Genomic DNA, 72,089 nt, shown 5'->3' on the forward strand with positions numbered 1-72,089 from the left:
CTTAATTAAGGTACAGCCCCGGCATTTGCCTGGTGTGAAAATGGGAAACCACGGAAGACCATCTTCAGGGCTGCTGACAGTGGGGCTCGAACCCACTATCTCCCGCACTGGCCGCACTTAAGCGAAGAGTCACTAGTGACCATTAATAATCGTACACAAAGTTTGAGGTGAGAACGGCTTACAATCGTTTTAGCCTATTAAGGTAAAGAAGGATAGAAGGTGCCTGTCCACCAAGCATATTCATGTTCATTTAGAAGTCGGCTGTATGACGCGTGGCTGAGCTATGCAGACAGGCCCATGCACAGATGTTCAATGTGAGAGAGCAAGTGAAGTCTGACCATCGCTGAAGTGTCAGCGCACTGCTCGCGATGGTGTGGGCTAAGTCCTTGGCCTTAGTTCTGAGTTCTGACATTGGCTTAGTCAGCCCCGTTGCTGTTTGTTGAGTAGCTCAAAGCGCCAGAGTTCCGGCGAGGGCTTGATCAGCCCAAGTTGTCCAGCTCAGGATGTCAGGCGCAGTCCATATTATATTGAGAGCAACGCGCGGCTAATAACACAGAAAAACATAACTCTGAAGGAGACTAATTTTAAATTACAAACCAATAATAAGCAAATAACGGGAATAATCTTGTGTAAGCCTTAAGAGAACAGCAACTCAATAATACTGCAAAATAAGAATTAATAACCGCGGATGGTTACATTACATCACTGACCGCCAATAACAAGGCAAGTTACCGCCGACGTGACAATGACGTGGACAGAAAGACCTCGAACAGAGGGTAGACATATTGAGCTAGCAACTTGTAGTAGAGTCTGAAGTGAATCACTGAAGGAGCTGGGTCGCAGAGGACGACTCGAAAGAGGTGATAAATCATAACACAAAAAAGGTATGAATCTAAACTTAAATATAAATTAGTGATGTAATTTAATTGGAGATATCATCATCATAGCGATTTAAATGAATCACTACGTTATATTCGTGGAAACACGAACTTAAAGGGGCGGAGGGGGGGGGAAGGGAAAAAGAAAAAAATCAAATTCTGATCAGGCTTACAGTAAAAACTCTTGAGTCTATAGGTAACAGACAAACAGAAGTAATTGGACGAGTAAAAATTCCATTACCAGTGCGAACTTTTATCACCGTAATCCGCTTAACTCGTCCCGGAAATGTCTGCACAATTCTACCGAGTTGCCATACAAGAGGAAGACTGAGGTCTCGCAAAAGAACCAAATCACGCTCCTTTATATTAGGTCTCTCGCCTTTCCACTTGCCCTTAGTCTGGAGTAGTCCCAAATACTCCATCCGCCAACAATGTCAAAATTGATGCTTTGCCGAATCTATTTTCTTCCACAAAATTGGAAGAGATTAATCTCTTCTCCGATTAAGCAGCGAAGGATAGGAGGACGTAAGTTCACCTATGAGCGGGAGTAGGGGGAAGCAAACCTCGAGGGTCTTCAGAAGTGGGAGTTAAACGTCTAACATTTTCTATGCCTCGAATATTAATAAGTGAGGAATTAAACTCTTCATAAGAAGGAGTGAAAGGGTGAAAGACTCTTTTAAGGGTCGTTTGGTAAGCTTAACTCAAGATTCCCAACGGCCTCCATGATGAGGACTATAAGGAGGTAAAAAGTGCCATTTTAAGCCTTTAAAAGGAGCAAAATTAGAAATAAATTCCTTAGCTACAGATGAAGAAAGATTGTTATAATACTTCACAAAATGTCTTGGAGTTATCGGAGAAAACAGATCGACGTGAGGAAAAACGAGAAAAGGCGGCTAAAAGCATGAAGTGGAGGAGCTAGTAACGAGCTCCAAATGGTCAGCTCCAATGACCATACAAACAATATAGGCTTCACCTAAGGCTGATGACCTAGATTTATAAGATACGGGACGATAAGTAAAAGGTCAGCATAATCCACGACAGTTAAAGCAAAGGCGCAGGAGATCTCCCATAATTTGAGAAGAGAACACCGGTTTAGCGCGAAAACATGGAATACAATTCCATACAACCGAGTTTATTGGACTACATTAATGGACCAATAACGCTCCCTGATAAGACAAAATAAGGTTCAGTTACCAACACGAAGATTCTGGTTATGGAATTGTCTTATAATTAATTTTGTCACATGATGTTTTGAGGGTAAAATGATTGGATGTTTTTTACCTTCCGACAAGGAAGCAGAAGACAATCGACCGCCAACTCTCAATAGATTATTCTGATCTAGATATGGAGATAATTATGTCAATTTGCTACTTGAATGCAAAGGAAGTCTCTTATTTAGTTTCTTAAATTCTTCCTTAAGAACTTCTTGTTGAGTTAAAAATAACACTTTAGTGGTGGCACTCGATAGTTCAGATATGGTCAGGTAGGGTTGAAAACCCGTCGTTGGTCAATGACTCAATATTTTCACCTATGAAACTATGCCTTTACTCTCACTAATCTATAATGGGTAGAAATGTTATGAAATAATGGGTCAGCAACTGATACAACCAAGGCAGTAAAGGGTTGACGCTCTTCGAGTGTCTCATTAGTTGAGATAGAAGCAAAAGGTGATCAAGAAACAGAATATTGCATCAGACAAGAACGTCAATGCCAATGTAATGAATGATTGGCTAAGTAATGGAGTGAACAACCTCTGGAAAAAAAATCGTCAGGATTTTCAGGTGATGAAACATGATGCCACTGTGAGATAGTAGTGTAATCTTGAATTTTTGCAATACTATTGTCTACACAAGCTTGCCAATGTGAAGCTGGCTTCGCTATGCAGGATGATACTATCATGGAGTCGGTCCAATAAAAAACTTGAGACATGGAGATCTTCATATTTGGCTCTAATTTGTAGGTAACTCTACAGCAAGTAAGGCAGCAGAATGTTCTAACCTTGATAGAGAGACAGTTCTTAAGGAGCAACCTTTGATTTGGCACAAATTAGATTTGAAAAGAAACTGTGTGATGAATCATCTCTACAGACAATATAAACACAACAGCCATATGCTTTATCAGAGCTATCAGAAAATAGATGAAATCCAAGTTTGTTTACAGGAAAGTATTCAATTAATATTCTAGGAATAGAAACCTCAGAGATTTGTAAAAGACTACCTCTATACCTTCTCCACTTTTCTAGAAAGTCGGAGGGAGCTGATTCATCCCACTCAGCCTTTAAGAGCCATAACTCTTGCATAAAAAGCATAAAAAGCTTAGCGACAACTACTATGGAGGAAAAATATTGCAATGGATCAAATATTTTTGAAATTTCAGGCAGAATCTGATGCTTAGTTTTAGGAGAGTCCGAAGACAAATTAACCTTATAGACGAAGGAATCTGTTTGAGGACACCAACTTAAGCCTAAAGTTTTCACAGTGGTGTCATCCTGAAAAAACTCTATCATTTCTAATAATTTATCTTTAGAAAAAAGACAAAAATTCTTTATAGTTTGAGCACTATTTATGTTATGGAAAACCACCCCCTTTTAACAATTTCATCAGATCCTGAGATATATGTGCAGCATTTTCTTCAGAAGGAAAAGAAGATAAAACACAGTCAACATAAAAGGAAGAACAAGGAGCTTGCTTGGTTTCAGAAAGAAACAAATGACTATTAATTTCAGCCAGGTGTCGTAAAGGTCTTTTAGCCAGAAAGCAGAGGGTTTTAACCCGTAGGTAATAGTTTTAGGGCGAAAAACCTTGACTGCTTTTTTTTTATCATCGCGCCAGAGGATTCTCTGTAAATCTCTCTGTGCAGGATCTACCAGAATTTGACGGTACATTTTTTCAGTGTCAGCAATGACAGCAACAGAAAACTATTAAGAAGAACAACGAATAAATCGGTTTGAATAGAGGGACCAGATAGTAAGGCGTCGTTTAATGAAAGGCTCTGAAAATCTAAAGCTGAAACATTAAAGACGACTCTCATCTCGAACTACCCAATCATTTCAAAAAGAATGGTGATTAAGACCACTGTATTTTGAGGTATGGAATAAAATAGGCCCTCAGTTTTTGAAACCACTTTGAGGCACTGCACTAAAAAGTACAAAAATCTGCAAATTAGGGGTCCAGCCTCTAATATGAAACGAGACTCAGCAAAAATGTAGCAAATCTTAAGAAAAAAGAATTAGAATCACTAGTGACCATTATTGATCGTACACAAAGTTTGAGATGAGAACGGCTTACAATCGTTTCGGCCTATTAAGGTAAAGAAGGATAGAAGGTGCCTGTCCAGCAAACATATTCATGTTCATTTAGAAGTCGGCTGCATGACGCGTGCAGACAGGCCCATGCACTGATGTTCAGTGTGAGAGAGCAAGTGAAGTCTGACCATCGCTGAAGTATCGGCGTACTGCTCGTGATAGTGTAGGCTAAGTCCTTGGCCTTAGTTCTGAGTTCTGACATTGGCTTAGTCAGCCTCGTTGCTGTTTGTTGAGTGGCTCAAAGCGATAGAATTCCGGTGAGGGCTTGATCAGCCCAAGATGTCCAGCTCAGGAGTTTTTTCGGGGGAGCGAAACCCGCTCTCCCCGCGTGACCATCGACTCAATCTACATGGCCTCCGACATGCTATTAATTTCTAAGAAGAAAAAGATAGCAGGGAAGTGTGGGAAGTGATACAAGGAGTATCTGCCGGTTTCCGAATAAACTCGCTACCACGGCTGCCTGTTTCCATGTCAGACACGTTACCAGGTGAGGTTGTATTGGTTGGATAGTGTTAAGGTGTGGTATTGAAGGGTCGGGTAAAAACCACATAAGCAGAAAAGAGACAGAGCCTACATGTGAAACCTGACATCTTGTGGAAGCACATGCAAGGATGTGGGCTGGAAAGGTCCCGTGGTATTGTTAGTTGAGAAGAGGTATTATGCACCAGCCATGATCCGTCGTCTCGCCATTCCATCTGCCAGGGGATCAGTCCGTCTGGGCACTGGCGTGACTAGCGCGGGCCTTGTCGGTTACGAAGCCATGCGTCGAGTTCCACTAGGGCCCGCCGCACAGTGCCACCTCCTTGGGATCCCTCGTACCCAGTCTCCTATACCGGAGAATGAGGCCAAGCCCGCCGGGGCGGGGACCTCATGGAAGGGGGTTGGTCATGACGCCGGGCTTCCTTCCTCTCTGCCCACGCCATGGCTCGGTAGACTGAGCAACTGTGATGGGAGGCCGGGTGGCACCCCACGTAGCTGGCGCACACCGACGCATCCTTAAGTGTTGAGCAGGCCGTGGAGTGATGATCACCCCCACAATGGTTGCACCTCACTTGGAGCCCACACCTCTCCTGCCAGTGGCCCCACCTCAAACAGCGGAAACACTGCAAGAGTTCTTGAGCGGGACGTTTCAATCTCACCTGATTGCCGTTACCCGCTGAGGTCCTCTCCTGATTGGCTTCTCGCTCGGCTGCTGTCTTGGGAGCAGTCCTGGTTTGCGGCTGGGCGGCCCTCTCCTGGTGGGCCGGGATCTTCTTCCTCCTGGTCCTGGGGGAACGTCTTTTTCTTCCCGGGGATCTCTTCTCAGTAGGGGAAGAGGCCTCTTCCTGGTGGCCCTCCAACCGGCCTTGTGACTCCGGGGTAGCGGGTGGCTCCGCTGCGTCGCCGTCTTCTTCCTCCTGGTAGGCGGCGGTGGCGTCGGTCATTTCTAACATTCGACTGCGTTCCCTGTCCTGAGGGGCGCAAGTCGAGGTCTACAGCTCGACAGACATGCAGACAGGCTGGGCGTGGACAGCAGCCTCAGAACGCCAGTGGGCGTCATTCTCCACTGCTGTGCTGCCATCCACCGTCACGGGCGCATTCTTGGTTTGCACCCGGGTTACAGGCCCTTCCTGGTGGGCCTGGGTCTGCGTTCACTTCGCCCTGGCGGGTGGTCGACGTTCCTGGTTGGCGGCTTTGTTGGTCTGCGTGTACTACATAAAGTACAGCGGTCCAACTGGGGTCGCGCCGTCGCGGCTCTCGGCGTCTTCCGTCCTCGGCTCCGTCTGCGTGGCTGCCTCCTGGTAGCCTGAGACGTCCAGCTGCTTCCTGACTCCTGGTAGCCTGATAACCTGGTGGTGCTGGGACACCAGCTCCTCGTAGGCCTGGAAGAGGGCTGCGTCCTTGGGGCAGATGATGACCGCTCAGCCTGGGATCACCCCGCCGATGCTCTCGAAGAGTGAATCTCCGATGAAGTCCGCGATCGCTTTAAGGAGGTCGATCACGTGGATCGTTTCCTCGTAGGTGCACTTCCCCTACTGGCTGTACACCATCATCGCCGGGAGTCTGACATCGGGGGCGGTCACCAACCTGAGTGCGGCTTGTAGTCTCTCCACGGCCTTCTCGTAGTCGTAGTCGACCGGTCTCGCTGGTAGGGGTAGCTTCTCCATCCTGGTCCTCCTGAAAGAGAACAGAAAGCGAGCACTGAGAAGTGCTCAGCTCTGAGAAATGCTCCTTCGGAAATGTACTAATAAGTACAGTTGCCTGGCTTGCACTTAGGATGTACAGATCGCCTGGCAAGGAGAGGGACAACGGAGCGAGAAGCACGTACGTGTTCTCGCTAGCACAGTCAAGCTCGTCCACGTCAGCTCAGGAGGTCAGGCGCAGTCCATATATTGAGAGCAACGCGCGGCGAATAACACAGTAAAACATAACACTGAAAGAGACTAATTTTAAATTACAAACCAATAATAAACAAAAAACTTGTGTAAGCCTTAAGAGAACAGATACTCAATAATGAGTAATAGAAAAGTAAATGACAATGCAAAATAATAATAAAGCTAGCAAAATAAAATGGTCACACTTAGGCTTGATGACCGAACGATTAGGGACCTGTTCATCAAAAATATCACGTTTGTTTTGCATAACCCTGCCGAACTGATATGGTATAGAAGAGATGAGGGGAAGGTGGAAAGTGGGCAGTGCAACGCGGCACGCCAGGTTGCTGCGAGCCATCACGTGCTGCTAGGATTCAGGATCAGCTTTACCACTCCCCACCTCCTCGTTAATGCCGTCACTCTTCATATTATTGGCGTTCAATAATGGCGTTCAGAATTGAAAGTGGCCCGTCCGGTTTTCATCACGTCATTGTACAACTTTGTAGAAATATTGTGTACTAAATTTCAACCAGATTAGAATTTTACACCGTAATCCATTTCCTTGTTAGAACATTCTGTGGTCATGTAGCTGGAACCTAACTTCCTAACACAAATAGGTTTGACATATCGATGGCTTACTTCTAAAACCTCGTATCTTCGAATGCACTTCCTATCCATTATCTTCCTTAAGATTGGTCACGCCTCCCAGCCGCATATGGATGCATAGTCCATCACAACAATTTTCGTTGTGTTCATTTCCCTAATACTAACTTATAAATGAAAATGAACCTTAAACACATTAAACTGTAGGAGTGCGTAAATTCGCCATGCAAACAACATCCCTACAGTACGGTATTGAACGATCCGTTTTCCTTTACATGCTAGCATAGGAAAATGAACACAGCGGAAATTTTTCTGATGGACTGCATATAAATATGTGGCTGGGAGGCGTGACCAGTCTTAAGGAATATAGTGGGTAGGAAGAGCATTATGACATACGAGGTTTTAGAAGTAAGCCAGCGATATGCAATAATACTTACTTAAGTTAGGTGTGCCTATTATCGTTTGTGCAGTAGAACTATACGGGTATTAGGAGCATGCATTTTGAAAACAGGATAGGCATATTAAAGAACATAAGTTTTGATTGTCCATTTACACAATTCTTCTTCTGTAACATACATCTTCTGTGCGTTTTTATAACTTAGGAAAGTATATTATTGACTTAGATACATTACAAACAAAAAGAAGGCTATACTATCATGGTATAAGAAAACAAAATCTGATCAAAAATTAGTTGCATGGCTTTTCAGGCGTTTGCTCTATTAACCAGCGTTTCGTCTTAGCTCTGACACTAGACTCATCGGAGTGGGATGTGTCAGACCCTACCCACTGACGCTGGGTGCATGCAGGTGAACCCATCAGAAGCCCATTTAAGAGGCACAGTATGATAAGTGGCCAAGGGAGATAAAACTCCACAATGGAATTAATGCCCGCCTAGCAATTCCGAATGGAAATTCTAAGTTCCCATGGAGGGAATTAGATATTTTTCCACTAATAGAGCATATAAAAATCTAATCAAAAATTATATGTATGGCTTTTCAAGTGTTTGCTCTATTGCTAGGCGGGCATTAATTCCATTGTGGAGTTTTATCTCCCGTATGCAGTTATCAGACTGTGCCTCTCAAATGGACTTCTGATGGGTTCACCTGCATGCACCTAGCGTCAGTGGGTAGGGTCTAACACATCCCACTCTGAAGAGTCTAGTGTCAGATCTAAGACGAAACGCTGGTTAATAGAGCAAACGCCTGAAAAGCCATACATCTAATTTTTGATCAGATTTTTATATGGTCTATTAGTGGAAAAATATCTAATTCCCTCCATGGGAACTTAGAATTTCCATAAGAAAACAATTTTTAAAAAATAGCCACCGAGGTTATCGACATCGATAACTATTATGTTTTGTGAAGATGTACAATTTTCTCACAGAACACTTTTCCTTAGACCATAATGGACTTAAGAAACTACATGAGCGACTTGGATACTACCATGCTTTACACAGAAGTGATACAATTTTCCATTCTGTAACATTCTGGAATATAGAAAAGTATATGAGCGACTTACGTACTACCTTTGATAAAACATAGCAAGATACACTATTTAATACAGTTTTTGTTCTATAATATATCTAGGTTTTTCATCAGAACGAGCATGACTGACATTGATAAACGTTTCTTACACGGGCTGCGCTGAACGTATTATTAGAGCTATTATGGCGACGTACAAACATTTTCAGACTCAGCTTGACACTTCTACCATCACAAAATCTCTTAGAGTTTACAAAAAAATTGATGAGAAATATCAATGGAACCGAGCAATTGGCTGCGCGATTTAGATCACGTATCTAAGCTTTTGCATTTGTGAAATAGTAAGTTCAAACCAAACTGTCGGCAGCCCTTAAGATGGTTTTCCTTGGTTTCCCATTTTCGTACCAGGTAAATGCTTAATTAAGGCCATGGTCGCTTCCTTTCCACTCCTAGCCTTTTCTTATCCCATCGTCGCCATAACAACTGTGTTGTCACTATCTAAAGCAAAATGTATCAATTAAAGAACAGGCATCCCGACAAATGGCACTTGCCATTCATAAAAAGGGAAACAAGCTATTTATCGCCTCCTACGACAGACAGGATTTTCCTTAGTGCAATTGTGATAACAAACATCCCCGACACCATACGGGAATCTTAGGTGTCACTTCTTTAGAAAATACTTGAGCTTTGACGTCTTACTGTTAATATGATTACAGCACCTAGTTCTTACTTTCTCACCATTCTTTGATATAAGCTAGACGCTACTCATATAACATATTCAGTACCGTAGATCTATTGAAGCGTTTAGCGCCACCTTATGAGTGATGCATACGGAAAGTGATATTTCAATAAAGAAATTAACATTTTCTCTTCTCTAACATAGCAAAGTTTTAAAGTCTAACGAACTGCATAATCAACTTGGATACTATAATGCACCATGAGAAAGAGATGCAATTTTCTTGTCAATACCACAGCAAACATTTTTAGATCTTCTGAATTTGCTAGATACTACCGTACCCCTTGGCACATTACTAAGACTATTTGTTAACCAATGGCGTTTTTATTGAACGCGACGAAAGAGTGATTAATCTATTCGACAGTACTACCATTCACTACTGTATAACACCCGTAGAAATGGTATGCTTCGGCCGTTTCCACCCCCACACACCTCTGGGAAGAGGACTCCTCCGATGAGATGTACCGACTAACAGTGCATGTTCTAACTCACATAACGTCATATTTTAATTCTGGCTGCGTGTGCAATCTTAACCTCTCAGCATTGGATTCGACTCCAAGCTTCAACGTACAGGAGCACTGACTCCAGAGACCCAAGTTTGACGCCTCGACCTCCACGTTAACATCCAATCTACATTAGCCTTTCAGGCCCAAAGTTCGACATCCGGGCTAACCAATAAGAGTGAGAGCATAACTGTAACCGTTGAGTATTCTTTGGATCTGGGAAGGGAAAATGACATCCTCCTAAATATTCTCCTCAATATCATTGTAAGTACACTGACTGAACAAATGTCATGGGATAGCGGAGCACTGATGCGCAGGTGTGTTGTCTGCGCACCACACGCCCCCTGTGCCAGCGGCAGTTGTATAGGAGACCTTGTGAGCAGTGGCTGTGCATGTGTCAAGTGTAACATGGAACGTCGTCGTGAGCTGACACCGTTCGAACGGGGTATGGTGGTCGGTACCCGACGGGTGGGAAGTGCGATTTAGGAAGTGGTGCGGCAATTCGGCTTCACACGATCAACCGTGTAACCGTGTCCAGGGTGCATCGTGAATGTTTGAATGCGGGTGCCACCGTCCACAACAGACGAACGACCGGCCGTCCAGCCACCCTTGATGACCGTGACCGGCGACATCTGAGACGGATTGTCAATAGTAACAGACGGGCAACCGTGCAACAAATCACGGCTCAATTTAACACAGGCCGTGCTAGACACGTCTCCCAGTGGACAATCCTTAGGAACATGGGTTATATGGGATATGGGAGCCGGCGCCGCAAACGGGTGCCACTGTTAACCCAACGTCATCGGGCACAACGACGCGCATTTGTCGCCAGTCACCCGGGATGGACACTGGAACAATGGCGTAACGTGATATGGTCGGACGAATCACGATTTCAACTGCACCATGCCGATGGCAAGCACCGTGTATGGCGCAGACCACATGAAGCAATGGATCCCGCCTGCCTCGAATGTGTGGTCCAGGGCGCTGGTGTCTCTGTTATGGTCTGGGGTGCATTTTCCTGGTATGGAATGGGCCCTCTGGTTGTTCTGGAAGAGATTTTGTAATGGTACGCGGTATGTTGAGCTGCTCTGAGACCATCTCCACCCATTTTGGCCTTCCAGCGCCCAGACGGTTCTGCGGTGTTTCAAGATAATAACGCGCCGCCACATCGCTCCCACGTCGCCCGGGAATGGTTCCAGGAACATGCAGCGGAGGTTCAACGACTGCCATGGCCACACAGGAGCCCCGATATGAACCCTATCGAGCATATCTGGGATGTCCTGGAACGCAGGCTCCGTGCCATTGATCCTGCACCCACGAACAGACCAGCATTGGGGGCCGCTCTGCAAACAATTTGGTGTCAGCTGCATCCAGAGGAGTACCAGCGACTTGTCAACTCACTTCCACGGCGTCTCACTGCAGTTCGCAGGGCCAGAGGAGGCCCCACACGCTATTAGGTGACTATCCCATGACATTTGCTAAGTCAGTGTAGATATTTTCTTACCTTATGTAGTTCAGTACGTTGGAAAACACCCCATCGTCTGCAGAAGAAATTGAAATAAGCTATTATACGTGGGTTTTGTTTTATAACTCTCGTAATCCTTGTCTTAATATTTTTAAAATTACGTACTCTGCATTCAGTTTCATTTACTGCGATTTCAGTTGTATTATGTTGCCAGACACGTTTAGAAATTATAAATAATTCGAGATTTCATAAGTGTTTTTTCCTAGCATTGAAGTGTGTTTGTTAAAGAAACTTACTACTTCTGTATACAAACAACTGTTATGTAATTAAACTACAGTATGTGCTTCAAGTGAAAGTAAGTTGAATGCAGTGTACAGTCTCTCGTATGTCACACGATTAATCAACGCTGATTGTTTATAACATTATGGTAAATAATCTCGCAAACCTTTTCTTGGACTTTCTCAACTTCATTAATAACAGAGCTGTAAACAGGAGACCAGGCAACTGAAGCGTATTCCAATTTACAACGACATTTGCTCATTTAAAATTGAAATGACACGTGGCTTTTAGTGCCGGGAGTGTCTGAGGACAAGTTCGGCTCCTCAGATGCAGGTCTTTTGATTTGACATCCGTGGGCGACCTGCGCGTCGTGATGAGGATGAAATTATGATGAAGACACACGTACACCCAGCCCCCGTGCCAGCGAAATTAACCAATTATGGTTAAAATTTCCGACCCTGAAATTAATAATCAATGACACTAATAGTAAAAATGCATATTTGTTCCGTCAAATATGGATAAGATATCTATTTTCATAGACTACTGTATTTAGAGTCTCTAGAATTAAACTGAATTACTGCGATATAAATTTAGGATGGTTTTGGGGCCCCGAGCCTAGGTGCAAGTATTGGAAGTTATAGTCATTGCGTTAAGCTGTAGTATTGTAAAACCGTTCCAGGCAATGTTGTGTTGTTCCAATGAGTGAATTTTATACACAAAGATCCTGTCGATTTTGAGATTAACATTTTGGAATGTTGTGCGCAAGTTAACTGTAGGGAGTGTAATCAGATTGAGGCCCTTTGTTTTATGGGCCGCGCAGTTTAGAACCTTACCTATGAAGGGCTGTGAGTGCATCTGTATATTTTATAAATGCCTGAAGTGTTGTTTGTAAAGAATGATTTGGTCCAATTGTTTGGATTTTCGTATCGTCCGTGAGTTTAATTTTTAGATTCGTCCCACGATTCTAAGTGAAGTTTATTTGAAGGTAGATAATTCTTAGGCCTGAATGGCAAGGTTTGTTTTGGTTCATTATGCCAAGATTTGTTTTATGTTAACAACATGACGTGGGTTTCATTGTTCCATTAGATTACATTGTGGATTAGCCTGAGTGTCAGTATGATTGAGCAGATGTATTTTCATAGAAGGATGGGACATATTTTGTCACTGTATCCATTACAGTTTTGTTTCATAGTCTGGATCTTCACTAAGTGATTAAATTTATCGCCGAGAGTTTGCATACTCATTAGTAACAGTCAGTGTTTTAGGTCGCTTGGATTTTCATTACGTTATTAATTTTGTCGCAGATAGTTTGCATTCTCATTACTAAGCGCCAGTGTTGCAGGTCATTTGGATCACCATGAAGTGTTTGGTTTTAAAGGAAGTCGATTACATCTTGAATAGTGATGTCGTAATGCTAGCGATGTAACCATTCCCATTTAGGTTCCATTTGAACTAGTTGGAGATAGATGTGATATGACTGCGCAGATTATTCTCTTGGTTTATAAATATTGTGCATTATTACTGAAAGTTACTTACGGAAGGGATTGTTTAGGTAGTAAGTGTGTTTTACGTTGTTTGTGGTTTGAGTTATGTCAAGGAAAGACGTTTAGAGCGGTCAACGATAGGACATGGTAGGTGTGATTAATCAATTCAGCTGGGATACTCATTTCGATCTTTTGTTGCGTAACGTAGCTAAATGTAATTACATCCACCACATGAAGCCCCAGATAATAGTGAATCGCTTTGATCATTAGTCTGCGTTTTTCGAGTGATCGTCATATTTCATGTGTTTTCTTTATTCTTTAACGTTTGTTGCTACAACTCACACATGAGTGGAGGAAGAGAAGATATGCCCAGTGGTTTGAATATTCAGTATTCCTTTTGAATACTATTCATACACATACATGTTTGCCAAAATATACTTCCTTTGAAGGTAATTTGACACCATGGTAAGCAAATTCCATGGGGCTGATGACCTCGATGTTAGGTCCCCTGAATCAATCAATCAATCAATCAATCAATCAATCAATCAATCAATCAATCAATCAATCAATCAATCAATCAATCAATCAATCAATCAATCAATCAATCAATCAATCAATCAATCAATCAATCAATCAATCAATCAATCAATCAATCAATCAATCAATCAATCAATCAATCAATCAATCAATCAAGTAAATTCCATGGGAACAAAGCCTCGCAAAGACACCGCAGTACAATCATAAGAAAATTTCATAAAAGTAGGCGTAGGCCCAAATATTGGAGAAATCTGGGATCGTAGAGAAATGAGAGCAAAGGTCGGGATGTTTTAAAGCAAGTAGCACTTTCAATTAACACACATTTACTGAAATATTTAAATGCCCATTAAGCAGAAAACTGCACAATCGTTACAACATGAGAAGTGCAAATACAGAACTAAGTGACCAAGTGAAAATTTTCTACAGTTAATTAGCCTATCTAATCCGACCTAAAAGAAGATTTACCAAAGTAGATGTTACGCCAGTTAGAAATGGGAAATCGTAAGAAGCTAATAATTTCTAAAGACATGATATTTACGCGATCAATTCAACTTTGACATATATCATTCCTCAAAGATCATGAAAAGACAGTTTATTAATTTGCCCCGCCATGAAAAAGAGATACAATTTCGGTAAATTGAAGATGTGAAAAATAGTTAACAACCAAAAATTAAATGCATAAAGCATATTCTTCATTCTCAGCACACTGGGCAAATAATCGTGTTGCACTACATTGAGGTTATAGAGTCAGTTTATGTTACAACAAACTTTGAGGGCTTGGCAAGGGATAACAAGTTACGTCAAGCCGTCAAGTACAGCGAGATTGAACAACTAGAGTGTACATACAAATTCCTAATATCTGCCGTCTGGGACGAAAAACCAATAACTTTCCAAGGGATCATGTCTATATTAGCCCATGCAAACCTTGCAGACTTGAATAAAGGGAGGAGGGTAAAGGGCAAGAAAGGAACCCAAAAACTCAGCAGAGAGAGTATCGGTGATTCAATCCATTGCGAGGTTATGAGTTCCAAACTTCAAGAATCCAGCAACCCGCATTAACATAATATGACGCTTTAGCTTCACTCGGTGAGCGAATTTTAACTCTCCAGAACGCAATCATGGTTCGTCGTGCCAATCACTTCCCCAAATCCTGCCAATGGTCCCGGAAATGAGAGGGATAACTTCTAGGTGACAGTAAATCTACCTGTACGAGACTGACGTATTTGAGCATCTTCAAATTCCACCGGACTGAACCAGGATCGAACCTGCCAAGTTGGGGTCAGAAGGCCAGCGCCTCAACCGTCTGAGCCACACAGTCCGGCAAGAAAAGAGAGTGAAGTTACAATTTTACATAAACAGTTCTCACTATCTCCCACCGGATGTAAACAAATGAAGGCCTTAGAGCAGAGAACCAGGTCTCTCCGACAAAGTCCTTTACGCTCGGTCATCCACTTACAGTAATACTCTCGATTCAACCTGCCCTACAGAAGAGGTGGTGGGTATTTATATGCCAGAAAGTTAGTCAAGAATATACTGGAGGTGGATAAACCAGTCGGAGAATTAACGTCATGGAGAGGCAAGGGGCGAGAACGTCAGCTAATCGTTCAATATATCGGCCAGTTTGTAAACGGCGGAAGTAAGTGACAGTAGTTTGAACAGAGAAAACCAGATATACGGGCTGGACAGTAGATGGTAAGTCAAAAGTAGCCGAAAACACAACATTATATGTTGCATATACCACAATTTACAGGTTATAGTTTGTTTTGACGATTCTGAACTTAATGTTTATTGTTGGTTAAGATTGTAAATATGCGTTGTTCTGCTTTTTTGTATTTCATTTGAGTGCGGTTAGACTCGCCAACGTAAAGATTATTTTGATAGGAGTCCGTATGTAATGATTTTTTCAAGTTTTATTATCTTCTGTTTGATGTAATGTTAAAACGATAAAATAATAAATGTGCACATTTTCTTCCAAAACCAAGGAGTTAACATTTGTATACTGTTAACAGGTGAATCACACACTTGCTTTCATTATTACATTTTTAATAAAATCGAGTGTTTTTCAAACGCATTTTCAGTTAAATATTCATCAACATGAAATTCAATAAATATAATTATTAATTTCACGTAAATCAAGAGTAGTTTGCAATTTCCATGTCGTTTTCATGTTCATTTAGAACACAGTTCTTCTTGTTCTTATTTTAAGAATTTGTATTTTGATATTGCCATGATGTCAATTTTACTCAAATGGTGCAATCATTAGTTTTTATTAAGTTATTTTAAACTGAATTTTAGAACGTTATGATCCAGTGATGAGCAAATTTGTCTTAATTAAGGCTTCATTCAGTGATTGTCTGGTACCCTGCGTTGGTATGTAATCGGTGGAGAACCTTACGTGGAAAGTAAATTAGGATATTGACACCGAGAAACCAATATTTCACGAGCATACAACTTAAGTTACATTTAAACATTAAATAGATAATAGGTTTCAGGTTTCTTTCTTTTTATTAAGTCGTACAATTGCAAGACAACATCAGAAATTCATCGGGTTAATTTTTAAGGAAACAGCATATTATTTAGCATTATTTTTCAGTGGAATTGTTCACTGACACTTTGATGTTGCTATGTCTTCGCGTAAATTAACTTCATTAAATTTTATGCTTTCTATTTAAATCGTATCTTGAATTTAAATAAACATGAGTCAGTCAAATTATCATTTTTTTTTCCAAGTAGTACCCCATCGATCATTCGACAAAGTGTCAAAAGGAGAGAAAGTACACCCTGAGACAAAATACTTCTCTACGATGCAGAAGATCATCAGAGAGCACAGTAAATGTTATTCACAACTGGTATATTATTGAGACATAATTCATTATTCTTAAAATATATTTCGGTATTACAAATACAGACGTTCTGCGATGATTAATAATTATGTTTCACTGGAGTGGATTCTTCTGATTTTGAGAGTTTAAATGCAATTTGCTTATCTTTGTTGGATTTTCTATATTGTTGGCAGTGTTTTATTATCATTTTACAACTTGGAATCAAGCTACCTCAAAGTTCTCGAAAATAAAATATGTGCGTTGGAGAGCGATAAAAAGGCCATCTCGCACGGTAAGCTAGCGATCTCTTGTGATCCACTTGAGGTCCCGCTCAACAGGAGATGAAATTCAGTCCATTCCTTTTAGCCAACTGATGTAGTTTCTCTGGGGTGTACAACATAAAGAAGAAACATATTCCACACTAGTGAATTACGGCCATGAAGATCTAAATTCAAAACGAAGTGGGAACCTAACACCAAGTCGTTAGATGTCGTTCTACCCCTCGAGACTAGGGAAAGAAAGAAAATAATATACACTGACTGACAGAGCAAATGCAACACGAAGAAGGAGTGGTTCGAAAGGGATGAAACTTGGGGAAAAAACAGAGACGGCACGGACGAATAATTGATGTTTATTTCAAACCGATATGCAGGTTACACAATGCGCACGGCATCGACTCAGTAGGATGTAGGACCACCGCGAGCGGCGATGCACGCAAAAACACGTCGAGGTACAGAGTCAATAAGAGTGCGGATGGTGTCCTGAGGGATGGTTCTCAATTCTCTGTCAACCATTTGCCACAGTTGGTCGTCCGTACGAGGCTGGGGCAGAGTTTGCAAACGGCGTCCAATGAGATCCCACACGTGTTCGATTGGTGAGAGATCCGGAGAGTACGCTGGCCACGGAAGCATCTGTACACCTCGTAGAGCCTGTTGGGAGATGCGAGCAGTGTGTGGGCGGGCATTATCCTGCTGAAACAGAGCATTGGGCAGCCCCTGAAGGTACGGGAGTGCCACCGGCCGCAGCTCATGCTGCACGTAGCGGTGGGCATTTAACGTGCCTTGAATACCCACTAGAGGTGACGTGGAATCATACGCAATAGCACCCCAAACCATGATGCCGCGTTGTCTAGCGGTAGGGCGCTCCACAGTTACTGCCGGATTTGACCTTTCTCCACGCCGACGCCACACTCGTCTGCGGTGACTATCACTGACAGAACAGAAGCGTGACTCATCGGAGAACATGACGTTCCGCCATTCCCTCATCCAAGTCGCTCTAGCCCGGCACCATGCCAGGCGTGCACGTCTATGCTGTGGAGTCAATGGTAGTCTTCTGAGCGGACGCCGGGAGTGCAGGCCTCCTTCAACCAATCGACGGGAAAGTGTTCTGGTCGATATTGGAACAGCCAGGGTGTCTTGCACATGCTGAAGAATGGCGGTTGACGTGGCGTGCGGGGCTGCCACCGCTTGGCGGCGGATGCGCCGATCCTCGCGTGCTGACGTCACTCGGGTTGCGCCTGGACCCCTCGCACGTGCCACATGTCCCTGCGCCAACCATCTTCGCCACAGGCGCTGCACCGTGGACACATCCCTATGGGCATCGACTGCGATTTGATGAAGCGACCAATCTGCCCTTCTCAGCCCGATCACCATACCCCTCGTAAAGTCGTCTGTCTGCTGGAAATGCCTCCGTTGACGGCGGCCTGGCATTCTTAGCTATACACATGTCCTGTGGCACACGACAACACGTTCTACAATGACTGTCGGCTGAGAAATCACGGTACGAAGTGGGCCATTCGCCAACGCCGTGTCCCATTTATCGTTCGCTACGTGCGCAGCACAGCGGCGCATTTCACATCATGAGCATACCTCAGTGACGTCAGTCTTCCCTGCAATTGGCATAAAGTTCTGACCACTCCTTCTTGGTGTTGCATTTGCTCTGTCAGTCAGTGTATGTTAAGTTATGTTATGTCACAAGAATAGCAGAGTAAAAATGAATTACTGAATCTACTTCTTGTTACGTGAGGTCCAATCAGGAATGCGATGCGAGATGTTCATCAGCTCTATTTACATTCTGTATGTGAAAGCAGTTTGCCTTGGTATTGCTCCTAAACTTTGGATGAAAGGAAAGATTTCATTTAAATTAAGATGAGGCATTATCTCAACATTTACCTGGAGTAGGAATTCTTCATCTTCTTCTTCTAAGACTTGTCCACACCTGTGGTGCGAACTGTGCCACACATATGCTGATTTGACCCTGTTTCACAGCCGGATGCTCTTCCTGAGGCAACCCCATTTGCAGAGATTTCATCAATATTGTGTGTTATTGTGGTGGTTGGTAATGTAGTGTGTTGTCTGAATATGACGAGAAAAGTGCTGGGACAAACACACACATACCCAATCATCGAGGCAGAATATGAAATTAGACGCAATTAAAATCTCCAACCCTGCCAGGAATCGAACCCGGGACCCTCTGAACCGAAAGCCTTAACGCTAGCAATTTAGCCAAAGGGTCGGACAATTGGAGTAGGAATTGCTTGAAATTAAAGGCATACTCGATATTATCTCCTCATTTTGTCTGTGAAGGTTACGAACATCTCTGAATTTGGCTGAAGGCTTTGTGGATTATTATTGGAAGTAAACTTACGAGAACTAATATTCTGCAAGGCAGGGAGCTAAAGTGCAATATCAATTCGACGAATAAGAATTTAAAAGCGCATTAAAACAGAAATGAAGAACAAACGAACTAGAAGCTCACAACATGGGCGCAGGGTGATTATAGAATGCTCTATAGTCAACTAAAGGGGTAGAAGCCCACAAATAGTACAAATTTCTCTCATTTTTCTGTGTAACTGCATTTTGCACACCGAAACCCGTACTTCAATGGATATTCGATGTGAATGTCGGTGTAATTTTTGTCAATAAATAAATCTTGTCCATTTGAAACAAATACTTCAATACCAGTACTGCAAATAAATGACGTGTAAGCCGAAAGGTGGCAGCACTGCATCATTTAGTGTTCGTAGTAACAGCTCAGAATGTGGTCATTCTGGGATACCCGTCACAAACTAAGGGAAGAATTTGAAGTGGCGTATATGTTGATGGTTCGTCTAAACGAAAATAATGTGGCGTGATTCAATTCTTGTGCAAATAGTTGCTTTAACGGGAAAAACTGCCACGAGGTGTGCTTGTGCTCCATGGCAACACTGTGCAGCTCAACAATGGATAGTTGTTTTCACTGGGGTCTCATAAATCAACCGTCTTACTACAAATCACTCTCCTCTTTCGACACTCATGTCTTAAGACTTCTGAGGGAGTCTCCGAAGAGAAAGCATTTCCCCACCTAATAAACTGTTCCGGATACTGTACCAGTTTGATTTAAATAACAGGCAATGCCTTTCATTGCGGAGGGCACCGGAGAAGCTAATTCATCTTTGGGACATATGGGTTAACTCTCGGGGTAATTGACTCTAGATCCACTCAAATTATCATCAGTATTCTCTTTAGGAAGTAGAACAAATCGTAGAAACAGAAGTCTATAGCTTGGTGTACACTGGCTGTCCTACGTTACTAGAACCTCTCCCAAGGTATGGATATCAGACAAAGCTGACAGTTTCTTTCTTACGTTAAGATTGTTATTGGTACCCGGGACTTGGTATAAGTTGCACTAACAATAGCAGCCGCTTCCTGTGTTATGTGCGCGTGCATGGTGATAAATATCACGTTGTGCCATCAGGCTCGCACCAGGTTGCTTCCAGACCCCTGCAGAATAAATATGACACCTCATAGAAGCAGGAAAACAATTGGATTCTTCTAAATTTGAGCAGTATTCAAGTCATTTCACAGAGAGAGAACGTAACGTTGCTGACAGGCGTACTGTATCTTATGGAGATGTAGATTGAAGACAGAGCTTCCAGTTTTATATCACAGACCAGACTTCAGGAAATCTTTATTTTGCTGTTTTGATGGTGGTTTAAGGTCGCACTAACACATTGAAGGTCTTCGGCGACTCAAGGATGGGAAAGTGCTAGAAAGAGAAATGTAGTGACCGTGGCCTTAAGGCACAGCTCCAGCATTCGCCTAGGAAGTGTCGTAGGAGGAAAGGATGGGCTTGGTCTTAAAAAATGATCGAGATAAGGTAAAAGGGAAATGACGACCCAGTGCTTGAAGCAAATCCAAAAAATATGTAAGGTGGCCCCTTGGTGTAGGAGTAGCGTGCCTGCCTCTTACCCGAAGGTTCCGGGTTCGATTCCTGGCTAGGTCAAATATGAGGACTAGTTCAAGGTCCCCACTCAGCCTTCGTGATTATAATTGAGGAGCTCTCTGACGGTGAAATAGCGGCCCAAGTCTAGAATGCTCAGATAATCAACCGAAGGTATTCGTTGTACCGATCGCATGATACGTTGTAATATGCAGGCGTTCGAGCTGAGCAGCGCTCACTTGGTAGGCCACGGCCCTTCGGGTCTGTTGCGCCATGACGGTTTGGTCAGGTATATTCCCTGAAAGATTTTTTAACTATCCAAAGTGAAGATGTTATGTTATGTTATGTTATGTTATGTTATGTTATGTTATGTTATGTTATGTTATGTTATGTTATGTTATGTTATGTTATGTTATGTTATGTTATGTTATGTTATGTTATGTTATGTTATGTTATGTTATGTTATGTTATGTTATGTTATGTTATGTTATGTTATGTTATGTTATGTTATGTTATGTTATGTTATGTTATGTTATGTTATGTTATGTTATGTTATGTTATGTTATGTTATGTTATGTTATGTTATGTTATGTTATGTTATGTTATGTTATGTTATGTTATGTTATGTTATGTTATGTTATGTTATGTTATGTTATGTTATGTTATGTTAAAGGGATGGTTAATGGTGTGGGATACTCTAGTCAAGTCCTGGTCCGCGAACCATGGGCAAAGACTGAGTGCCCTCGTAACTGAGTTAAGTTTTTGGTAGCCTAACAGTATTTATACCTGTTCCGTATACTGAAGCTATCAGGACTCCGAAAGTTTAGCAGGGAAACATTTCTTGACAGTGATTAAGAATCTTAGGAAGGGATGGAAAAGGGAAATGAACAGTGTTTTGAGTAATTCAGGGGAACTCATAAAAGATCCCAGGGATTCACTGGACGGGTGAAAATCTTCTCAATGTAAAACGAAATCTTCCTGGTGGTTTCGCGAACAACCAAGCTCATTGGGAGGAGGAAAATGATGTTGGTGAAACTGCGCTAGAGGAAGTGGAAAAGATGGTAAATAAAATCCATTGACATAAAGCAGCAGGAATAGATGAAGTTAGACCTGAAATGGTGAAGTATAGCGGCAAGGCAACGATGAAATGGCTCCATAGAGTAGTAAGATTGACGTGGAGTTTTGGTAAAGTACCTTCAGATTCTGCAAAAGCAGTAATGGCACCTATATACAAGCATGGGAACAGGAAGGATTGCAATCAGTGGTAGAGAGGAAGTTGGATGAAAACCAGTTGTGGTTTCAGAACGCAGAGGGACTGTATGGATCAGATTTTCAGTATGCGCCAGGTAACTGAAAAATGCCCTCAGAGGAATATACAGTGTTTTGAGTAATTCAGGTGAACTCATAAAAGATCCCAGGGATTCACTGGGCAGGTGAAGGGAATATTTTGAAAATCTTCTGATTGTAAAAGGAAACCTTCCTGGTGGTTTCATGAACAACCAAGCTCCTCATTGGGAGGAGGAAAATGATGTTGGTGAAATTGTGGTCGAGGAAGTGGAAAAGATGGTAAATAAAATCCATTGATATAAAGCAGCAGGAATAGATGAAGTTAGACCTGAAATGGTGAAGTATAGTGGCAAGGCAGCGATGAGATGGCTTCATAGAGTAGTAAGATTGGCGTGGAGTGTTGGTAAAATACCTTCAGATTCTGCAAAAGCAGCATTTCAACATTTGCAATCCATGAAATTAAATTCCTTCTAGGAACACCATTATTTATAGTTATGTTTATGTTTCGTAGATCTAGAGAAAGCATATGACAGGGTACCGATGGAAAAGACGTTCGCCATACTGGGTGGCTATGGGATTAATGGTAGATTATTAAAATCAATCGAAGGCATTTATATTTACAATTGGGCTGCAGTGGGAATTGACGGTAGAATTTATTGGTTCAGGGTACTTACAGGGGTTAGACAAGGCTGTAATCTTTCACCTGTGTTGTTCGTAGTTTACATGGATCATGTTCTGAAGGGCATAAAGTGGCAGGGAGGAATTCAGTTAGGTGGAAATATAATTCGCAGTCTGGCATATGCTGACGACTTGGTCTTAATGGCAGATTGTGCCGAAAGCCTGCATTCTTATGTATATTCTGGAACTTGAAAATATGTGCAGTGAGTATGGTAAGGAAATTAGCCTTTTGAAACCAAATTGATGTCAGTAGGTAAGAAAGCCAAGAGAATTGAATGTCAGATTGGTGATGCAAAGCTGGAACTGGTAGATAATTTTAAGTATTTAGGATGTGTGTTCTCCCAGAATGATATAGTAAGAGAGATTGAATCAAGGTGCAGTAAAGCTAATGCAGCGAGCTCGCAGTTGCGATCAACTGTATTCTGTAAATCAGCTCCCGGATGAAACTATCTTACATCGGTCTGTTTTCACACCAACTTTTCTTTACGAGAGCGAAAGCTGGGTGGTTTCAGGATATCTTTTTCATGAGTTAGAAGTAACAGACATAAAAGGAGCGAGAATAATCGCTGGTACAAACAGGTGGGTACAGTGGCAAGAGGTACTCGGAATGAAGAGATAAAGCCTAAGTTAGGAATGAACACGGTGGATGAAGCTGTACGCATAAAACGATTTTAGTCGTGGGGTCCTGCGAGGCGAATGGAGTAGGATAGGTTACCTAGGAGCATACTGGACTATGTTATGCAGGGTAAGAGAAGTAGAGGGAGACCAAGACGAGACTCAGTTTCTAACGATTTAAAGATAATAGGTATAGAACTAAATGAGGCCACTGCACTAGTTGCAAACAGAGGATTGCAGCGACGTTTAGTAAAGGCACAGTGGCTTGCTGACTGAACGCTGAAATACGTAACGGTCTATAATGATGATGCATGTATGTTAAAGGGAATGGTTGTTTCTTAACCGATATCTTAAAGTTTGTCCAAATTCTTTCGAGTGACACGAACCTATCAATTTTTCTATTATTGAGTAAAATCCCTAGTTTTGTGATTTCTGTAGGGTTAAGTTGCCATTATCGTTGTTCAAACACCAATGGTGTGACTGCGTCTGATGATTATTGCAAGACTAGATGTGTCCTGGATACGGGTAATAACGTGATATGTTGTACAGATGTTATAGTCAATTGTTTTCTGAATAAACGACGTCATTTGTACTTTCTTTACATTATTAACATTCAATAATAACAGCTAAACTTACATTATTCCTCTGTTTTATACACAATCTGAGGATGCCAATAGAATGTACTTTGGATTCCCTTGTGACTATTTTCTCGAAGTCATTACATATGTACAACATAAAATTTGTGACACTCTGTGACCTTTTAATCATAATCATCATCATCATCTGTTTACCCTTTAGGGTCATTTTTTCCTTCGGACAAACCTATACCGCCTCAAGTGCAGTGTCCTGGAGATTCAGACTCTGGGTCGGGATACAACTCGGGAGGATGGCCAGTACTTCGCCCAGGTGGCCTAACCTGCTATGCTGAACAGGGGCCTTGCGGGGGATGGGAAGTTTGGAAGGGATAGACAAGGAAGAGGGAATGAAGCGGCCGTGGCCTTAAGTTAGGTACCATCCCGGCATTTGCCTGAAGGAAAAGTGGGAAACCACGGAAAAACACTTCCTTGATTGCTGAGATGGGAATCGAACCCACCTCTACTCAGTTGTCCTCCCGAGGCTGAGCGGACCCCGTTTCAACCCTCGGAGTACCTCTCAAATTTCGTGGCAGAGCCGGGAATCGAACTCGGGCCTCCGGGGGTGGCGGCTAATCACACTAACCATTACACCACAGAGGTGGACGGACACGAATTTTCCATATTTTTGTTTTTGTTCACGTTCGTGAATAATCTCTTAAAATGTTTACTGAGTCATTCTTTTATCAGGTTATGTCAGCATTTATAATACTTAAAACCGATGATCTAGGAAATAATTCACGTTTTAATTCCCACCGTTTGTGTGCTTAAACATTTCTATCTTGGTATGTAGCATGTTTCATACATATGGGAGCAGAGTATCTTTGCTAGAAGTAGCATTGTATATTAATTGACTGAAGTGCTTTTCGAAGTTACTCCCGGCAAGCCGAAACTCATGAAGGGTATAATAAAGTATTTCTCAGAAGTTGGCTGTTAATGCCTTGCGGTGTCTGGCTCCTTGGCTAAATGGTTAGCGTGATGGCCTTTGGCCACACGGGTCCCGGGTTCGATTCCCGGCAGGGTCGGGACTTTTAACCATAATTGGTTAATTTCGCTGGCACGGGGTCTGGGTGTATGTGTCATCTTCATCATCATTCCATCCTCATCACGACACGCAGGTGGCCTACTGACGTCACTCAAAAGACCTGCATTTGGGGAGCCGAACATATCCTCGGACACTCCCGGCACAAAATGTCATACGCCATTTCATTTCAATGCCTTGCGGTGACTTTTGAGGTAGCGTTGAAATATACTCTTGCTAAAGACGTGTTGTGGCTGGTAGGAAACCATAGCAGGAGTACGTAGGAGAAAACTTGCTATGAGACTATATAGGCGGAGCTAAGGGTGGATACGATAACATAAGTGTGCATGAGAACCAGGCTCGTTGTATCCGTATTAGGTAAACGCAGGAGGCTGATTTACGCAGGAGGATAATGGACTTGGCTGCAGGATATAATAGAAAGCCGGGGAGACCAAGACAAGTTTAGTTAAGCATGGATTTGAATTTACTTAAAGGTATAAAATATAGAATTTTACGAGGTAATTTTTGTAGAATGATAGATACATACATTGAATTATGAAGGCACAGTGTTCTTCAATAGAGGCTTAAGGACTTAACAACCGGGCGAGTTGGCCGTGCAGTTAGGATCGCGCAGCTATGAGCTTGCATCCGGGAGATAGTGGGTTCGAACCTCACTGTCAGCTGCCATGTTTTCCCATTTTCACACCAGGCAAATGCTGGGGCTGTACTTTAATTAAGGCCAGGGCCGCTTCCTTCCCACTCCTAGGCCTTTCCTGTCCCATCATCGCCATAAGGCATATCTGTGTCGGTGCGACGTAAAGCAAATGGCAAGAAAAAAGACTTAACAGTGAAAGGCATAACAATCTTGTTGTTGTAATCTACAAATGCGAGTGCTCTGGGTTAAAATTCCGATAATATCGCCAGGACTAACATGTAGGCCAACAGGTGCGAAGGGCAATTATACATATTATTATCACTTAAGGCAAATGTTCATCCTTTGATGTAGGGTATAATGATACTGGTAAAGACATCACCAAATAAAAATACAAATATAAGTGGTCACTATTACACAAATGTTCAAAACTTCTACTCTCAGAATTTTAGCTATGCTTGCAAGCTACTAGCCTAACACGTACTAGAATGAATCTATTCTTCAGCATGAATACTACTGATACCAAACATTGAAATTAGTATAAGGGTCATGACAGAACCAAGAAATCGACATTGTATTTAGAGTGGAACCTACATCTTCCGTATTCTTTGGCGAGATAATTCACCGTAATAGAGTTAGTGGCGAATTTTATTGACTATTAGTAAAATATGAGAGAACACCAGGAACTAACTAGAAGCCGACGACTGTGCATAAACTGCTCTAGGTTTGATAATTCACGTAATTCATCGCCAAGAATTCCCATTCGGTGAAGATTTGTGAACATTCGCATTCAACATCCCAGAACATACAACAGTCGGTGAATTTAGTTATTCGAAGTGGATTCCTTCCAACAAATGGTATAACTTTCCTGATATAAAAAAATGAATTCGTCAGGTCATGCATTTTAATTTATTGCTCCCTAGATATCAACTAATCTCAGTGAGCCCTTAGTTTGGCGAGACTAAACTATTATAAGATTGATTATCCCGGAATTAGTATCAAAAGCGGAAAATAAATAATTTAGTTCTAGTGATAAATACATTTCCTATTATTTAGGAAAAATGCCCAAAAACACGAATTGAATGGCCTCATATAATCACTGCTGTATACTGCTGCAATTTCCGTACAATCTCAAGTTTCATAACAAAGATGAGGTGATGAATATATGGATAGCATTTCATAACAGAAAATAAATATTAAAATATATGTAGCCTACTACACAGTGGTTGTAGAACAATCCCCGAAGTCGTAAGTACGTGGATGCCTTTCTGAGTAATCCATGCTTAATGGAATTCCATCCCCTTCAGAAATCTACTAAATAACAGATCGGAATGTTTTCAAGCGATCAAGCATATAGCCGTATAACTGACTCACCCTTTACACAACACAACCTAGAACTTAACGCTCAATTATTAGTAAAAAGAAAAGAAGAAGGAACATACTTAGTCCTTCAGGCAATATTTTTCGAAGTACAGCGTATATTTTGATCATCTTCGCTTGAAGGTAGTATTCTAGGTGAATGAAAGTCATAAAAATCTAGGCTTATGTCCAAATACAGACAGTATCACTTCTAGGGATGATAAAAGGTACTAAAGCAAACCGTCGCTGCCGGGACAAATCCTCCTATGTGAAAATTTTAGCTTAGAGCTTTGGCCGGTAAGGTTCTGTCATCTAAGGTGCAATATTGTGTGAAAACTGTCAAGGCATTCTCGCTCTTCATAATGTATGTGTTGCGGGACAGTATATCTCCATAATTATCACATAGGAGGTTTTGTCCCAGCAACGACGAAACCTTTTGTTGTAAACAGCAATGAGTCTGAAAATAATCACGCACAGATAAGATCAGAAATACTATTGTAAGAGTATAATTAAATGACTATCATTCTTAAAAACCATCAATATTATACTTTATAAGACGCCAGAATGCAATGCTTGTGTTGTGACAAAACGCTGTAGTTTTTTCTTCATTTAGAGCAGAATACGAGACTCCATTTCTGTCCGAGGAACTGCTATTCCCTCGGGTGTTTCCAGTTGCGTACTCTCTACAACACACTTCTAGGGTCTTTCAACATGTAGGACAAGCAATGGCACAGAGCGTGCACTGAAGCAGAAGTAGACAGGTTTGAATAGTTTTTGTAACAGATTACAATTATATTGACACGTAGTAGTTTTATTCTCTACAGCCTTAAAATGTTTTTAACTTTATTTCCAATCGATGGTTCCTTAATAATAATAATAATAATAATAATAATAATAATAATAATAATAATAATCATTTGTCCTTTCTCAGATCGCTAAAAATTTGAGTATTGAGTTTTTTGCTAGGGGCTTTACGTCGCACCGACACAGATAGGTCTTATGGTGACGATGGGATAGGAAAGGCCTAGGAGTTGGAAGGAAGCGGCCGTGGCCTTAATTAAGGTACAGCCCCAGCATTTGCCTGGTGTGAAAATGGAAAACCACGGAAAACCATCTTCAGGGCTGCCGATAGTGGGATTCGAACCTACTATCTCCCGGATGCAAGCTCACAGCCGCGCGCCTCTACGCGCACGGCCAACTCGCCCGGTAGTATTGAGTTTTGATACAGCTTGTGATATCATTATTTATATAACCATCAGTAAAAGGGAAACACCGAGCGATTCTGTCACTTGCTGTAAATGAGTACTATGGACAGAGAAAGAGCAAAAACGGATGAGGGGAATAGTCGCCAGGATAATTTGTTCCTTGCCACAAGGTGGTAGTTCACTGCAACGCAGTTCATTGTGTAGGTCTGTAATTTGTCTTCAATTTCTATGTGCATATTGAAAATGGGATGAGAACGGAAATTAATGAGAAACGAGCTGGGGAATGGAGTACTAGCAGCGGCCAGCGAGCAGCTTAATGCTCTGCTGCATATCACGCGCCACTTCCTCGGCCCACAGAGCCAACCAAGCAAAGATTCTGAAGCTTTCTAACGAGGCTTGTAGAAGAGAGGCGCTCTACTCGGCTGCTCTGCAAATGAACGAACGATGCAGTACGAACCCTATACTTCTGCTGAGTAGACGAGTTCCGATTTATAGAAATGGTATTCCGTCTGCCAGGTAGATACCATTGAAAGAAGGGCACAGCTCCTGTATCATATATATGTAGCAATTTAATCTTAATGTGAAAGTTATTTCACGTAGCCAAGGGGTTACTAAAGTACAATAGCTGCCCTACCACATTGCCTTGAGCTCTACCACGAATGTAATTAATCCTCAATGATCTGTATTTAGGACTGACGCCCATGTGACAGATAGCCTATCAATTGTTTACATAGCCTTTTCTCAAATGTTTTCAAAGAACTTCGAAATTTATCGAACATTTCCCTTGATTTATTCCAATCCCTAACTCCCCGTTCTATAAATGAAAATTTGCCCCGACTTATCTTATTGAATCCCAACTTTATCTTCCTTACTTTTAAGACTCCACTCTAGCTTATACGTCTACTAATGTCATTCCACGTCATTTCTCCACTGACAGCTCGGAATACGAGGTGTGTTCAAAAAAAGACCGAACTGTGGCTAGAAAAACTTTATTATGTAGCTTACATCATTTCACAGACTGTCCCCTTCAAAATAGTCCCCTGCACCATCAACAGCGTGTTGCCAACGTTTCTTCCACTTTTGGAATGCTTCCTGGAATGCACTTTCTTTGATGGCGCGAAGTTGCCTCGTCGCATTCTCCTTGATCTCTTCAATGTCCTGGAAACGATGTCCTTTCAAGGTGGTTTTCAATTTGGGGAATAAGAAAAAGTCTGCTGGAGCCAAGTCGGGAGAATAGGGCGGATGGGGAACAACAGGAATTTGGTGTTTTGCCAGAAAACTGCGGACCGAGAGAGAGGCATGTGCTGGCGAATTGTCATGGTGCAACATCCAGGATTTGTTTTCCCACAGTTCAGGCCTCTTCCTGCGCACAGCATCTCTCACATGCGTTAAAAAATTCTGGTAGAGTTCTTTGTTCACTGTCTGGCCTCGGGGTACAAACTCGTGATGGACAATGCCTTTCCAATCAAAAATCACAATCAGCATCACCTTGATGTTTGAACGACTCATTCGTGCTTTTTTCGGTCTAGGAGAACCTTTCCCCACCCACTGTGATGATTGCCTTTTGGTTTCGACATCGTAACATCGTAATATCGTAACATTTCAAATGTTTCCACAAACGTTTTCCCAACTTTGAAGCAGAACTTCACGCACACGCGTTGTTCCTCAAGCTGTTTCATTATAGAATTCGACGAACATGTGACACACGCAATCACTTCACAGGCTCTCACTGAACTGATAATGCAGGCAATGGAATGCGGAAAGCAGCGGTCTGTTGTCAGAAGTTGCCGCTAGGCGCCGCCACAGTCACAACTCGCTCAATGTTGCGGTTTGCGTGCAATTTACAAAGTTCGGTCTTTTTTTGAACACACTTCGTATACCACTTCCCCGAGCAGCCCGTGTCCTTTACTCCCACGTTTTCCCAACCATAAGTTGGCAACATTTTTGTAACATTATTCTTTTGCCGAAAATCCTGCTACTTTCCTTTGGATCTTTTCCATTCCTGGTATCATGTGATCCTGGTGAGGGTCCCATACACTGGAACCATACTTTATTTCGGGTCTTCCCAGAGACTTAAAAGCACCTTCTTTACATCCTTACTACAAACCCTAAATACTCTCATAAAAATGTGAGGAGATCTGCAACCTTTCTTTACAACCTCGTTCATGTGGTTACCCCCAATGAAGTTCATCCCTTATATTAACACGTAGGTTTTAAGAAACTAAAAGGCATTATTTCGGCCGCAATATAACACGACTGAGAGAAATGAGGTAGAATACAACACTTAGACAACCTCAGTAAGATGAATACTAGGATGGCTCCTGAAATTATAGACTGTTTCCTTTCGAGTGCTAGGCATAGTTACACTACGTCGTAAAAGCATAATGTTTAGTATTCTTCCTGATCTTTTACCTTTTGTGGTTTACACATACCAGCCAATTTGAGAGAAACAAACAAAAGGCCTTTATTGTGCCTGGCACTGTTGCGGAACTTTCTCAGTGGAGGATGTATATACCTGCAGCATTCAAAGTATTCTCCATCTGCAGCGACACGTCACTGTCACTTGCTATCAGTTCCACCCCTGAGGAAACGTGCTCCCGTAAAGCGATGAGGTTTCTGAGGGCAATTTCTGCATCACACTTTTTAAGCACCCTGTCTGACAGTAAATGACTATATGATTAATAAATATATTATTGCCTGTTATGGCTGAAGTGAAGGTTGTGTAGAGGACTCAGGTCACTCATTTTTCCGATCCGAATTTTTTCAGGTGGGGTTTAGCATTGTCTGCTGAGATCTGTGAATCCATTCCTTTTCCTAAAGATAACTGTTATTTGTTGCTTCACCACAGGGTTAGAAAGTAAGGCATTTAGCAAATTAGTTTAGATTAGCATATTTAGTGTTTTGCGTTGCCTGTTTTAAAGACAATGATTGTATGGGTATAATGTAATTGTGGCTAGTTTCTGTTGTATACAACTTTATTTACAGTATATACTAGCTGTAACCCATGGCTTGGCTCGCGAGGATTTCGTAAGTTGATAAAAATGAATTGTTCCTCTGTACTGAACTAAGACATTACCTGAAAATCCATAAAGTATAAAAAATCGCCGAAAACTTGCATTTAATTTACCCTAGAACTTTTTTGTAAACCACGTTTGTGGCATTGCCTTTCGGGGCTAAGATGACCAAGCTAATTTCAGAGCTAAATCTGGAAAATGCGACATGGAACTCTACATGTGAGAAACAGTTCTCTTTTAAATCGAGAGAAAGAAAGGGTTTCTTTATTTCTAAAGGAGATTCCAAATACCAATTTTCAGACTGTAACATCTTAGTTTTTGAGATATAAGTATCTTCGTGAAGAGAATTCAACCACTTCTTCACTTATTTTCCATCTCCAGCTTAAGTTGATTTTCAGAAGAAAAAAGTACGTGTTTCTTTATTTTTAAAGGAGATTACAAATACCAATTTTCACGTCTGTAACATGTTAAGTTTATTAGATATACTGTATATATTCACATTTTGAAAACTGCCCCCGCTCCTTGGCTGAGTGGTCAGCGTTGAGGCCTTCGGTTCCCAGGGTTCCGCGTTCGATTCCGGGCTGGGTCGGGGATTCTAATCGTGTGTGATTAATTCATCTGGTGCGGGGATAGGTTGTAAGTGTTTGTCCCATCACTCTCCTCTTCATATTCACTCAACACACCACATTACCAACCACAACAGGAACACGCAATAGTATTATTATTATCTAGTATCTGTCTGTTAGGTCATCAGCCCAGAGGCTGGTTGGATCCTCAAATAGCACCACCAAAGGTTATGCGGTTATAGGGAAACAGCAAAAACCAATGGCAGCACCAAAATGAGGCGTACTAGGCAAGACGAGGAGCGATGTAGTTTTATCTAGCATATGACATTAAAAATAAAAAAAACACACAATCACAATTGAAATATACAGTACACTATGTAGGTTACAATTTCACCATCAGGCTCTGCAAATAGTCTATACAAGAAGGATTTAGGTCAAGAAAGTCTTTTGGACTACCCTGATAAGCACTCAGAGGGCACTGTTCCACTATATAACGAACTGTTTGCTTAGGGGCACCGCAGCTACATTCCGGGCAGGGAAGTTTGCCCCATTTATAGAGGAAGTCAGCGCACTTTCCATGGCCTGTCCTGATACGATTGGGGGTTGTCCAGGTTTTGCGAGGTAGGTCAAATCCTTTTAGTATACTAAACTTGTTAAGCAGGGGAAGTTCTGATACTCAGCTGGAGCCATATAAGTCCATTCTTGAAACCAATCCTGCTGCAGGCTGAATTTTTCAACCAGGATTTTGGCAGTCCTTATCGGTGGATTTCTGGAGCGAAGTCTGTTGTTCAAGGTGTAGGGTATATCTCCATGAACTGTCAGATTGGAATTCCTCGACAGCTTCTGGTACTCATGCAACATGGCATTCTTTCTCCGTAGGTGAGGTGGAGGAATATGGCTCAGAACTGGTAGCCAAGAAGTGCGGGTAGATTTTACAGTTCCCGATATAATGCGCAAAGTATGATTTAGCTGTGTATCAACCAGTTTTGTGTAACAGCTGTTCAGCCAGACTGGAGTGGAATATTCTGTAGTTGAGAAGACAAGGGCAAGGGCTGAAGTTCGTAAGGTCGAAGCAGAAGAACCCCAGGTGGTGCCACACAGTTTGTGGATGATATTGTTCCGTGACTGGAGTTTAGCTTTTGTCATCTTCAGATGTTCCTTGAAGGACAATGTTCTGTCAAGGGTTACTCCGAGATATTTTGGGTGTTTGTTGTGAGGAAGTCTAGCATTCTGGAATTTGACATTAAGTTCACGGTGGGCCACTTTTTTGTTGAGATGGAAACATGAGACTTCAGTTTTACTCAAACTTGGCCTAAGTCTGCACTTACGGAAGTACTGATCTAAGGTGGCGAGATCAGCTGTCAGCTTATATTCGGTGTTTTCCATAGATTTGCCCTGCGTTGCAAATGCCCAGTCATCTGCTGATCCTTGCCCGTGGTGCCCCTGCTAAGGTAGTTGGAAAATATTTTCCATTACCGAATTGAACGTCAGCATTTCACAGCCAGATAATCCTAGTGATCTCCTGGCTTAAAACTCATCACAATGACGCAATAGTAATTACATCCCTACACACGGGGTTAGTGTCAGGAAGGGCATTCAGCCGTAAAACGGGTCAAATCCACATATGCGTGACACAGTTCGCACCCGCGGCACCACAGGTGTGGGAATAGCGGTAGAAGAAGAGGATACTCATTTTATAAATTCACCCACTTTTTATTATTTCACCCCCTTAAGTGGATTTTACAAAAAACTGTGTTCATTTGTTTTTAAAAGACATTCCATGTACCAGTTTTAACGTCTGTAACATCTTAAGTTTCTGAGGTATAATATCTCAATAACGGTTGGTTTTAGGGCCTTAAAACATGGTTTTCGGGCCCGTAGGGTTTACCGAGTTTTGTTCTTTGCGTCAAAGGGCTTTAAATGAGCTTTGTCTCGTCCTTGCACGACAAATTCGATATTTCGCCCATATTAGCCTAGTATTTTTATATCTCCCCACATCCCCCCCCCCCTCGAATTGTTTTGAAAGGAAAATATTGCCTATAGCACTCTGGGATAATGTATCTTTCTATTGGTGAAATAATTTTTAGAATCGGTCCAGCAGTTCCTGAAATTAGCCACTACATGCAAACAAACTTTACTCCTTTAAACATTGGTATATCTATATATACAGAGTGTCAGAGGAGGAATGGTCAATATTCAAGGATATGACGGGAACGATCACTTGAAGCAAAATGTTTCATATGGACGTATGCCCTATTCCGAGTGGTTTCCGAGATAGAACACATTTAATGCGCATTTATTTTTGGGCACACACTTGTCTCACCCCAACCTCTTTTACGTGTTATTCTAACCCAGCCTGCCTCGTTGCTTTCAACCTCTTTGCATGGGATGTCTTTCTGCCATTAAACTAGCCCGTTGAACGCGCAGTTGTCCATGGTGTATTGTGAGTGAAGTTGTGCGAGTGATTGAGAGTGCATCACAGAGAAGCACCTGTTAACTGGGTTTGTACACCCGCTGGCTAAAGTGCCACACATCTAAACTAATGAGGTAGGTATCGAGGAATGCCGTCGGTGCTTTCCGACACTTCCAATTCCCGATCGTAGAGCGTTTACCAGAATTATGGCACATTGCGTGAAACAGGTATTATTCCAAGTTCCCGTTTCCTTCTGAACGTGTAGTTCAATAATTTGCGCGGGAACAGCAACACATAGTTGAAATGGTGCTGCGTAGTCCTACTGCCAGCACACGGTAATTGTCTGCACATATCATTGTGCCATGGACACGTCCATGACGAACATCACATGCGGAAATTTGTACTCATTTCAAAACGTCAAAGAGATTGGGTGGGTGAGACATATGTACGTGTGCTCCACTAGTCCAAAAGCAAATGTACATTAAATGTATTTTATTTTTGAAACCACTCGAAACAGGGCATATGTCCATATGAAGTTTTTGCTTGAAATGATCGTTTCTTTCATGTCGTTGAATAATGACCATTCCTCCTGGGACACCTTGCATAATAAGTGTTTTGTCTCTACGTTGCTCAGAATGAACAAATTAATAATATTTATGCATCGGTCATATCCACAGTAAGATGGAAATGCAATTTTTAATTTTCCATCATCTCTATCTGTAGGTGTGTACGCACATCAGGAGAAAACGTTTAAACAGAATGAATGACAATAGGTATGTGAAGCCGGAAAATAAGGTACTGCAGCCAAGGGAATAATTAATTTTAGGGGTAGGATTAAAATTTGATTCTCAGATATCTAGTATGTCATAGGCATATCGATGAACACTACATAACAAGAAGTTATAGAAAGTACAATTTTCGACATTTATATCTACTACATTTTTAACGTACCGCCTACGATAACAGAGATTATTAATTCATTTAGACATTTGCTGCTTAGAGTAAATTAAAGCAAGCATGAGAAAATGGCCGAACAAAATGTAATGAAAAGCGGTATATTGCCCCCAATATTGCCTAGCTAAGCCCAGCCAGTGAGCGAGAGATCCCAAGGTAGACCGTTCGTTCATGGCTATCGTTTACTTTGATGATGATGCTTGTTGTTTTAAGGGGCCTAACATCCAGGTCATCGGCCCACTATCGTTTTCTAGAGACATTTAAGGGAAAAGGGGTTGATGACCAGGCGAAGAAAATAAATTTTAAAACAACACTCTGACATTTCTTGACATAAGCATATCACAAAAAATGTATCCTTGATGGTTTTTGTTACAATGAACTTTCATAATATTTTATTCTTCCACAGTGTTTGAGTATCACACGTATTTCTCGACATCCAGCCTTATTGTTCTGGAATGAAAATCAAATGAAAACTATGCCTCTACCGCCTTTTAAAATTAAAATATTTGGCTGAAAGAATTCAAAACTTTAACAAAAGGGTTTTTACAAAATAATTAGACAGCTGTCTCGCTTATGGTTCCATAATAAAAGTAGTTAAAGGTTTCATGAATTTACAGCAGTCTCAACACGTGGTTTAAGCTGAATTCTAATAAATTTTAACGTTTAAAGTATATGACATTTGTCAATTACACCACTATAAACTTTAATAAAAATCAAAATTAATTTCAAAATTTCATAATTAATTATTATTATTATTATTATTATTATTATTATTATTATTATTATTATTATTATTATTAATCTCTATCCTTATTTGACTAACATGCTCTTTACCATCACACGATCGTGTTTCTAATAAATGTATCTCACTGCATTATCCACATGGCAATTATCATTTACATTTTAAATAATTATTCTCCAATTAATTATTGTGACTCATTATCACCAGAATTCAAGATAACTATGCCGTTTGTGAACATTTAATTCTGTCATTTGCATGGCATTCATATTTCAAATTAATTTAAAATGTTTCAAAATTTAAATATAAATGTGTTAGGAAAATTTTGTTATCCACGTGTGAGCTAGTTAAATAATAATTTACTTTACAAATCGTTTGCCTTTTTGAAAATAACGAGATGATCTTTCCTTTCAAATCACACTAATCAACAAAATAAAATCCTCTCCTAGTCTTCCTCGACTTAAACTTATTAAATTTTCCTCTAAGGGCGCAAAAATAACTTCTCAAGGTGGCACACAACGATGAACATAATCTGCGTCGCCACAAATACACGACCAGATTAAATCAAATGGAACAATCAAGATACAAGGAAAATACTCATATTTACACACACACACACACACACACACACATACTCATACAGGGAAACACGTACTTTTATGTACATTATTTACATCGAATCCTGTCCTTATAAGTATATTCTTAATTTTTAAGCATGGTCACGTCAACATTCGGTAGAAGATAAATTCGTGCACGGAAATTACTCTTTCAAAAATAGTGACTAGTGATCGAAATAAGGGATATCACTTGGGTTGAAATATTCTTTTCACAACGAAGGAGATTCATCTAAATTTTGGAAATATTTGAAGATTCCAATAAAATCCACAATCACTACCATCACATGGGTTACAAGTCGTAACTATCGCTTTCGTGAGCCTCAATCGCATTATTATTATTCCCTATCCGTGAAATACACATGCAACGCGTGCTCCACTAACAATAAGTTCCCTTGTGCTCCCAATGACACAAGAACAAGTCAATCATCACAAATAAATTATCCAATTGCTCAATTACATAATTAACATCCCGCAGGATTTGCCATATTCCAGACACTTCATGAACAGAGCATATTAAATCTCACATATAAGGAATCTAAGATAATTTATACCTCACGAGCGTTTAATTCTTTTTTACCCGATCTTTAGTTAATTTTATTATTACTCAAGTGATTATTACATCTATCAATCCTCATGAAATATCGTAAAATTAGATGACTCGATCCTAAAGAATACAAGTGATCTTAAAAAGACACTAGGTTCGATCCTATCTCACAAGTTGTACACGTAAATTCAAGTCCGATTAATTTCTATATTATAGGCAAAGAAAGAAAGTTTATCGCGTGGTCAGTGATTATTAGATACCTAACTCATATGCATGGGAAGTCATTCAAAGACACACTACACATCTACTCTAATAGGTTCCAAATTTCATTCACACACTTGACACTCGTCTACCACGACACCTAAAGAAATGGAAAAATGAAATGTTTCTAACTACAACAAAACTAATAGATCTGCGATTTAAAGAAGAAAGACCTCTAGTTTTACAAAGATGTGACAGAAATAAAATTGTTAAACGGTACTCAAGTTTTAGATGAGGTTCGATCCCAGGTAGTAGTCAATCATTCCAGCATTTCCCCGGTCAGCCACCTCCTCCTGACCAGATACGCCTCACATTTTAGAAATCTATGGAGACACGGCAGTAGACGTCCCACAATGAAGTTGAGGTGTAGATTCTTGAAGAATTATCCATTTTGATGTGCTGCGATCTTCAGGTTGACTTCTGTTGTGTTCCAGACGTGAAAGCTGTAACTGAGACGGTAAATGTTAATATAGGCACAAACACACGCAGAATTACTAAATATTCTCCTGGATAGTCACACTTAACTTGGTTTTTAAGTTGAATTTTACTCCATAGGAGTTAGTTAATTATTCCACTAAATTGTGGCAGAACGGGCGTCTGCTCATACTGCAAAGTTATTTTCCACGTGGTCGAGTAACGTCGCGTCCACGGCAGACAGTTATCCAGCAGAGAATCGAACATCCAAGAGAGTGATTTACTCGAAACAAGGCTTTTTATATCCTAGGCTTGGGAGGCGTGTACTCTACGAAGACGATAATTGGTTATCGGGTCTCTTGTAATTGGCTCTGACTGTTCGAGAAGCCGGCTGTCAGTCGTTCGCGCGTGGCAGGACAGCACATGGGCTCGTCACGTGATTTACCTTGGCCTTGTCGAAACTGGATCAATACATCGCCCCTCTGAATGAAGAAAAAACTGGTTTGGAGCTCACTGACTACTTCCCAAATGACAAATTACAGCTCCCGGCAAACAATAAAACTTTTAATATTAATTTGCTGGAAATTTTCTCGAGATCGCCAAATTTTACGGGGACAATATGAAGTCGTGGAATGAAGTACTACAGTCTAGGATATAAATAATTGTATTCACGCTGGGACAAATGGTAGTTTAGGGGAACGGATAAAATGTATTTCTCCATTATTCATGTTATTAGTGGTCCAATCAATAAATACTACGTTTAAAATTTTATAGATAATAAAATTTCCGATTACAATGTCATACAGTTTCATTGTATCGGCTATGATATCAGAGATAATTATAATTTCGATGCTCGGCATCTTTCTATACAATATTTTTATACTAATCAGAACACGTACTCGTTTCATTTTTGCTCATTTTAACCCTTCTGTTAATCTACCATTGCTGCTAATGATCGCCCCTAGGAATTCAATTTTTAACATTTTCTAGTTTTGTCTTACCCACCCAGAGCTGTTCACTTTTTTGAGAGTTTGTCACTCTTTTTTTTTTTTTTGCACGCCATAACTATTCTTATTGTGGATTCACTTTGAAATTCCACTGTTTACAATATTTTATTTTCCCATTAATACTATTTTCCATTTTTACAAGTGTTAATATGAGTAAAAGGATGTCTAAAGCGAAGATTTGACCAGGTATATCTTGGTTCTCGAGACATGAAGAGGCTCCTTTCTTGAAATTCTCCAACTGGGCAATATCATCAATAAATTTATAATAAAATTGACATAGGTGATAATTTGCAACCCTCTTTTAGTTCCAGTTTTGAAAGTAACTCTCACATCATTCACTTTGATAGGACATTTAAATTCCTCATATGTACAGTATTTTCAAATACTTTTACCATCTTCCTTGATATTCCGATCTGATTCAACATATTTACGACAGCCCGTCTACTGAACGAAGGAAAAGTTTTCTCTAAATCGCATGCCTTGATATACAGTTTGAACCTTCTCTTCTTCGTGTATTTATATATTACTCTACCGAGCTCGATAGCTGCAGTCGTTTAAGTGCGGCAGTATCCAGTATTCCGGAGATAGTAGGTTCGAACCCCACTGTCGGTAGCCCTGAAGGTGGTTTTCCGTGGTTTCCCATTTTCACACCAGGCAAATGCTGTGGCTGTACCTTAATTAAGGCCACGGCCGCTTTCTTCCCACTCCCAGCCCTTCCCTGCCCCATCGTCGCCATAAGACCTATCTGTGTCGGTGCGACGTAAAGCAACTAGTAAAAAAAACATATCACTCTCTTAACAGTCTTTATTATTCATCACTTGTCCTCATTCCCTTTCTAAACAGTGGTTGAAATCTCATAGGACTGAGCACCCTTCTGCCAAATTCATTAGTCTGTCCTGTACTTCGTGAATCTAGTACCGTTATCCCTCTGTAGTTATTTGGATTTCATTTCTCACCACATTTGTTATAAAAAGGGAAAAACTCCCTCCTGTCATGATTTTGGCACTCCCACTCCTTCAAATTTCTTACTGAATATTTTCACTAAGCCTTCGAAGATACATTTATTATTACCTATTTCCTTACAAAATTTGGAATTGATACCTGAAATTGCTTCTTTTTTCCCTTTTCGCAATTACTCTGTTAAATCTTTTACTTCACCAACTGAAATTTCCTAGTCTAAAGAAGGCACAGTGAACTCCAATCCCTTCGAAATTCCAGTCCTTTCTATATTAGGTTCCCAGCTATCCTCCCCAATTAATAGCCGTCTAAAATGTTCGATCCATTCGCCATGACCTAAATTCATTTGTGTTGCACTTTTTTCTTTCTGTACAGAGTTGGTATATACTATTCCACACATTTTCAATGTCCTTAGTTTATAATCTCTGTTTAGTCTGTCAGCTTTTTTCTTCTACCTTAAGTACTTTGTGTTTACCAATATTTCTCTATGCTCTTTTCGTTTGCTACAGAATGCAGTTCCCGTTTCAAGAACTCCCATACCTTCCTGTCTGATTTGAATGCTTTCGTTATTTCGTTTTCTTTCTGCATTATTCATTGTACCACCCACTATTTATTGGCAATCCTGTCCCCTCGACTTGCATCTTCTGTCCTGCTATAAATATGTTATTTTTTATTGTATCATCTATTTTGTTATTATCAATCAAAAACCCTAACTCTACCTTCATCATTTCAAAATTTCATCCTTTTAAAACAATCATTGAAGTGCTTGCTGAGGTCTTCCCTCCATCTATATTTGGGCACTAATCTTTTTTAAATACTTCCTCTGCCGGGCTGAATGGCTCAGACGGTTGAGGCGCTGACCTTCTGACCCCGACGTCGCAAGTTCGATCCTGGCTCAGTCCGCTGGTATTTGAAGGTGCTCAAATACGTCAGCCTCGTGTCGGTAGATTTATTGGCACGTAAAAGAACTCCCAATGGACTAAATTCCGGCACCTTGGCGTCTCCGAAGACCGCAAAAGTAGTTAGTGGGACGTAAAGCAAATAACATTAAATGCTTCCTGTATAACGCTATGCTCTTCCATACTTAACAAATCACTACTACTACTACTACCACTAAACGTTTTCATTCCTCCCCTGAAGGGGGAGGCGGGCCTCTTAGACGGTGACGCCGTCTCTCAGGCCGGGAGATTTTTTGCGGTGAAGGAGATGCACGGAGAAGGTGAGGGTGTGGGCGGCCGTGGCCTATACTACGAACTGTCCCGGTATTCGCCTTAATGCAGGAGAATGGAAAACCACGGAAAACCATTCTCAGGACAGCCGACGGGTGGGACCAGGCGTGTAGTCCGGCACTGTGCCCCAGGCCCGTCTCCTGAATGCAGAGGCGTAGAGCCACGGTGGAGCCGTGGCCAACTTTCCTCTGCTCGATTGGCCGGTCAGAGTACAGAGCTGTTGGACCACGGGCAAGCCGTGGCCTCTTAAGGGACGAAACCCTAGGACCGAAACCCACTCTGCATCTACCGACCTAACAAATCAGTAATTAATGGTAGGTGGTGAAGTTCTGACCGTCCATTACCTGTTATCCTTTTGATGGATTGTAATGTCACCTTGAACATAGTACTAGATAGAGCAAGAGTGGTATATGGGATTTCTAAGGTGTTATTGCAAAGGATAATTACCTTCGTCGTTAATGTTTCCCAGGAGGAAATGAGGATGCACAGGGAACGTAATAATAGTTATACATCTCTCATTGGAGAGAATCTCCCACAAGGATCAAGAAGATTCTCCAGAGCTCGACAGTTTTCTATTAGTTTATTACAGAGAGAGGTATGATAAAATCCAACTTCTTGCAATGAAAGTTACTGTTAACTAGAAACCGAATACGACGAACTATGTCACTTTGCGCTTACTAGCATCATCGTTTCAGCTTTCGAGTCTTAAAATTTAGTTAACACTTTAAATTGAGCTTGAAAAATAGGAAATTATTTGACATTCGCGTTTTTTTTGTTAGATTCCCTCAGGCCATACCCCAATCAAAGCCATAGCCGGTAACGTTCCTGTCTTGGTCTTCTCCTTTTACCCTGTCTATAGGTGCCATCAGACGTGGTGAAACGTAGAGCAGGTCGCAATAATGCTTATTGATTATTGCGTTGGTGGGTACGAATGCCATCTCAACACATAAACAATACGGTGTCTAACTTTGCAATGAACCTGATTTCTAACAAGCATACAGGGAATCACTTGGATAGTCCAATTTAAGTCAATCAATCAATCAATCAATCAATCAATCAACCAATCAATCAATCAATCAATCAATCAATCAATCAATCAATCAATCAATCAATCAATCAATCAATCAATCAATCAATCAATCAATCAATCAATCAATCAATCAATGAGTCTGTCTATCTAATCTATCTATTTATCTATCTACCTATCACCACTATCAGCATTTAGGGCTGTCGCCCAGGTGGCAGATTCCCTATCAGTTGTTTACGTTGTATTTTCTTGAATTACTTCAAATTACTTGGAAATACGAAGGGCGTACTATATTGTTTTACACTTTATTTTCTGTACGTACGGGTATGGTTCACATTTCACTTTGAAGGTGGTGACGTGTACCTAGTATCTTGTTCCAACGTTTGGTAGCAGCACACGCTCAGCGGCCAATGAATGCGCTCGTCACAGCAATTTCATAACAACACTGTCAGCGTAGGAACAGACAACATGGAAAGCAACCGTCAGGGAGAGCGCTGTACGACTTGACTCCTATGGATAGAAGGCGTGGAAAACAGGGCGCACATGGGTGGCCATGTTTCATCACCACTCAGAAGCCTAGCCGTAAAGTCGGCTGGATCTTGATCATGGCGTTGCAAAAGTTCTCTGCACACGTCCACACGCCTCTGCTTTTCGTCTGCAGACAAAAGTCTAGGCACTCACGTGGATGACACCTTCCCCAACTGTAAGTGGCCGTGCACGATCCGCTGCAGGGTGTTTGCGCTGATTCCCGTGGCTGCCTCCATTTCCGTTAAATGTGATGCATTTGTTTCCTTGGATGGCCTGTTCGACCCGGGCCATGTTGGCTGGTGTTGACACTGACACATTCCTTCCAGAACTGGTTCTCTTGTCCACCGATGTGTTTTCCAACCTTCCACCCAGATATAAACTGTTTTCCGTGACGGCGCATGTTCTCCACAGACTGCCACCAAGCGCCGATGAATTTCTGCACTGGTCACGCCTTCTTTCCATAGGAACAAAGTCGTATAGCACTGTCCCTGACGATTGCTTTCCATGTTGTATGCTCCAACGCTGACAGTGTTGTTATGAAATGGCTATGACGAGTGCATTCGTTGGCCCCTCTGCGTGTGCTGCTACCAAACGGTGGTACAAGACACTAGTTACACGTCACCACCTTCAAAAGTGAAATGTGAACCATACCCGGACGTACAAAAAATAAAGTGTAAAACAATATAGTACGCCCCTTGTATATCGAACATTTCTTTTGGTAAATTATTCCAATGCCTATTTCCTCTTCGTATAAATGAATATTTGTCCGACTTTATCTTCTTGTATTCCAACTTTATCTTCACATTATGATCTTTCCTACCTTTAAAAGCTCAACACAAGCTGATTCGTCTAGCAATGTCATTCAAATCCCTCTCTCCGCTTACAGCCCCACTAACGAGGGTTTATTTTCTGTCGTCTTATCTGAATCTGCATATATTGCTATCTTGTGCTTGTTTCAATGATCACGTATTTTACATTTAATATACTTGTAAGGTCCTCTACCTACTCAATAATCTGCTCATTTCCCTTTTCCCATTGCTAACAATACACAACCACAAACCCGTGGCATACGCAGCTCAGAAAGAACCTTGCCTACGACGACTCTTTCTGCTCAGCCAGATGACAGGACAGTGTGAGGAGATCCTCAGCAATATTACTTGGTTTTCATCACTGAGTCAGCTCCCTATTGTACAAGCCAGCTCCTAAGCCCACCTTATGAGTGGAGTGAGCACCCCGTTTCTGTCCTCATTTCAGGATCATAAACATTGTACGAACCGCGGAACCATAAGAAGCGGACGTGCTGCCTTTACACTACGGGAATGACTGTGATCTCACACTACAGTACAATATTAAGTTCTTGTTGCTTCAACTTTTTTTAAAATCTTCCTTATTCGAAACCTTGTCACAGGAGTGCTGTTTATAGGTCGACACGTACTGTTCTAACAGTACAACGATGGCCGCAGTAAATACAAGGCAGGTTGAGTTTCACATTTTAATCAAAGCTTGAGTCGACATTGAAGACCACTTTTGTCACGTAACTGGAAATTAGGATATTGTTGGTTATTGCTTGATTTAAGGAGCTCGGTACAGAGTAGTCAAAAGTCTCATGTAGACCTACCGACTGCGAGCACGATTTCTTTGATATCTTGTCTTTGAAGCTTTTCAGTCTGTCGAACACACTAGTTCTAAACATAATATATAACTAAATAATTTCTTGTTTAATAATGTGTACGTTTTACAAATATAATATAGTGTTAGATGATAAGCTTTGAACTAGTGTGTTTGACAGACTAAAACAGTTTTAGGTTACATTAACTAAATCGACAGTGGAAAGTATGGCTTCTTCTTCAGAAATGTTGATTGTTGCATGTAGCGGTATTTGAACTGGGAACTAATTTTTACTAAGCATTGGAAGAAAACAGGTGTAGACTGTATTTTATCAACATTAGCGTGAAAGTGATGTGGAAAGCGTTGGGAAAGTAGTTGTAAGGTAGCTGAGTGTGGAATTATAATAAGGTTTTCTTTTCATTTGTGATATCTGAATCTGCGTATACTGAGCTAGAGTCCCTCAAACCAGCTGAAAAATGTGTGTTGCTGTAAATTGAACCATTTCCAACCACATGGGGAGCTACTAAGCTGAAACCTTGATCATGGCAGTGAAGGGACACTGTAGGCTGCACTGATCATGGATAATTTCTTTCTTCTTTTTCTTCTTCTTATTACTATTACTCAATTTGCTTTCATGTTCATGGAGGGAATGTCCACTATGTTGCGAATGAACAATTTTAGTAAATATTTCTTATTTTATGCTGCCTTGACGAAGACATTTTATAATGTAATTTCGATTGAAGTACGGAGTAAGTAGCTCGCGCTCAGGTTGTCGAGGGATTTTGCTATTGCGTGGCTAGACTGAGACTTAAGGAGTTGATCGTCCTTGAGTTATTGCATTTAATATGTGCATAATATAATATAATATAATATAATATAATATAATATAATATAATATAATATAATATAATATAATATAATATAATATAATATAATATAATATAATATAATATAATATAATATAATATAATATAATATAATAATGAACCCGTTATCCTGTATTCCTGAGGACTACGCACTACGGAGATAGCACATCCATTAACGGTACAGCTTGTTGAACGCCCTGCTACATCTTGCTGCCAAGCGATCGATAATCTGCCTGGTTATCTTCATTTACTATCCACCAAGTGAGATAAATGTGACTCTACAATCTCTTCAGGGTAAGAATTCACTCTAGCTCAGCTATTTCTAATGTGGGAGTCTGCCAACATGTCTTGGGATACTTCGATTTTGTTCTAGAATGTTTATGTAAAGAACATGAATAATTGAACATGTATAAGAAGACTGATTGGCATTTTGTGAAGCAAATGTGTATAATAAATTTGGAGACTGACGTCCTTTATGCCAGCCAATGTGGGAAAAATGTTAATCCAAGTGGCGCTTCGGGAATTAGGGCCTTTCAAAATGTCATGAAAATTACGAGATTATGAGAAACGCAACAGATGGAAAATGTAGAAGATTGTGAACCTGAAATCCAGTTACAAGCCCATCAGACGGAGAAACTGGTAACTGTGGAGTAATCAAGTATCAGTTTTATGCACCAATCTGAACCAACATGTAAGAAAGATGCGGATGTAACTCATTACTCATTTTTTCGCAGTCACGAGTTGGAATCTGTGTCACTCTAGTTCGGAATACTTGGTGGACATTATTAACCTAACATGTGGAACTTTAAATAATCCAGTAGAAAGGCTTAAGGGACTTAGCCTATGTTTTGGGTTAAGATGTCAATAATTGGAAAAGTTTCATCACGTGATGACTGACTCTAATTAGGAGACTTAAAAAAATTACTCGAAATTTCATATTTACATTTTCAACGTGTAGTAAGTCATCATTTACAGGATATTTTCTACTTATAGACTTTCCCGGTTAAATGTCACGAAAGTTCTGAACAAATTCTACTGTTGGGAATTACCATCTTATACTTTTGCGTGCAGCAGTGAACTGCAACCTCTGTCCAGACAAAAGGAGATTCGTTTTAAACGTAAGTTATTCACAAAAACAGAAAGCGACTCTTCCTTCTCCAAATGCTCTCGAGTTAACAGGACTGAATCCAGGATATGTTGTGATGTTTGTAAAAGTGTGTTGCATAAGAAATGTATACCCGCAGCTCACAAGGAGCACATTCTCTATTCTAACGATAAAGATGGGTTTCTTTGCCACAGATATTATAAAGTGAAGGTGACTGACTACATCAGCGATGAAAAATGGGAGGAGTTTGATAGTGAGTAAGAAGATATAGATGAAATATCGATGGCTTACTTCTAAATCCTCGTATCTCCGAATGCACTTCCTATCCATTATCTTCCTTAAGACTGGTCACGCCTCCCAGCCACATATGGATATACAGTCCATCAGAACAATTTTCGTTCTGTTCATTTCCCTGTGCTAACGTGTAAATGAAAATGAACCTTAAACACATTAAAATGTAGGAGTGCGTAAATTCGCCTTGCAAACAGCATCCCTACAATACTGTATAGTAAGGTCCGTTTTCCCTTACACGCTAGCATAGGAACATGAACACAGCGAAAATTGTTCTGATGGACTGCACATAAAAATGTGGCTGGAAGGCGTGACCAGTCTTAAGGAATATAATGTGTAGGAAGAGCATTATGATATACGAGGTTTTAGAAGTAAGCCAGCGATGTATGGCCTTGTTACTAACCACAAGTGAAATACATGTGTACTGAGAAACAACTTATTCATGTTGATGAAAATATGTAAGTGGACTATAACTATACCAATAGTATCCAATAAGTGTTTTACGTGGACAATATCTGTATTTTTGTGTAAGATATTCTTGTCAGGCTCATTTTGTGTAATTTTGTTTCTTTATTTTCCCATTTGCATGTCTTTTACAGAATAAATGAAGAACCCAAGAATGTATTAGAAATTATTTTAAGATCTGGTTTCCTCCCTTCTAGCTTATAGAAAAGTAAACAAAATTACTTAAATGGCCAGTAACTGAACGGTTTCCGCTACTTCTGTCTGACTTTTGTTTTACCAACACTAGGTGTTCGGTAGTGCGGAGTTTGAAGCTTTGTGAGTGATTGAAGGTCGCAAAATCTATTTGACGCTGGAGGAGGGAAATAACGGACGTGATTGGTAACGTGTGTAGTAAAAGGGAGAAATGTGCCTGCAAGAGTTGGAAATATCCGGAGAGGTATTTTAATATAATTGTTTGTTGTTAGTATGTAATTTGTATAAATGACGAAGATTTAATGTGCAAGTGCTACAAGAAATATCGCTGTGGTGAAATGTTTTGCATAATGTGTGGGCCATACACAAGAGGAAGTCGGTGGATCGCGAAGCCAAGTTGAGCATGCCGACCACCACTTGACAAGGTCTGTAATGAATTTCAATAGTATACAATTAATAATGTCCTTTATCTCGTCGTGTTAACGTGTGCATGATGGCTAAATTTTGCCATAAGTTATGTAATGTACATATTTAAAATGGTTTCCTTTGTAAGTCAAGATTTCTCGTGTGTGGATGAAATGACGTTTGTAAAAATTCGTGGGGGTATGGGGTAACATTTAGTCAGATCCAAACATAGGTCGTTTAGTGTTGGATCAGCTGAAATAATATTATTTTTTCCAATAATAATAATAAACTGTGCAGTTTGTCCCTTAAAATGCGAGACATTTCTGAGGAAATTAAACACTCATCAAATATTAACATTTTAAAGTAATAAATATCATTGTGACGTATTTTGAATAACGATTTGAGGTCGAATGGCGAATATTTGCAGTCAGCAGAACTGAATTATAATGAATGGTCGAACTACGAAGATTAAATTTCAGGCAGAACTCTTATGTTCCAGTGAGTGAATTCATTACCCAGGAAATGAAATAGTATCTGATGTATTTGCGTTGAGTACGAGGTTATGAATACCGTGCACTGTTGTAATTATGTTCGCACAGTGTTGAAATGCACCTTGGATATATTGAAATGCTTGAAGTGCTATTTGAGTTTTCAAACTGTGGTTCGGATTTCCCGAAAAAATGCATGTTTGGTGTTAGTCGATATCCCACTTCAGATGAAGCTATTTAAGCATACAGCGTGATTCAGCCGCCCCTTCTAACGTAGTTTTATGCAACGCGCAATATACTATCCATCCTGAAAACATCTGCCCTGCCGGTATGCTCAGACAACACAACCGGATATCTTGGCATTTACCGCCTCACACTGATAGGACGCCGTAATGTTATACTCGTATTAAACACTGGAAGACATGCGTGTGCCTTCTAGATCATATGAACCTGACACACCGGCGAAACACTAAATTGATATTGTGACCGCAGTGAACCTAGGACTTGCTATAAGCTGCCAAGTGTGCCGTACGTTACCGTAGTGTAGTTGGTAAAGGCATGGTGGAGCGGGCTTTCATGTCAGGTGGGAGGTTGGAGTCCGGGGCGAAGATTACAAAATTTTGAAATATTTGATTAAAACGTACCGCACGCAACGTAAGTTGTCATGCAAATTGTGTGTGAAAGAATGTGTTTGTAGCCCTAAGAAGGGCCGATTAGTTAGCAGGTCGGTCACATACAGACCGGAAATAATAGGAACACAATTGCCCTGGCAACGTTTTATCGCAGCAAATGTCCGATATTATGACCGTTTTGGTTTATGCACATTCGGGCCCGATGTCCAATAGATCGTCTTGCGGGCTGAAGCATTCCAGGTGTATTGCTCCGCAGGCGTCTGTGACGAGTTGCCGGAGCTGGTTGGGGTTTTCCGGCGCTTGAGCGTAAAAATACATTCTTCAAATTACCCCACACGAAGAAGTCTAACGGCGTTAAATGCAGTGATCTGGCGGGCCAAGAAACAGGGCCTTCTAGTCCTATCTATTTCCCGGGCCGTTCCTTGTTCAGATGGTTACGAACGGATAAAGTCGAATGTGGCAGAGCTCCATCCTGTTGCAACCACATCGCCAAACGATCGTGCAAGGGCACATCCTGCAGTAGCAGTGGGAGTTCCTGACGCAGATATTGCAGGTAGCGTGGGCCCGTCCAATGGCCCTCAAAGAAATAAGGCCCAATCAGGCTAACTCCCCAAATTCCACATCACACATTAACTCCCCATCGTACTTGACGGGTCGCCAGTAGCAACCAGTGAGGATTGACCGAACTCCACTAGTGAATGTTATGGTGTTTGACGTTCCCATTACTGTGGAAGAGCGATTCGTCCGTGAACAAGGTGTGCGATACAAATGCTGCATCATTGTCCAGCCTGCCTAATAGCCACCGATATAACACCATCCGAGCTTCGAAATCCCGCCCATGGATCCCTTGGTGTAGCTCAAGATGGTATGGGTGAAATTTATGTTCATGCAGTATTCGTCAGACGGATGCCTGACGGTTACTTTTTGTGCAATCGCCCTTGTATTGGTGTGTGGAGTATTACGAGCTGCCTTCAGAACGGCCTCTTCTCCTTCACCCGATGTAACGGAACTGGTTGGAAATTACGCCTGGTGTCCTTAGGCGTCTTTGAACACGGCGGAATGTAGTAGAAGCCGGGTGTCGCCTGTCGGAATAACGTTCTTGGTACAGACGTAGTGCCGCTCACGCGTTTTGTCTTGCTTCCCCAAAAATGGGGAGCATGTCAACGTATTCCTCTGTGGAAAACTTGCCGAATGACAGCCGAGATTACAGTACATTCAGGCCATAACCAGCAGAGTATGTGCAGGGCACAAGATGAATAACAGCGTCATTCTACTCTTTGAATGTGGCAAAAGTGTGCCTGTGTTTACGCATTCAAACATCATACCGACGCATAAATATTTGAACGATGCAGGATTCCAACCGCCGCTGGCACAATCCGTCGATTGCTAGGCGGACGCCTAGCCACATTCGCTACGCTGCACTGCTGGAAATATGCTGGTAGTACGACGAGAACAGAGTACGTACGCCATCCGGTTCGGTGTTTAGGATATTAATTACTGTATTGTTACCGAGTTGTATGCATTCATTCCTCTCTTCGTTACACCCGGTCACGAGGTACGACACATTAACATAGTTACAAGGTAAAAGGACGTTGCTATATGAGTTCAAGGTGTCACGCTTTGCGAAGGGATGATATAACATTTCGCTAGGGTTCAGAATCGTGTCCAAAATGCTCTCACTGAACGTTAATATCATACAGTACGCCTACAGGGGAATAGCACAGCTATAAAAATGTGCACGTTAGTTGAGCTGTTTCAAACGATATTGGAAGGGGCTGCTGAATCACGCTGTATATAACCGTGGGACGTGAAAGATTTGGATATTATAAAGCATAAATTCCGTCTCTGTGGTTAGTGTTTAGCGTGATTAGTTGCCACACCCGGAGGACCTGGTTCGATTCCCAGCTCTGCCACGAAATTTGAAAAGTGGTACGAGGGCTGGAACGGGGTCCACTCAGCCTCGGGAGGTCAACTGAGTAGAGGTGGGTCCGATTCCCACATCAGCCATCCTCAAAGTGGTTTTCCGTGGTTTCTCACTTCTCCTCTAGGCAAATGCCGGGATGGCACCTAACTTAAGGCCACGGCCGCTTCCTTCCCTCTTCCTAGCCTGTACCTTCCCATTCCTCCACAAGGTCCCTATTCAGCAAAGCAGGCGAGGCCGCCTGGGCGAGGTACTGGTCATTCTCCCCAGTTGTATCCAACGACCCAGATTCTGAAGCTCCAGGACATTGCCTGTGAGGCGGTGGAGGTGGGATCCCTCGCCGAGTGTGAGGGAAGAACCTAGCCTGGAAGGTAAACAGATGAAGAAGAATTTAATTTTATTTTGGTGCCATGGATTACGTCTTCAGTAGTAAGTGTTTGCGATTATAGTGGTTGAATATTGCGAATCTTAGTTGGGTTATTTATCGCGTGTCTTTCTAGTGCGGGTTAGACCCTTTCGTGATGGTGATAATTACTATATTAGGAACCCACACGTGATTATTAATTTTATTTTGAGTTGTACTGTTTCATGCCTAGTTAATATGTTTGAGATCTTTGCTAGCAGCTGATCCGTTTCATTCATGACAACGGAATAGGTCATTAGTTTGTTTGTCACTTTGTTTCTATTATTTTATTTTATTTTATTTTATTTTATTTTATTTTATTTTATTTTATTTTATTTTATTGTTTTATTTTCCTTTTCACTGTTAATAGACGGTTGTGTTAATTAGTTTACCTGTCGTTAATAGATATGTTTGGATTAAAATACAATCGTCTGCTTACTGGAGTTTTCATTATGTTGTAAAATTATTTCAAACGTAACCTGAAATTTAACTGTTTCATTTATTTAACATCTTAATTAAAGAATCTTATTAATTATTTTTGTGTTCACTTGAACAATTTACATGCGTGTTTGAACATTCATAACGTAAAATGGTTTCATGATATCAGATTATGACATAACATGGTGCAATTACTGTTACTTTATAATAATTTGCTATTGAACGTTCGGAGCATCATGTCTTGCAGATAAGCAGCTAGCTTATGAAAAATAATCTTGTATAATTTCATAACCGATTCAATTACAACTGGTAGTTGTTTCGGTGATTGATATCCTACGTGGTATTTTAATCGGTGGATAACCTTAGTTAAAGACAACTTTGGAGTTCGGTCACGGAAACCAAATTTTCTCGGATCAAATGAATGAATTATTCGGAATCCGAAGTAATAAATTTCTGGTCTTCCTCTTTAATATTGACAGTTTATGCTTAATGCAACCAAAGTAATAAATTAAAGTTACTTGTAAGTTATAAGTTAATTATAAATGTATTTATTTTGAATTAACTTATCATCTGCACTGTAAAATTTCTTTTATTTATTGGCGTTTCACATCATTACAATAATTTTAACGTTTTTTATCGACTAATTAAACTTGAGTCAGTATCGTCTTGGATTTTCTTTGGTTTCCCATTTTCTAATTAAGGCAACGACGCTTCCCTCCCTATCCTAGCCCTTTCCTCTCCCATCATCGCCATAAGTCCTGTCTGGTTTGGTGTGACATAAAAAATTGTAAAAAAAAACTGTTATAGGGGAATACTTCGCATTATTTACTTGTCCTTCACTCGCAAGCTGCCGGCACGGGTATTTTGCATTTTTCATTACATTTAATTCAATAACCATCCAAGTTTAACTGTCAAAATAGAAATAACGAAGAATTAATATGAGTGATATCGATCCTGTATATTCCGGACACGCCTCTGTGAAGGGCTGTGTGTAAAATATGAACCTTTGCGCAATTTATGAACATTACATATTGTTATATCACAGGGCAGAGACCGAACTGATTTAATGAACGCTTCACAGGAAAATTCCTGAGTGACGATTCCCTAAATCTTCGACAAGAATAATGTTATCTTCAGTACACATTGTCTGCAACTCAATTCCGTAAAGATACAACAAAGAGTCACTACTGACTTGAGAGAGAAATGCAGCGAACACCAGGTTCGGTTTAATTTAATGCTCTGAGTACATCATCCCATACTTATCAGGGCTAAACTAGAGACTACTAAAGCCACTGTGCTGAAGTTTCTTCTAATACTAAATTCAAGTCGTCGTTAATATGTCTCACGCTTTAACTTCCCATCTCACATTAGGACGAAAGACACTTAGTAGAGTGATTATAGATTTATTCAAAATTGTTATTTGGATGAGAAAAATTATTTCTGTTCATTAAACCTTAAGGAGTTTATCCATCACACACATCTGTTGGTAATCTTAAGTATTGTTTTAGTTATCGTATAAGTTTCAACTGGATATGGCAACAATGTAGGTAATTACCACGTGATACGTGTTAGAACACGACAAATACATGTTACTTACAGAATTTACAATTCCTAATATTTTCACCACTTTGAACGGCCTTAAGAGCTTATAAATTGCCTCCTCATATGTGGAATTTTTTTTCTATTTGCTTTACGTCGCACCGACATAGATACGTCTTATGGCGACGATGGGATAGGAAAAGCTTAGGAATGGGAAGGATGCGGCCGTGGCCTTAATTAAGGTACAGCCCCAGCATTTGCCTGGTGTGAAAATGGGAAACCACGGAAAACCATCTTCAGGGCTGCCGACAGTGAGGCTCGAACCCACTATCTCCCGATTATTGGATACTGGCCGCACTTAGGAGACTGCAGCTATCGAGCTCGGTATATGTGGATTTTGATTTTGTAAAAGATATAATTTAAATCACTCACAATTTGACAACAGGGGGCGAGAAGGTGCATACCGGAATCTAAGGAGGACACGCGCTGTACTAAGTAGAATTATACCGGGTGAATCAGCCGCGCCTGACGTTTCTGCTTTTAGGCAACATCATTGTTGTGAGTGTCTATTTCCTTTGGCGTATACCAAGCTACAGTCGCCTTTAAAGCACTTACCGCGTCATCACTGAACGACTTTTGCAAAAACATGTATGCGACAGGTATTTACACAATAGGCCTACATCAAACTGTCATACGGTTATGTAAAATGTACGTGCCCACAATAAGCTTTCTATTGGTTATGAAATTATCGCTAAAAGCGATGGCATACTGATAGAAAACGTGTGTGAGTTTGTGAAGCGGGACGTAGTTTTACACCAAGTAAGATTTCTGATAAGTGCGAGACAGCAGTCACCGTGGTGTAGTGGACTGACCACAGACGTGTTGACGCATGTTGTGGTGGTGGTGGTAGGTGGGTTCGAATTCCACGAGCGATACATATTCTTATTCACATTTTAAACTTTGAGGATCAAATAAGAGGCTATTCATGCCACATTCGACCAATAGCATGCATGTTGAATGTGTAGTGGCCTGACACTTGGTGTAGCCTAGCAGTCCAGGTCATTTCTTCGCTATGTATTCAGCAGATGTGTATGTTGACTTGCTCCTCATCTACGACGAAGCAAGACAGAACGCACAGGAAGCACAGCGCCCGTACCAGGAAAGATTTCCACACAGACAAGGATTAAACGCAAATACGTTTATGTGGGAGGAGCGACGTTTGCGTATAACTTCGTCACTTTCCCGAACAGGTCCTGTTAGAGAGGCACCAGTTACTTCCGATGAAACTGCTGAGATGGTTTTCGACACTTACCGGCAGAATTCTCACACGAGTATCCGGGCAGTAGCACAACAGGCCAATATCAACTGATATTAGTCCATTATGAGGTGACTAACCTTGTATTTGAGCATGCTCCATTATTGGAACAGCGGGCCCAGGAGGGTGACGTTCACTGCATTACCGATCTGAACATTTTGTGGAAAACGGTGACGGGGTTTCTTATTTTTTTAAGAAAAACAAGTTAGGAAAGAATATTTTATGCAATTCAAGCATAAAATGTAAATAGATAGGTAAGTGTTACATTCTACGGTGGTCACTAACACAAAAACGCAAAAGCTAATCAGCTTTCAAAAAAGAAGTTAAATATCACATTGTATCTGACAGTCTATTTTTGATGGAACAGAACAAAGCAGTTTGCATGTAAGGAGACGTTGCACTTTGCGCACTTCATGGTGGAGTTCTTCTTGCACTGGCCGCATCGAGATTGCTTCTCGGACTTTATGATGAGGTGTCCCTGAGTGTCATAACGCACTTCGCTAGTGACCCTTTTATCTACAGCCCTTACCTGCTGATTCGAAAGTAGCCTGCCAATAATTGATCTTTGCTTGTATTTCTGCAGGTAAGTCATTATTATGCGCTGGGTAAATGCAAGTATATCTAAAGGCTGTGATTTGTAAGGAGGTGTCCAACAATATAAAAGCCAGGCATTATTTACTGAAGCGTAGAGAGGTAATGCAATGAGATGCCAGTACCACTTCTTTCCCCGTATATTCACTCTCAGCTTAGACACATTTTCATCCATACGGTCTCCCCCTCCCATATACTGGTTGTAGAGCGACACACTTTTAGGCTGTCCTATTTCAATGGTCCTTTTTTCAACGTTGCTCCATCTCTTTGCTTTTCCTAGTGGAGACACTCCAGCTTGTGTGGACGCAACAGTTACAACACGGTTGTCGTTGTACTGAACAAGAGTGATGCCAGAATGGCTATCAGTTACTTCTTCAAAGGTACCACGTGACCTTTTTGAAATCTCTTTTGGGTCTGACAAAGGTGCCTTCTCAACTCTGTTTCTCCTAACCGTTCCGGTTCCATTGTGTCCCAGATTTCTGAGCTCTCTCAAGAGGGGAAGTGAAGTGAAGAATTTTTCGAAAACGATATTATACTTCCGATCACTTGGAAGCACTTTCATTAACTCCATGACAACGAACCCACCAACTCCAAGCTGTTGATTGGTATTCCCTGTACTTGCTCCTTGGTACGGTGTACCTTGGATGAGGTATCCTAAATGACTAAACATACACCATACTTTATACCCAAATCTTATGGGTTTACCGTGTAAATGTTGCTTGGTGCCAAGCCTGCCGTAGTACGGTATCATCGCCTTCATCTACTGCAATATTTATTTCCCTGAGGTAAAACTGAAGCCACCTTTTGTTCAGTGCTTTCCACAAAGGTGTGACCTTGGCAAAAAAAGTGATTATTGTCACAAACGTGCAAATGTGTCATAATTTGTGTGAATCTGTTTCTGGACATAGCATCAGCAATGGCTTTGTTATGACAGTCTTACATTCTAAACCTGGAGACCTGAGAGTAACCAGAAACTAACAGTATTGCAAAAAACACTTAAGTTCTTCAACTGTAACATTCAGATTTGTTAAGCCTTTCTGGAAAGCATACAGATTTGTACTGTCTCGAAACATTTCCAAAACCACGTCATCAAAGAATTGTTCGAACAATTCGACTGGACTAAGCTCTTTCTCCAGTAGCCACTGTTTCACCACCCATTCTCCTTCGTTACACATGGGAAATCAACATTCGACCAGTCGGCTTATTCAGGAGGCACTGCTGTGTCACCCGATGTAGAAGCCGTATTATGTATTTCTAAACTATTAGGAACATCATTTCTGCAACCCAGGTTTTCTTCTCTTAACTCACCATCCCTTACAGCTGTCACGATGGCCTCTGCATTAGCAAGAAGCTGGTTTCTAGAAAGCCGATCAATATCTGCTTCATCTTCCTCACCACTATATTCATTTTATACCTTCTAGGTATCAGGTGGTGAGATGATTATGTTAGCTCCCAATATGTCATCATTTACTCCCAGAATGTCAGCAATTTCATCTATAGTCAGTCTGTGACCGGGCGAGTTGGCCGTGCGCGTAGAGGCGCGCGGCTGTGAGCTTGCATCCGGGAGATAGTAGGTTCGAATCCCACTATCGGCAGCCCTGAAGATGGTTTTCCGTGGTTTACCATTTTCACACCAGGCAAATGCTGGAGCTGTACCTTAATTAAGGCCACGGCCGCTTCCTTCCAACTCCTAGGCCTTCCCTATCCCATCGTCGCCATAAGACCTATCTGTGTCGGTGCGACGTAAAGCCCCTAGCAAAAAAAAAATCAGTCTGTGGAAAGAAAGAAAGAAAGAAAGTCAGAAATATACGTACCATAACAGCAATTTCTATAAATAAAGTTCAATGACGCTGTTCGGTAATACATGTTTTAACACATTTAAAAAGTCAGTAATGACTGCATTTCAACTTGTTTCTATGCCAATTGTGACATTTCCCCTTAAAATTAAGGTTAGTCACCCGTAAAAAGTTTATTTACTTTTTTGCTATTGGCTTTACGTCGCATAGACACAGATATATCTTATGGCGACGATGGGACAGGAAAGGGCTAGGACTAGGAAGGAAGCGGCCGTGGCCTTATTTAAGGTACAGCCTGGTGTGAAAATGGGAAACCACGGAATACCATCTTCAGGGCTGCCGACAGTGGGGTTCGAACCTACTATCTCCCGAATACTGGATACTGGCCGCACTTAAGCGACTGCAGCTATCGAGATCGGTGTAAAATGTTTGTTAAAGGGAAACAACTTTTCACGGTACCCTCTCGCGCCCGTTGTTCGAATATTGGAACATTTACGTTTGAAGGCAATTTACAACACTATTTTATAATTTATCAGAATTATCATCCTGACTAAAGAAACGCATATCCATTAAAGATCATATTACAATGGAATCTCAATTTTAAAGACAAAATTTAAGGAATTATGACTTACCATTCCGACGAGCACATGCTGTTCTCAAGATGGGACACGTAATAAAGTGGAATTGAGATCTTCATTGTTTCAGCTGTTAAACATTTGAATTATATACCTTCAGAATACCCAACGTAACACTGTTAGAGGGTAAATTTTCCCAAAAACTATAACCACTAGGAACCGCACATTATTGAGCTCATGTTCCAATAATGGAACGACGGGCTCAAATGGGTTAATCTCTACTCAGAAATTACCATTACTATGAAATTATTTGTGATAACGCTGATTGTATATGAACCTCTCCAGTCCAATCAAATCCTCCTGACACTGATAGAGCCCAACTTAAGAGAGCAATCGAATTCCTAAACAAAATCTTTAAAACTCGTGGTCTACGAGATGTTCCTCTTGAAGTAGATTTTCTCGAGCTTGTTCATAGAATCTTGAATAATGGAATCTTACGGGAGTAGAAATATAAAAGTAATTCCATTTGAAACACTGCGATGTGGATATTGCCTTCGGAGCTTTGCTAGCGAAGAACATACATTACTACTACTAAGGCCGCATACAAAACGCGTACGTGTTTCCCACTGGAAATGGGATAGGTATTGAAGTCACAATATCATGGTTATACTGCATTCATGCCTTTGCTGGCGAGATGTAGTGTTTACAGTGCACTATGTCTTCTGGTATGGGCTATATAAAATTTGTTACTTTCATTGACCTGTCTCAGTCTCATCCTTGGCTTTGACAATATGAAAGTGACTGAGGTATGTGTGATGCTAGTAATACCATTGCTTATGCAGCCAGTCCCTGTTATGAATGGTGTGAAAATATCGCTCATAGGGTCGGTTGGTGCATGCATTTCAGTGGGCCTGGCAGACTGATATGTAATAGCAGCGGCTGGCTCGGTGAGGAAAGCAACGGGAAACTACCTCACTCCTCATTTCCCCAGTACGCCTCTTCAGTGACGCCTAGGCTATTTATGACAGCTGTTGGCGGAACTGCAGAGGATCAAACCAGCCTTCGGGCTGAATACCCAACATACAACATACATACTGCATTCCAGGATCCAGTCATGAAGATCATTTAATCCTTAAGTGCTGGTCTCGAACAGACAACATTGATAAATCCACCAGGATGACGAGATGGGAATTGTGTCACTTTCGCGTATATTTCAAAGAGAAGCAAACGAGGGTACAGGCATAATTTCACAGGAGGAAAGTGATGCCCTACCTGTAGAGGAAATTAGATGCTGCATTCAAGAGTAGCGCTGATGAAAATGGAAATACGTAGGGCATTTATTTAATATTGAAGTCGATACATTGACAGCAGAGAAATAGACAATGCATTCACTATAACACATGAAGAAAATACAAATCACTCAGTGACATAATTTCTAATTATATCCCTCTCGTACTGCCTAAAATGGGGAATTGAAAGTTGCAAACTTTAGTTTCGCTTGATCGATGTAAGTGGATTCGGAATACAATTTGTTAGCTCTAAACATATATGCAGTGGATGCAGGTAGTGTGGTTCTGTAAGTAAGAAGAGTACGTCTATACAGGATGGATTTAGTATAGTTCAGTGATATTACATTTACGCAGGATATTAATGTATTGGAGTACAATGAGACTACCTTTACACAGAAGGTACATATAGCGGAGTACATCTATAGAGGGGGCGAATGTAGTGAAGCACAGTGCGATTAACTCTACAGAGGAGATGAGTATAGTGAAGTACAGTGAGTGTACCTCTACACAGGACATGGATATAGTGGAGTGCAGTGAGAGTAACTCTACAAAGGAGGCGAATATAGTGAAATAAAGTGAGAGTACCTTTACACGAGACATCAGAATTGTGGAGTACAGTCATAGTAACTCTACACAGAAGATGGATGTATCTCATATCAGTTATGCTCCCTATGTTTAGTGCATCTCATGACCGATATCTACAACAGACTTAAATTCTGGAAAAACCTGGTAATCGAACCCTGAACTGACCTAGCGTCTCGCTATAATGTTAACGCCTTGACCACGTCAAATGGCATATTTTGAGTTCCAAAAATTCCCCAAGACAAATAATGTCCTCAGCACAGATTGCAATTACCACAAAACTCTAACAGGAAAAGTAAAATTATAATTCACGGTGAAATTTTAGTATTTCTGCATCTTATTGGAATGCCTATTAGAGGTTCAGTGGTTATTTACACCCGCTGTGTTCCGAGGTAATATCAATCAATATCAATCAATCAATCAATCAATCAATCAATCAATCAATACTGATCTGCATTTAGGGCAGTCGCCCAGGTGGCAGATTCCCTATCTGTTGTTTTCCTAGCATTTCCTAAATGATTTCAAAGAAAGTGGAAATTTATTGAACGTCTCCCTTGGTAAATTATTCCAATCCCTAACTCCCTTTCGTATAAATGAATATTTGCCCCAGTTTGTCCTCTTGAATTCCAACTTTATCTTCATATTGTGATCTTTCCTACTTTTATAAACGCCACTCAAACTTATTCGTCTATTAATGTAATTCCACGCCATCTCTCCGCTGACAGCTCGGAACATACCACTTAGTCGAGCAGCTCTCCTTCTTTCTCTCAATTCTTCCCAGCCCAGACTCTGCAACATTTTTGTAACGCTACACTTTTGTCGGAAATCACCCAGTACAAATCGAGCTGCTTTTCTTTGGATTTTTTCAGTTCTTGAATCAGGTAATCCTGGTGAGGGTCCCATACACTGGAACCATACTCTACTTGGGGGTTTTACCAGAGACTTATAGCCCTCTCTTTACATCCTTACTACAACCCCTAAACACCCTCATAACCATGTGCAGAAATCTGTACCCTTTATTTACAATCCCATTTATGTGATTACCCCGAAAAGGTCTTTCCTTATATTGACACCTAGATACCTACAATGATCCCCAAAAGGATCTTTCACCCCATCAACGCAGTGAAACTCACAACTTGACTTTTAACCCCGTTTATCAACATACCATTGCCTCCTGTCCGTCTCACAACATTTTCGAGATCACGTTGCAGTTGCTCACAATCTTGTAACTAATTTATTACTCTATAGAGATTAACGTCGTCCGCAAAAAGACTTACCTCTGATTCCACTCCTTTACTCATATCATTTAAATATATAAGAAAACATAAAGGTCCGATAATACTGCCTTGAGGAATTCCCCTCTTAATTATTACAGGGTCAGATAAAGCTTCACCTACTCTAATTCTCTGAGATCTATTTTCTAGAAATATAGCAACCCATTCAGTCACTCTTTTGTCTAGTCCAATTGCACTCATTTTTGCCAGTAGTCTCCCATGATCTACCGTATCAAATGCTTTAGACAGGTCAATCGCGATACAGTACATTTGACCTCCTGAATCCAAGATATCTGCTATATCTTGCTGGAATCCTACAGCTTGGGCTTCAGTGGAATAAACGTTCCTAAAACCAAACTGCCTTCTATCGAACCAGTTATTAGTTTCACAAACAGGTCTAATATAATCAGAAAGAATGCCTTCCCCAAGCTTACATACAATGCATGTCAAACTTACTGGCCTGTAATTTTCAGCTTTATGCCTATCACCCTTTCCTTTATACACAGGGGCTACTATAGCAACTCTCCATTCTTCTGGTATAGCTCCTCCGACCAAACAATAATCAAATAAGTACTTCAAATATGGTACTATATCCCAATCCATTGTCTTTAGTATATCCCCAGAAACCTTATCAATTCCAGCAGCTTTTCTAGTTTTCAACTTTTATATCTTATTGTAAATGTCATTGTTATCATATGTACATTTTAATACTTCTTTAGTATTAGTCTCCTCCTCTATCTGGACATTATCCTTCTATATATATATTAATGTTGTTACTGCAGCTTCAATTGTGAGTACTATATTGATAATTTGAGAGCATCTAATTGTAATCTTGCAATACTGGGAGGAATGTGGAAAATCTAGAGGAAAATAACTTCCAGGATGGTCTTCGGTCATGTCTTGGGTTAAGATAACAAACAAGCACATGAAAATGTAAGCTATATGCACCAGTTTATTGACTTCCTCTTACATAAACTTATCAGAAAAGAAGCTGTGGTCTCCATAGCTCACACATTTCAAAGATTTTACGACAGACAAATTACCTAACGATGTGTGGGATAGAGAATTAGGTGACATCAATGAAATTACTGACTCGTGATTCTAAACTAAAATTTAGCACGACTGCTGCAGTTGCTTACGTGCGGCCAGTATCGAGTATTCGGGGAAATTGGGTTCGAAACCGCACTGTCGGCAGCCCTGAATATGGTTTTCCATGGTTTCCCATTTTCACACCAGAAAATTTTAGGGCTGAACCTTAATTAAGGCCACGGTGGCTTCCTTCCCATTCCTAGCCTTTTCTTGTCCTATCGTCGCCATAAGACCTATGTCTGTCGGTACAACGTAAAGCAACTTGTAAAAAAAATCTAGAATAAAATTATTGATATTTATTTTAAAAGATCCTACAGGGCACCGAATCGTTACCAAATGTCAGACAAGGTTCAACTACGGAAGACACATCAGATGACCGCAATTTCGACTGATAAGTTGCTGAACAATGTAGCAAGTACCGCTGGACTCAAAATATGAACTTGCAGATTTTGAATTAATTGTATGCTATATGGTACTTAACGATTCACTGCATTGCTTGGGTTGTGTTTCTGTCCAAAATTTTTCCATTTACTTGTTAGCGGTCCTCAGTCATGATGTGGCATAAGCATTTCTCGCCTGGTTCGTCCAGTTACTAATCTCAGTTCTATCATGACACAACGAGTAGTTTGAGAAACTGGAACATGGTATAATGAATCAACTAACATCAGAGGGTAGAAATCTAGGTTAAAATTCCATTCTCGATAATACTTTACTTTCTGTTTTTGTTTTGGTTTTTCAACTGTATTTTAGATTGAAACCGAGTGGCGTCTAATGCATCAACTGGGTTGATTTATTCCCGATCCTAAACCGAAATAAATAAAAGTACTCAAATTGCGCAGATATCTCAGTTACGATCGTCATTATACATACTTCTCGTACACTTCCAATTAAACAAAAAACTTTGAAAGGAGTCACCACCCCATGTGTACTCTGCAATAAATAGTTCATTGTCTTAAATTTAAAAGCGTGGTTTTACAACAGTGCGCAGCAACGCGACAGAAGACAAACCCAGCCACAACTCAAGGTGGAATATGAGTTGTAAGGAATTTTTACAGGAACTCCCGGTAATTAGCGCTATCTTTTATACCTTATCAGACACTAACGTTGTACAAATTACTCAGAAGAATTGCAAGATTAAGTCTAATTAAATTAGAGAGAGAAGAGGGTTTATAAATCTAGTTACCAGTGACACCAGTTGTCGTCACATAGTAACAACCGCAAACAAATCCGAAAGTGCTTGGGAACTGTAATTATCAAGTTTGTATGCGGTATTCTTTGCTGAGAAGTGGAAGTCCTTTGTGATGTGAGAAGTTTCATCTCCACATCTAGCGTATATCATTAGACTCAACACTTCCACAAACTTGGAAACAAAATTCACTGCCTGATTGTAGGGAAGGTAGTTAGTTCTACTTAATTTAGATGGAAACCGTTCTACATAAACGAAACAATTTCATGAAAATAAAATCAGTCTAATCTGTCTGTTAAGTCTTCAGCCCGGATGCCTGTTGGATCCTCAAAAATCACTGCTAAATATTATACGGTTCTGGAGAAACATTAATGAGACGTACAATGCCTGTAGAGGAGTGAGGTGGTTTGTCATTGGGTCAAAGAATACTTTAGATCATGACCGACCATACGAATACAACGTACAACGTCCAGACCCACTAACCGTGCTCCGAATATCATTCATTACCACCACCTATACATGACTTGCTTCCATACCGTCACTTTCGTAAGCAGACTGAGAATTTATTGGAAGCTAGAATTTGCTCTGACCTTGTGCCAAGAGAACGAACCGAAAATACTGCATCCGTGAAGCAATGGAATCAGGCTACACTTTAGTAGGAAGAAGTTCTTCACAATCGAACTTAGATATAATGCCAAAGTTGTCTAATTTAAAGGCTCAGAATAACATAAAAGGAAAGGTACCTTGCCAGCAGAACATTTCTATACAATTTTAATATCACTGTAGATAGTTTAAATGATACATTAACAATAGCCATTAGCATAAAGGTGAATACGTCGTATATGGATGAACGTGTATTTAAAACGTCTGCCCTGATATAGATGGTACAGGTATATAAATTGCTGTGAAACAACAAAGCATCAAAAAGTTTCAAATTGACATGATCAAGAAAATGCTTAGTTTATGAGTTACTATACCAAGATAATTATCCTTGTTTTTTTGTTTTTGTTTTTTGCTAGTTGCTTTACGTCGCACCGACACAGATAGGTTTTACGGCGACGATGGGAACGGAAAGGGCTGGGATTGAGAAGGAAGCGGCCGTGGCCTTAATTAAGGTACAGCCCCAGCATTTGCCTGGTGTGGAAATGGGAAACCACGGAAAACCATCTTCATTGCTGCCGACAGTGGGGTTCGAACCTACTATCTCCCGAATACTGGATACTGGCCGCACATAAGCGACTGCAGCTATCGAGCTCTGTAATTATCCTTGTAGTGGCCCTTGATAAACAATGAAATCGAATTGCTTTCTTATTGCAGTACCTGATTCTTTAGAACATGCCATGCGGTTCGTTTTTCTTTGTCTGATTGTCTTTTGTTTAGATGGCTGTTTACATGTCGTTTGCAGTAACAAAGATTTACCGGGCAATTTGGCCGTGTGGTTAGGGGCGCGCAGCTGTGAGCTCGCATTAAATTCATTTCTTGAAGAACCAGATATCTTAAAAACCGACTAATATTTCATTACAAATTAGCTATTCTTGATAATAATATTACACTAACCAACATAACAAATTGGCTCTTTTTAATTCGGGAAAAATAAATCTCTATTCCAATTTTAATAAACCCTGATACAAGGAATAATTAAGTGATTCCATCAGTACGACAATTCCCTTTTATTTATAGGTTTAACTTTAGTCACTCTAACTATAATTCAATGATGACGTGATATTACACGAGAGGGAACATATCAGGGCTTTCATACTTTACCAGTAAGTAAGGGATTACGATGGGGTATAATTTTATTTATTATCTCTGAAGTATTTTTCTTTATCTCCTTCTTCTGAACTTTATTCTGAAAAGATATTCCCAACATCCAGTTGCCTAGTAAAAGGAATTTATCTACGACAAGGAGATGCGAGGACACTCGAAAGGAATATTTTAGATGCTGAAAGACTCACAGGGGTGCGTAACTGTGAGCTTGACGAAGAAGTTATTCGTCATGTAGGTGAAAACCCATCTTAGAGCAAGAAGAACCGCATTAATGAAAGGGGAAGGAACATCTCCTGTGCCAGACGTTTTCGTTCTGAGAGAGTGTATCCTAAAAGGTATGAACAAATACGAACCACTCCAGACGTCTTCAACAGAGCACGTAAAAGCATGGAACGCAGGCGAAGGGGATGCATCGACGCAGGAGGAGACCACATTTAGCAATGTCTATAATATATTTATTTCGTATTAATAGTATAAATTGTACAATTATCTCCTTTTTAGCAACGAAAAATGAAAATGAAATGGCGTATGGCTTATAGTGCTGGAGGATCCTAGGACGGGTTCGGCTCGCCAAGTGCAGGTCTTTTGATTTGACACCCGTAAGTGACCTGCGCGTCGTGATGAGGGTGAAATGATGATGAAGACAACACATACACCCAGCCCTCCTGCCAGGGAAATTAACCAATAATGGTTAAAATTCCCGACCCTGCCTGAAATTTAACCCGGACCCCTTTGACCAAAGGCCAGCACGCTAACCATTTAGCGATGAAACCGGACAATTTTAGCAATGAAGTAGAGAAATAAAAAAGCAAGAATTTCAGGCCCTTGTTGTTTTCAATGTTTTATTCTTAGAAATATTTCCCCAAAATATTCCACACCAACATACATAAACCCTGTATTGGCATCTCTCAGAGAGGTGTAAAAGCGCTTGATGCCTTGAAGTCCTCTAGTAATTTACAATGATATACGAAAATATGATTGAGAAGAAAGTTGCGTGAATGAACTGTATCCATGAAATTTCATTGTAATTTTTATCCTAAATGGAGGATAATAATTGCTTTCGCGCAAATCAACAGTAAATTAGTGGTGAATTAATAAATACCATTATTACTAGAGAAAGATACATACACACCTACGACGACTATTTCGATGTAGACACGACTGTGGCTTTTCGCTTCATCATGCCGTCTTTTGTTTCCTACCTGGGGTGCAGGGTTGGCACTGACGACTGGGAGTGCTATTGAAAGATATACATGTTGATGTGGGTATGGGCATCTAAATCTCTCGTCTCAGCTACTGCCAGGATCCTTTATCCTTAACGTCATCCAGCATTGTGTGGTCCGCTTCATCATGGCGTCTTTCGTTTCCTTCTCTAGGTCCAAGTTTAGCACCGACGAATGGGAGTGCTATGTCGTGATGTCCACCATGAGTAGCGCGGACAGTTCAAACGGGAAAATGGAAGTGAAAAATATACCTTAAGTAACACAAACGTGTTTTTGTTGAAAGAAATATTTCATGATCCCTGGACCAATAATTATGTTAATTAACAACCGGTTACCAGCGGATTCGCTCGCGTGAATTTCGTCACTTGATAAAATAAATCATTCCCCGGTACCCTGAGATATTCGTTACATGAAAATTCCTAAAGTATAAAAACTCACCGAAAATTTGAGTTTCATTCACCCCAGAAACTCTATGTAAACCACATGTGTGGTATTGACCTTTGGGGATAATACGACCTTGCGACATAGAACTGTACATGTGAGAAACAGTCTTCTCATAAGTCGAAAAAATTACATGTTTCTTTCTTTTTAAAGAAGGTTCCAAATACCTATTTCCACGTCTGTAACATCTTCAGTTAATGAGAGATAAGTACTATCCTCATAAAAAGAATCAACCCCTTTATCAGTCATTACCCCACTCCCACCAAAGTGGATATTCCGAAAACAAAAAAATACATTTTTCATTGTATTTAAAGGAGATTCCAAATACCAAATTTTACGTCTGTAATATCTTCAGATTTTGAGATATAAATATCCTCATAAAAATAATTCAACTCGTTTTTCACTTCTTTTCACCTCCGTTAAGTGCCTTTTCCGAAAACAAAAAACATGTACATGTTCCTGTATTTTTAAAAGATTTTCCAAATACCAAGTTCCATGCCTGTAACATGTTAAGTTTTTGACATAATTATACTGTAGATATACCGGTATTCACTTTTAAAATTCACCCGCTTTTTCAACTCTTTTCAGACCCTTAAGTGGATTTTCTGTGTCTTCAGTTTTTGAGATATAAGTATCCTCGTATAACTAATTCACCTCCTTTTTTAACCTGCCTCCTCCCGTTAAGTTTATTTTCGCCCAAAAGATGCGTGTATTTTTAAAGAAGATTCCAAATACCTATTTCCACGTCTGTAACATCTTCAGTTATTGAGAGATAAGTACTATCCCCATAAAAATGATCAACCCCTTTATCAGTCTTGTCCGACTCGTTGGCTGAATGGTCAGCGTACTAGCCTTCGGTTCAGAGGGTCCCGGGTTCGATTCCCGGCCGGGTCGGGGATTTTAACTTTCATTGGTTAATTCCAATGGCTCGGGGGCTGCGTGTTTGTGCTGTCCTCAACATCCCTGCAACTCACACACCACACATAACACTGACCTCCACCAAAATAACACGCAGTTACCTACACATGGCAGATGCCGCCCACCCTCATCGGAGGGTCTGCCTTGCAAGGGCTGCACTCGGCTAGAAATAGCCACACGAAATCATTATTATTATTATCAGTCTTTACCCCACTCCCACCAAAGTGGATTTTCGGAAAACAAACAATTCATGTTTCATTGTATTTAAAGGAGATTCCATACACCAAATTTTACGTCTGTAACATCTTCAGTTTTTGAGGTATAAATATCCTCATAAAAGTTAATTCAACTCGTTTTTTCACTTCTTTTCACTCCGTTAAGTGCTTTTTCCGGAAACAAAAATATACATGATCCTGTATTTTTAAAAGACTTTCCAAATACCAAGTTCCATGTCTGTAACATGTTCAGTTTTTGACGTAATTATACTGCACGTATACGGGCACTCTTTTTAGAAATTCATCCGCTTTTTCAACTCTTTTCAGCCCCATAAGTGGATTTTCTTTGTCTTTAGTTTTTGAGATGCAAGTATCTTCATATAACTAATTTACCTCCTTTTTCACCCCGCCACCTCCCGTAAAGTTTATTTCCCCCAAAAGATGCGTATGTTTTAAGGGGATTCCAAATACAGGTTTTCACGTCTGTATCATTCAGTTTTTGAGATATAAGAATCCTCATAAAAATTCAATATTTTCACTTCCTTCCACCCTCCTGACCTTAAGTGAATTTTCTGAAAACAAAAAATATGTATTTATTTATATAAAGGAGCTTCCAAATACCAATTATTACGACTATAGCATCCTCAGTTTTTGAGATATTTGTACGCTCATAAAAAAATTCAACTCCTTTTTCATTCCCCCAACCCAACCCAAGTAGATTTTACTCCCAAAATGGATGTTTCTTTATTCTTAAAGGAGATTCCAAACACCAGTTTTCACGTCTGTAGAATCTTAATCTTCTTTAGATATAAGTCTCCTCATACGAATAATTCAACTAATTTTTCAATTCTTTCGCCCCTTTTAAATGGGTTTTCCGAAAACTAAATAATACTTGTTGCTATTGATGCTTTCACGGCCCGTACTTATAGACATGATACTGTATAGGCTTTTGGGCTTATGCCGTGTCAAGAGAATGAGGTGAAAGGCTTTCTCGTGGACAGTCGAAATATTCTTCTGATGACGCAGAGCACAGTTCTCTGAGAAACATAAAGAATTTCACCTTGTTTTCTTGACACGGCTTAAGCCCTAAATAATACTTGTTTCTCTACTTTTAAAGGTGATTCCAAATACAAATTTTCACTTCTAAATCATCTTTCGTTTTTGAGTTACAAGTATTCTCATACAAAGATTTGATCTAATTTTTCAATTCTTTACCCCGTGAAGTGTTTAATCGAAAACAAGAAAGAGATGTCTCTTTATTTTTAAAAGAGTTTAAAAGGACCTATTTTCACGTCTGTAATATACGTTTCTAAGATATACTACATATACAGTCTTTTCCAAAATTCACCCCATTGCCATCCCAGTTCGCACCCACCCTATTAAAGGGGATTTTCTAAAAACAAAGAAACACGTGTTCCTTTATTTTTAAATAAAATTTCAAATACCATTTTTTACGTCTGTATGCTTTTAAGTTTGTGGGATATACATTGTATTAATTTAAACAATTTATATATATCGTTAGAAACTGAGTCTAATCATCGTCGTCTTGGTCTCCCTCTTCTTCTTTTATCCACCATAATAGAGTCAATTATTCACCTAGGTAACCTATCTTCCTCTATTCGCTCCACATGACCCCACCACCGAAGCCGGTTTATGCGTACCGCTTCATCAATCGAGTTTACTCCTAACTTCGCCTTTATCTCATCATTCCGAGTACCCTCCTGCCATTGTTTATAGCAGCGTGTACCAGCAATCATTCTCGCTACTTTCATGTCTGGGCCGATGACCTCCGATATTAGGCCCCTTAAAACAACAAGCAACAAGCAAGCACTTTCATGTCTGTTACTTTCAACTTATGAATAAGATATCCCGATTCCACCCAGATTTCGCTCCCGTAAGGCAAAGTTGTTCTGAAAACAGACCGAAGTAAAGATAGTTCCGTCAGGGTGCTAACTTCCTTCTAACAGAATGCCCTTGATCGCAACTGCGAGCTCACTGCATTAGCTTTATTGCACTTTGATTCAATCTCACTTACTATATTACCATCCGCGGAAACACACATCCTAATTACTTCAAATTATCTACATGTTCCAGTTTTGTATTACCAATCTGACATTCAGTTCTGTTGAATTTCTTACCTACTGATATCAAATGAGTTTTCGAAAGACGAATTTTCATACCATACTCATTACGCCTATTTTCAAGTTCCAAGATATTAGACTGCAGGCTTTCGGCATAAACTGCCATTAAGACCAAGTCGTCAGCATAGGCCACACTGCTTACTACATTGCCACCTAACTGAATCCCTCCCTGCCATTTTATACCTTTCAGCAGATGATCCATGTAAACTACGAACAGCAAAGGTGAAAGATTACAGCCTTGTCTAACCCCTTGTAAGTACCCTGAACCAAGAACTCATTCTACCATCAATTCTCACTGCAGCTCAATTGTCAACATAAATACCTCTGATTGATTTTTATAAGCTACCCTTAACCCCATACTCCCCCAGTATGGTGAACATTTCTTCCCTCGGTACCCTGTCATATGCTTTTTCTAGATCTACGAAACATAAACATAACTGTCTAATCCTCTCGTTGCATTTTTTAATTACCTGGCGCATACTGAATATCTGATCTTGACTGCCCCTCCGTGGTCTGAGGCTACACTGGTTTTCATCCAACTTCCTCTCAACCACTGATCGCAACCTCCCTTCTAAGATGCCAGTGAATACTTTGTCTGGTATACTAATCAGTGAGATACCTCGATAGATGTTCCAATCCTTCCTGTTCCCTTGTTTATAGATAGGTGCAATTACTGCTTTCGTCCAATCTGAAGGTACCTTACCAACACTCCAGGCTAATTTTACTACTCTATGAAGCCGTTTCATCCCTGCCTTGGCACTATTCTTCACTATTTCGGATCTAATTTCATCTGTCTGCGTCAGCCATTGTTTGAGCCATTTTGCTACAAGCCTTCCTTTTACAAACTGCTCTCACTTCGTTATTCCACTAAGATAATCGCTTTTCCCCTTCTTACACACAGTTGTTCCTAGACATCCCCTTGCCATTTCTACTACAGCATTACTGTATGCCACATATTTTCCTTCTATATCCTCAACTTGCTTACTATCCACTGCTTGGAACTTCTCACTAATCATAACTATGTACTTCTGTCTAATTTCCTCGTCCTGGAGATTTTGCACTCTGATTCGTTTGCAGATTGATTCCACTTTCTCCATCCTAGTCCTAGAGATACTTAGTTCACTACAGATCTGATAGTGGTCTGTATGATCGAAAAATCCACGAAAATCCCGTATATTACTAACAGACTTCCTGAATTCGAAGTCGGTTAAGATATAGTCTATTATGGATCTGGTACCCCTAGCCTCCCATGTGTAGCGATGAATAGCCTTATGCTTGAAGAATGTATTCGTAACTGCTAAACCCACACTAGCACAGAAGTCCAGCAAACGCTTCCCATTCCTATTAGCTTCCATGTCTTCCCCACATTTACCAAGAATATTAATAATAATAATAATAAGAAGAAGACATCTAAAATTCACCCTTTTACAAGAGATGTTGACGATGGTAACCATTTTCTTTTCTTGCAGACACAAATTCACTCGATTTACTTCACTGTCGAACACTACAATAAACGGTTCTCTCGTCACACAGTCAGAATGCATTCAGTCCATTTATGCTGTTTTCACTCATTAATTATTTAAATAGGGTGAATTATACCTACGTGGCTCTTTTGAACCGTGGAACCGCGTAACGAACTTTTCCTTAACTTCGTAGTGTACGGTTTGGCCTAAGTTATACAAACATATTTCCCACTAGAAACACATTTTTTGTGTTCTTTCACACTACAGAGCACGTCAGCTCCAGTCACAACCACGTCGAAATTAATGCCTGAATGTGCACGGGGTTGAACTTGTCATAACCTCTCTACCTCAGCGGGAATACCAAACTTCTTCGCAGATACAAGCAGCTACGAGGTGCGGGCGAAGTTCATGATTACTTTGTATTCTGTGTCAAATGGGAATCATTTTAGCCCAAAAATGTTGCTCAGAATGGTTGAAAACAAGCAGATGCTATGTGGCCGGGTTAACCAACCCATTCAAATGTGTCTCGAGCCACGCAAAATTTACATTTGTTCCGGGCCTAAATATTTTACTTCATAAAAACGGCTCAAAGTGTAACATCTTCACATTTAACGAACACCATTGCCACATATTACATGAACGTACGTTAATTAGAAAGTATTTTGCTTTGCTTTGTTTCTTGGTTTTATGTTAACATACTGTATCTCATTAAATTATTACGTAATGCTTGTATCTTCCTCTTCTTTGAAGCTTTCATTCAACTTTCGCTTTGATGGCAAACGTATCACGAATTAATAACCTATAGCCTACGAACCGTAATATACGTTTACGATTTGACGCCTTCGCATTACATTAGCCATATACTTTCAACAGTCATATTAGGTTCACCCCCTTTCAGGCTTGACCGATGTAGTATACTGCGAATCTATATGCATACCTTTAGCAAGAATTTTAATATTCTAAGACATCATATTTAAATACCAGCCCCTCAATGAACTCCTCCGTATGTTTTATGTGTCTCTAATATCCGTAAGTGGTGAAAAACTGTTACAATCCAGTTATTGTACTGTATTTGGAATATCAAATTGTCCAAGACAATAAAGAACAGCGTATTCTTATTGAAACGCCCAGATTCTATGAGATCTCTCAAGTTATTAACATTAGGCGTAGTCGACATTTGAATGGGATGGAGATGGCTGAAGCAGGTAAGTGACATAACTGGCGGCCCTGTCTCAAGTAAACTACTCAGGGTGCCTGATAATTACGGAGAGAAGGAATGGCCAATCCCGCTAGTGTTAAATTTGCTAATTTTGTGGCACATTTTTCTCAGGAAGTATTTCATGTAAATTACTGAATTTTTTCAGGTTACTTATACGTGCTTGAAGTACTTATTCCACTAGTTTTATTGCAGTAACCTCATATTCTCGGACCTGGCATAGATTTTTACCCTTGTTATTTATTACCACTTTTCGTTACATTTTTGTGCATTTACTAAAATTATACAAG

This window comes from Anabrus simplex, chromosome 2, assembly GCF_040414725.1.
Source record: "Anabrus simplex isolate iqAnaSimp1 chromosome 2, ASM4041472v1, whole genome shotgun sequence".
Taxonomy (NCBI): Eukaryota; Metazoa; Arthropoda; class Insecta; order Orthoptera; family Tettigoniidae; genus Anabrus; species Anabrus simplex.